Raw genomic sequence first — 72,089 nt, 5'->3', positions numbered from 1 at the left:
TTGTACAGCTTCCCGATGAACCCCCGCCGCGCCGCAATCGCGTTTTTAAACCCATGATGTACCGGTACGTCATGTGTCCATAAGGGGTTAAGAACCAGTCTGATGTGAGACACATGAGAATCCCAGTCAGGTGATGTCATGGCGGACAGGATATCAGATACACAGAAAAATAAACAAACAAGTATATAGGCAAGAAGCTGGGAATCAGGGTCACCTCCTGACACTTCCCTACCAGCTCTCCCTATACTGCTATGCCCACATTCAGACCCTTAAGGTGGGAATAATGTGTCCTCGTGCCTGGGCTGCAAATACCCTAAAATCCCTAAGATGGTGAAGGGGAATAGAGACAGCCTGCCCCATCAGAACCTGGAGGGGACAGGCATCTCTCTAACAGCCTAGACAGCAAACAACAAGAAAACAATAACCAACTTATCTTTTCTGAGCAGGAAAAGCCAATCCTTCCTTACTTCCACAGAGCCAGACAGAAGCTATAACCCGCACGGAACACTGTGAGTGGGTGTAATTTAAACCAACAACCCCACCCAGTGCACCTGAAGGGAGGGGGATCTAGCTCGACTCCAAAACAAAAAAAAAGACCAGACACGTGCTGCTAATTAGCAGACCTCCGCACGTAGCCCGAGCAGGGCATGACAGTACCCCCCCTCTACAGGTGACCGTCCGGACACCCCGGACCAACCTTATCCGGGTGGGATCTGTGAAAAGCCCTCAGTCGGCTGGCACTGACATCCAGCGCCGGAACCCACATCCTTTCCTCAGGGCCGTATCCCCTCCAGTGTACCAGGTACTGAAGGGAACCCCGAAGAACTCTAGAGTCGAGAACCGTGGAGATCTCGAACTCTAAATTTCCATCGACCGGAACAGGAGGAGGGGGCAATGGCGATGGTTCCACCGGTTTCACATATTTTTTCAGTAAAGACCTGTGGAATACATCATGGATCCTCCAAGTCTGCGGAAGATCCAGCCGAAACGCTACTGGATTGATGACCGCAGATATTTTGTACGGTCCAATAAATCTTGGACCCAGTTTCCAAGATGGCACTCTCTGTTTAATATTTTTAGTGGACAACCACACCAGATCACCCACACACAGGTCCGGACCAGTCACACATCTCTTGTCAGCCATTCGCTTATACCTCTCACCCATCTTCTCCAAATTCACTTGGATCCTCCTCCAGATAGAAGACAAGGCAGAAGAAAATCTCTCCTTCTCTGGCATCCCAGAGGAACTAGTACCAGAAAAGGTACCAAACTGAGGATAAAAACCGTACGCCCCAAAAAATGGCGACTTACCCGTGGACTCCTGCCTACGGTTATTCAAAGCAAACTCTGCTAGGGACAAGAATGAGGACCAGTCCTCCTGATTCCCGCCACAAAGCACCTAAAGTAGGTCTCCAGGTTTTGATTAGTACGCTCTGTCTGCCCATTCGACTGCGGATGAAAAGCCGAAGAGAATGAAAGTTGAATACCAAGCCGAGAACAGAACGCCCTCCAAAACCTGGAGACAAACTGCGTGCCCCTAACAGAAACCACATCCGAAGGAATGCCATGCAATTTCACGATATTATCAACAAAAATCTGCGCAAGAGTCTTGGCATTAGACAGACTAGCTAACGATATAAAGTGAGCCATTTTACTAAAACGGTCAACAACCACCAAAATTACTGTTTTCCCGGAGGAACTCGGCAGATCCGTAATAAAGTCCATAGACAAGTGCGTCCAAGGACGAGATGGAATAGACAAAGGAAGAAGTAAACCAGAAGGTTGAGTGTGAGCAACCTTTGACCGTGCACAGGTTTCACAAGCTGCCACGTAATCCTCAACGCTCTTACGTAACTCAGGCCACCAGAACCTCCGGGACACAAGGTCAAAGGTGGACTTACCACCAGGATGTCCAGCAAGGACAGTATCGTGATGTACCTTGAATACCTTGTATCGCAGTCCTTCAGGAACAAACAACCTCCCTGGGGGACAAGAACCAGGAGCCCCCTCCTGGGCTCCCAACACCTCCATCTCCAATTCGGGGTACAGAGCGGAGACCACCACCCCATCAGCCAAAATCTGAGCAGGATCCTCTGAATCACATCCCCCAGAAAAACTGCGAGACAACGCATCTGCCTTGATGTTTTTAACCCCCGGGCGAAAAGTAACCACAAAATTGAACCTGGTAAAAAGCAGTGACCATCTGGCCTGTCTAGGGTTTAGATGCTTGGCAGATTACAGGTAAGCCAAATTCTTATGATCCGTATATACTGTAACGGGGTGAGACACCCCCTCCAACCAGTGGCGCCATTTCTCAAGGCCAATTTAATGGCCAGAAATTCTCCTACATCATAGTTCCTCTCGGCGACCGAGAGCTTCTTGGGGAAAAAAAAAACACACGGAACCCATTTGTCAGGAGATGAACCCTGTGACAGCACTGCTCTAACCCCCACTTCTGATGCATCAACCTCCACCACGAATGGCTGAGACACGTCAGGCTGCACCAGAATGGGAGCAGACGCAAAACATTCCTTAATAGTCAAAAAGGCCTGCAATGCCTCATCCGACCAGACAGATGTCGGCGCCCTTCTTAGTCATATCGGTCAGAGGTCTTACAATGGTAGAATAGTTCAAAATACATTTTCTATAATAATTAGTAAACCCCAAAAACCGCATCAAAGCTTTCTGATTCTCTGGTCGGTCCCATTCCAGAACCGGCCGGACTTTTTCGGGGTCCATACGAAAACCAGAGTCAGAAAGCAGATATCCCAGAAACGGAAGCTCCTGCACAGAAAACACACATTTCTCTAATGTGGCATACAATTTATTCTCCCGAAGGATCGTCAAAACCTGTCTCACGTGATCCTGACGGGTCTTCAGATCAGGAGAGTAAATTAAAATGTCATCCAAGTAAACTACCACGAACCTCCCCACAAAATGATGGAAAATGTAATTGATGAATCGCTGAAATACCACTGGCGCGTTCGTCAACCCAAAAGGCATAACCAGATTCTCGAAATGACCCTCGTGCGTATTGAAGGCTGTTTTCCACTCATCCCCTTCCTTGATTCTGATCAGATTGTAGGCCCCTCTCAAATCCAACTTGGAGAACACCTTGGCTCCAACAATCTGATCAAAAAGGTCGGAGATCAAAGGAAGGGGATATGGATCCCGGACCGGAATACGGTTCAATTACCGGAAATCCAAACAAGGTCTCAGTGATCCATCCTTTTTCTTTACAAAGAATAAACCTACTGCCACCGGAGACTTAGATGGCCTAATATGACCTTTTGCCAAACTCTCGGCAATATACTTCTGCATGACCTCTCTTTCGGGTTGAGAAAGATTGTAAAGCCGAGACTGGCAACTTAGCCCCCGGAATGAGATTCACTGGACAATCATAGTCACAATGAGGGGGCAATTCCCGAGCCCCACCCTCCGAAAAGACATCCGCAAAATCTGAGAGATACTGAGGTAGAGCAGTAGTGGACACACCAGAGATAGATGTGCCAAGACAATTGTCCGAACAAAATTCACTCCAACCAATGATCTGTCTTGCTTGCCAATCTATAATTGGGTTATGTTTTGTCAACCATGGTAACCCTAAGACTATAGGAGCGGGCAAGTCCTTCATGACAAAACAAGACATAACCTCAACATGTGAATCACCCACCCTTAACTGAATACTATGAGCAATATGAGTGAGACTCCTTTGAGAAAGAGGGGAAGAATCAATTGCAAAAACTGGAATCTCTCTTTCTAACGTGCAAGTACTTAGCCCCAGACTTTGAAGAAAAAGAGAATCAATAAGGTTTACCCCAGCACCACAGTCAATGAATACTTCAACCAACAATTTCTTGAGTTTAGCGCCACCATAGCTGGAAGGAGAAAACGAGTATTACAGGGAGCTTGCATACCTGATTGCTCCACCACCCCATTCACGCTACCAAGAGTCAGGAAAGTTTCTTTTTTTCTCTTTCTCATCAACATGCGGTTTAACAAAAGGATAAGCAAAAATAAAATGACCACTTTTCCCAATAGTAGTAACATAGTTTATGCAATCTCCTAAAGTCTCTACTACCAGAACGGAAAGATACCTGACCCAGCTGCATGGGTTTCTCCCCTACCCCAGAGTTACATCTCATATCACCCTGGGGAGCAGGTGAGACGAAACCACTCACAGAAGGGATCCCTTGTGCGGAGGGAGCCTTACACCTCTCTCTAATACGTCTATCTAACTGTACTGCCAAAGACATTGCATTCTCCAAAGTATCTGGGTACTCATGAAAGGCAAGGGCATCTTTCAATCTCTCAGATAACAGCTGACAAAACTGACTACGTAACGCGGGGTCATTCCACCCTGACTCGGTAGCCCATCTCCTAAATTCAACGCAGTAAGTCTCTGCAGTATGTTCACCCTGCGATAAATTACGCAATTTAGATTCCACCATCGAGACCAGATCTGGGTCATCTGTCACAACCAGACAGCTGAGAAGCTCTGACAGAGGCCTTTCAGAACCTCCTCCTTGAGTTTTCTTTGTTGTGGTATTCAGTTCCTCATCTCGTTAGCCTCTCTCAGCTGTCATGTAGTTGGACTGATTGCTTCCCTTTAAATTCCTCCCCATAATGCTTTACTGGGCGGCTTATACTTCTTCCTGGAGTGTGTGTGCATGCTGATCCTGTTTCCCAGTCTGCTACAAAGTTAAGTGCTGAACATTTATCTGTTATTTTCTGTTTGCTGGATCCCAGGTGACCCTGACTCCCTCCGTGTCTGGTGTAGGGAGCCGGTGGTCGTGTCCCCTCACTATTGTAGGGTGTTCAGGGGTTATATAGTCGAGGTACGTGGATATGATACCATCCACCTCTGGGATCTTTGCATAGGCTGAGCAGCCAGGGAAAGTCTCAGGTCTTGTGCAGGGGTCTCCCTTTGGTTCCTTAGCTTTGGATCCAGTGAGTCATTATATGCATGTTGCTTTGTCTTGTTTCCTGTACACCGTCCGTGACATTATAAGCCGCCATAACCGTCTCAAGCATGGATCCGGCTTTCACTTTTGGCTGAACGCTTCCAGGGCCTTTCATTGGAGGTAGCTGATCTCCGTAAGACTTTTTCTCAGCTTCAAGTGACCGGTTCAGCTTGCGTTCATGGAGTTTGTTCTGAGCCTAAGATCTCGCTCCCGGATACGTTCTCCGGGGGTAGTGAGAATTTTGTGCGTTTTAGAGAGGCTTGCAAACTCCATTTTCGCCTTCTTCCCCATTCCTCTGGTGATGAGGAACGGAGGGTGGGGATCATTATATCGCTGCTCAGGGGTAACGCTCAGTCTTGGGCCTTTTCGCTGCCGGAGGGGGCACGGCCTCTCCGTTCAGTGGATGAATTCTTTTTAGCCCTGGGTCAGATATATGATGATCCGGATCGTATTGCTCTGGCTGAGTCTAGACTACGTCTATTATGCCAGGGTAAACAATCCGCAGAGATATACTGCTCAGAATTTCGGAGATGGGCAGCTGATACTGGTTGGAATGATGCTGCACTCCGAAGTCAATTTTGCCATGGTCTTTCAGAGGGATTGAAAGATGCATTTGCCTTTCATGAGAGGCCTATTTCCTTGGACTCTGCTATGTCTCAGGCCGTTCGTATTGACAGGCGTCTTAGAGAGAGAGGAGAGATCTCTCCTTCCTGTCATACTCAGTCCCAGGACAGTGCAGCGGTCCCATTCTGTGCGCAGGGGTCTCGGTCGCTGTCAGCCCCTTCTGAGCAGGAGCCCATGCAGCTGGGGTTGATTGCTTCTGACAATAGAAGATTCAGCCCGCATGGGAGGGTTTGTTTTTGTTGTGGAGGTATAAATCATTTGGCAAATGTTTGTCCCTCTAGGAGATTCAGGCAGTTTTCTGGGAGTAATAAAGAAACAAAGAGGAAAAAATCTTTGAAAAATGTTCCGTCTGTTACTATTGGCAGGGTTGAGGCGGAAATTGAAGGTATTCCGTTTGCTTGTAGTTCCCGTTTTGTCCTGCCTGCTAGGGTGGCGCTAGAGAGCAAGAGCATTTTTTGTGAGATTTTTGTGGATAGTGGAGCAGCTGTCAATCTCATTGATAATCATTTTGCGATAACTCATGGTTTCCAGGTGTGCACTTTGGGAAAGGATGTTCCTGTTTTTGCGATTGATTCCGCTCCACTTTCTCAGAAATCATTAAAGGGCATAGTTCACAATATCCGTTTAATTGTGAGTGATGCTCATGTTGAGGATGTGTCATGTTTCGTCCTTAGCGGTTTGCCTACTCCTCTAGTGTTGGGGCTACCCTGGCTCACTAAACATAACCCCACCATTGATTGGCAAGCGAGGCAAATAAATGGTTGGAGTGACTTTTGCAGAGAGAATTGCCTCAGGACATCTGTTTCTGAGGTTGCTACTAAGACTGTACCATCTTTTCTCTCTGAATTTTCGGATGTCTTCTCTGAGAGTGGAGTTCAGGATTTGCCCCCGCACAGGGAGTACGATTGCCCTATTAATCTCATCCCAGGCGCCAAGCTGCCTAAATCTCGTTTATACAATCTCTCCCAACCTGAGAGGATCGCTATGCGTGCTTATATCTCTGAGAGTCTGAGAAAGGGACACATACGACCCTCGAAGTCACCTGTTGCTGCTGGTTTTTTCTTTGTTAAGAAAAAAGATGGTTCTTTAAGGGAGCTGAACAGTATCACAATTCGTGACCCTTATCCGCTTCCTCTGATCCCGGACCTGTTTAACCAGATTGTTGGGGCTAAAGTCTTTTCCAAATTAGATCTAAGAGGGGCATACAACCTGGTCAGGGTCAGAGAAGGAGACGAATGGAAGACGGCCTTCAATACCCCTGAGGGCCATTTTGAGAATTTGGTTATGCCTTTTGGTTTGATGAATGCCCCAGCCGTTTTTCAGCATTTCGTGAACAGCATTTTTTATCATTTGATGGGAAAATTTGTATTAGTGTATTTGGATGACATTTTGATTTTTTCTCCTGATTTCAAGTGGGAGTGGGAGCTTCCTGAGAATCAGAAGGCGCTGATGCTTTTTTTGGGCTTTGCCAATTATTACAGGAAGTTTATTTGGAATTATTCCTCTATTGTTAGACCACTTACTGATATGACCAGAAAGGGGGTAGATTTTTCTTCTTGGTCAGTAGAGGCGCGTAAGGCTTTTTCTAATATCAAGGAGAGTTTTGCTTCCGCTCCCATCTTGGTGCAACCTGATATTTCTCTACCCTTCATAGTTGAGGTTGATGCTTCTGAGGTGGGTGTGGGTGCGGTCTTGTCTCAGGGTTCCTCTCCTGCCAAATGGCGACCGTGTGCCTTTTTCTCGAAAAAACTCTCCTCCGCAGAGAGAAATTACGATGTGGGAGATAGGGAATTGTTGGCCATCAAGTTGGCTTTTGAGGAATGGCGCCATTGGCTAGAGGGTGATGACACCCTATTACCGTGTTTACTGACCATAAAAATCTGGCCTACTTGGAGTCAGCCAAGCGTCTGAACCCGAGACAGGCCAGATGGTCTTTGTTCTTTTCTAGGTTTAATTTTGTTGTCACGTTCCGCCCTGGAGTTAAGAATGTGAAGGCAGATGCCCTGTCACGTTGTTTTCCGGGAGGCGGGAATTTTGAAGACCCGGGTCCCATTTTGGCTGAAGGTGTGGTGGTCTCTGCTCTTTTTTCTGAATTGGAGGCAGAGGTGCAGGCAGCCCAGTCAGAGGCTCCTGATCTTTGTCCTCCTGGGAGGTTGTTTGTGCCTCTCGCTTTAAGACAAGATTTTTAAGGAACACCACGATACGGTCCTTGCTGGGCACCCGGGGGCAAGAGCCACACTGGATCTCATCGCTCATTCACGGCCATCAGGTCCTCTCCTTCCCTTACCCATTCCTTCCCGTCCTTGGACACATCTGTCCATGGACTTCATAACGGACCTGCCTCGTTCCTCGGGGAAGACTGTGATTCTGGTGGTGGTGGACCGTTTTAGCAAAATGGTGCATTTCATCCCTTTTCCTGGTTTGCCCAATGCTAAGACGCTGGCGCAGGCATTTATTGATCACATTGTCAAATTGCATGGTATTCCTTCAGACATAGTCTCTGATAGGGGCACGCAGTTTGTTTCCAGATTCTGGAAGGCTTTCTGTTCTCGCTTGGGGGTTCGGTTGTCATTCTCTTCTGCTTTCCACCCGCAGTCGAATGGCCAGACAGAGAGCGTCAATCAGAATCTGGAGACATATCTGCGCTGTTTTGTGGCGGAGAATCAAGAGGATTGGTGTTCTTTTTTGTCCCTTGCTGAGTTTGCTTTAAATAACCGTCGTCAGGAGTCCTCTGATAAGTCACAATTTTTTGGTGCATATGGATTTCATCCGCAGTTTGGGACTTTCTCGGGAGAGGGGTCTTCTGGTTTACCTGATGAGGACAGATTCTCCTCGTCTTTGTCATCTATTTGGCAAAAGATTCAGGATAATCTAAAGAACATGAGTGAGAGATATAAGCGTGTGGCAGATAAGAGACGTGTGCTTGGTCCGGACCTGAATGTTGGTGATCTGGTGTGGTTGTCTACCAAGAATATCAAATTGAAGGTTCCCTCCTGGAAGTTGGGTCCTAGGTTTATTGGGCCTTACAAAATCCTGTCTGTCATCAATCCTGTTGCATACCGTCTTGATCTTCCTCAGACTTGGAAGATCCATAATGTTTTTCATAAGTCCTTATTGAAACCTTATGTTCAACCCATTGTACCCTCGCCTTTGCCTCCTCCTCCGATTATGGTTGATGGGAATCTTGAATTTCAGGTCTCTAGGATTGTGGATTCTCGTCTTGTCCGCGGGTCCCAGTGACGGACATTAAGGCCTCTCGTCTCATCAGGGCTTTCCATAGGTCCCATCCTGAGAAGGTGGGTTCTGAGTGTCCGGAGTCCACTCGTAGAGGGAGGGGTACTGTCACAACCAGACAGCTGAGAAGCTCTGACAGAGGCCTTTCAGAACCTCCTCCTTGAGTTTTCTTTGTTGTGGTATTCAGTTCCTCATTTCGTTAGCCTCTCTCAGCTGTCATGTAGTTGGACTGATTGCTTCCCTTTAAATTCCTCCCCATAATGCTTTACTGGGCGGCTTATACTTCTTCCTGGAGTGTGTGTGCATGCTGATCCTGTTTCCCAGTCTGCTACAAAGTTAAGTGCTGTACATTTATCTGTTATTTTCTGTTTTCTGGATCCCAGGTGACCCTGACTCCCTCCGTGTCTGGTGTAGGGAGCCGTTGGTCGTGTACCCTCACTATTGTAGGGTGTTCAGGGGTTATATAGTCGAGGTACGTGGATATGCAACCATCCACCTTTGGGATCTTTGCATAGGCTGAGCAGCCAGGGAAAGTGCTAGGTCTTGTGCAGGGGTCTCCCTTTTGGTTCCTTAGCTTTGGATCCAGTGAGTCATATATGCATGTTGCTTTGTCTTGTTTCCTGTACACCGTCCGTGACATCATCATAAATGAATCCCAAGGCTTTAAAAAATTCCTCTACCGAGCGGAGGGCCAGAGAACCGGGCGGCAGAGAAAAGGCCCAGGATTGTGCGTCCCCTTTAAGCAGAGAAATGATTATACCAACCCTCTGACTTTCATCACCTGACAAAGATGGACGCAGCCGAAAATATAACTTGCATGACTCTTTAAAGCAGATAAAGTCATCCACACCCCCTGAAAACCGATCAGGAAGAGCAACCTTAGGTTCAAGTTTGGACTGACTCCCACCAGCGGAGCCATGAAGCAGACAATTCTGACAAAGTGCAACAGCATTGCGGAGGTCAGTGACCTCCCAGGTTAACTCCTGCATACGATCAACCAATGAATTAATTGACTCCATCTCAAGGCTGCTGCAAAATGGCAGTCTAGGTTATGGCGGGTTATAATGTCACGGCGGACAGGACATCAGATACACAGAAAAATAAACAAACAAGTATCTAGGCAAGAAGCTGGGGATAGAGGTCACCTCCTAACACTTCCCTACCAGCTCTCCCTATACTGCTATGCCCACATTCAGACCCTTAAGGTGGGAATAATGTGTCCTCGTGCCTGGGCTGCAAATACCCTAAAATCCCTAAGATGGTGAAGGGGAATAGAGCCAGCCTGCTCCCTCAGAACCTGGAGGGGACAGGCGCCTCTCTAACAGCCTAGACAGCAAACAAGAAAACAATAACCAACTTATCTTTTCTGAGCAGGAAAAGCCAATCCTTCCTTCCTTACTTCCACAGAGCCAGACAGAAGCTATAACCCGCACGAAACACTGGGAGTGGGTGTAATTTAAACCAACAACCCCACCCAGTGCACCTGAAGGGAGGCGGATCTAGCTCGACTCCAAAACAAAACAAAAGACTAGACACGTGCTGCTAATCTGGCACACCTCCACACGTAGCCCGAGCAGGGCATGACAGGTGAAAAGACAAGAATATCATCGAGATAAACAATAATAACTTTGCTGATGAGTTCTCTAAAAATGTCGTTCATGAAATTCTGAAACACAGCTGGGGCATTGCAAAGACCGAATGGCATAACAAAATACTCAAAGTGTCCCTCTGGAGTATTAAAAGCAGTTTTCCACTCATCTCCCTCCTTAATACGAACTAGGTTATATGCTCTTCTCAAATCAAATTTAGAAAACCACGAAGCACCCAAAATCTGGTTAAACAAATCAGGAATCAACGGGATGGAATACTGATTCCTAATAGATTTTAGTCAATGCAGGGCCTGAGACCACCGTCCTTCTTTTTAACGAAAAAGAATCCTGCTCCCAGGGGAGAGGGGGAGGGCCTAATATGTCCCTTCTTGAGACTCTCCTGGATATAGTCTTTCATGGCCCTGTGCTCAGGACCGAAAAGATTATAAATCCATCTTTTAGGAAATTTGGACTCGGGTACCAAGTCGATAACACAGTCATAAGACCTATTGGGAGGGAGAGTATCTGTCTCAGTGGTGGAAAAAACATCTGAATAATCAGAAATAAAATAAGAAATAATATCTGATGAAACCCCAGCTTGAACTACGGTTAAGCAAGAATTACAGTTAGGCCCCCATCTCTCTAACTCGCCCGAACTCCAGTTAATGACCGGATTGTGTTGCTGAAGCCAGGGCATACCAAGGACTACCTGAACAGGAAGATTCTCTAAAACAAAGAAAGAGCATTTCTCTGAGTGGCAGACCCCGACAGACAGGGTAACCTCTGGAGTATGGAGTTTTACCGTGCCCCCTAGCAGGGGGGTAGAATCGATGGCGACAACCTGGATCGGGGTGGGTAATTCTAGTATAGGAATTCCCATTTGTTCAACAAATTTGTAATCAATAAAACTAAAAGCTGACCTTGAATCCACAAAGGCATTTCCTGACCCCTTTAAGACTCCAAAGGCAATAGAAACCGGCAACAAGAATTTACTTCTTACCACCTCCGGGAGTACCTTGTCCTTGGATACCTCAGACTTGGATGACTTTCCAGAAGGCGGAGATTTAGGACACTGACGGATCCAGTGGTCGGGATCCCCACAATAAAAACAAGAGCCCCGACGACGGCGTAGCTCTCTTCGCGTCATCCCGAGTTGCATGGGCTCGTCCGAGTGGGCCTCCATCTTGGGTTCAATGGGGGAAACCTCAGGTTGAAGAAGGGTATGAGGAGAAAACAAATGCTCTCGCTGTCTCTCTCTGATCCATCTATCTAGTCTGATGGCTAGCGTCATGGTCTCCTCTAAAGAGTCAGGACAGGGATAACAAACCAATATGTCTTTTAACTTCTCAATCAAGTCTGCCCTAAATTGATATTTGAGCGCTGGTTCGTTCCAACCCAAGGGCACCACTTGCGGAACTGCGTACAATAATCCTCCATGGGACGATTCCCTTGAGTGAGGGTCTTAAGATTGGATTCTGCCACAGAGTGTCAGTCTGGTTCATCATAAAGAACCCCTAACGCCTGGAAAAAGAGGTCCACAGAATGAAGACAAGGGGAATCCGGAGGCAAAGAAAAGGCCCATTCCTGGGGCTCCCCTTGAAGCAGGGAGATGATAATACCAACCCTCTGTGGATCAGGACCAGAGGAGTAAGGATATAGTCGAAAATAAAGTTTACAGCTTTCCTTGAAAGCTGTATGATTACAGTGATACCACATTTATATAGTTTTATGGGTTTTGTTTTTACAGCGTTCCCTATGAGTAGGGTTGAGCGAACGGCAAAGTTCGGGTACCCGGACCCGAACCCAGACTTTTTCACTGAAGTTCGGGTTCGGTGTTCGGGTGATTTTATTATTTTCCCTTATAACATGGTTATAACAGAAAATAATAGCATTCTTAAGACAGAATTCTAAATAAAATAGCCATTGAGGGGTAAAAATAATAATAAAAATAGAAACCGGCAACAAGAATTTACTTCTTACCACCTCCGGGAGTACCTTGTTCTTGGATACCTCAGACTTGGATGACTTTCCAGAAGGCGGAGATTTAGGACACTGACGGATCCAGTGGTCGGGATCCCCACAATAAAAACAAGAGCCCCGACGACGGCGTAGCTCTCTTCGCGTCATCCCGAGTTGCATGGGCTCGTCCGAGTGGGCCTCCATCTTGGGTTCAATGGGGGAAACCTCAGGTTGAAGAAGGGTATGAGGAGAAAACAAATGCTCACGCTGTCTCTCTCTGATCCGTCTATCTAGTCTGATGGCTAGCGTCATGGTCTCCTCTAAAGAGTCAGGACAGGGATAACAAACCAATATGTCTTTTAACTTCTCAGTCAAGTCTGCCCATAATTGATATTTGAGCGCTGGTTCGTTCCAACCCAAGGGCACCACTTGCGGAACTGCGTACAATAATCCTCCATGGGACGATTCCCTTGAGTGAGGGTCTTAAGATTGGATTCTGCCACAGAGTGTCAGTCTGGTTCATCATAAAGAACCCCTAACGCTTGGAAAAAGAGGTCCACAGAATTAAGACAAGGGGAATCCGGAGGCAAAGAAAAGGCCCATTCCTGGGGCTCCCCTTGAAGCAGGGAGATGATAATACCAACCCTCTGTGGATCAGGACCAGAGGAGTAAGGATATAGTCAAAAATAAAGTTTACAGCTTTCCTTGAAAGCTAAAAAAACTTTGGCAGTCACCCGAAAACCGATCGGGTAATTTAATGTGTGGTTCTACCTGAACGGTGGCGGGAGCAAGAATGGAGGGAGTTCGGACGGTCTCCTGAACCTGCAGTCTCTCCCCGTTCCTGTACTATTTGAGCAAGACCCTGCACATGTTCGGTGAGGCTCTGTAGAGGGTCCATGCTAAATTAAGGCCTGTGATTCTGTCACAGGGTAGAGTCGCGGGTATAAAAATAGAGCGGAGTTGCACCCCCTGAGCTGCCACCCGGTCCCCTGTCCCTGCCTACTTGCACCACCCGCCCTAGGTGATGGGGCCCAACTGGGCGACAGTCCCTGACCTGAGTAAGTGCAAGCAGAGAGATAGAGATGGCAGGGAAGCGGACAGCCAATGAGAGGTAGCTCTAGAGCGGACAGAGGTGGAACAAGCAAGGTACCACCAAAAACAGAAGGGCGAGGCGGGTCAACTAGCCGGGGTCAGTCCAGGAGGTCACATCAGTACAATAGAAGAGCCAAAGACAAAATCAAAAAGCAAGCCGAGGTCAAAATCCGAGAGGTAGTGTCAAAGTTCAGGGAGCAGGCAGAAGAGGTGTTAGGAAGCAGAACAAGGGTCAAATCCAAAAGTAAGCTAAATAACAATAATACACAGCCTAAGGGACCAAGATCACAGGCAACCTGTAGCCAGCAGGCTGCCTGTATTTATAGTGGGGAGTGAGGGTCATGTGACGTGGCCAGATTCACATGACCGACAGACAAACAAGTCAAGCACCGAGTGATCAGCTTGGCGCTCAAGGCAGACCTAGGAGCAGGGAGCCTCCCAGCTAGCAAAGCCGCCCTGGGAACGAGGCCAAACACAGATCCTCGCTCCCGAAGCTAAGCAGCAGATCTGCGGCTGATGGGAGACCGAGAGCACCTTCGGCGCCTGGTTACAGATACTTCATTTATATCGTTTATGGGTTTTATTTTTATGGTGTTCCACATGAGATAAAACTGACCTGTTCTCTTCATTCTCCGGGTCAGTACGATTACAGTGATACCACATTTATATATCTTTATAGGTTGTATTTTTAAAGCGATCCCTATGAGATAAAACTGACCTGTTATCTTCATTCTCCGGGTCAGTACGATTACAGTGATACCACATTTATATGGTTTATGGGTTTTATTTTTATGTCGTTCTCTATAAGATAAAACTGACCTTCTCTCTTCATTCTCTGGGTCAGTACAATTACAGCGATACCACATTTATATAGTTTTATGGGTTTTGTTTTTACAGCGTTCCCTATGAGATAAAACTGACCTGTTCCCTTCATTCTCCGGGTCAGTATGATTACAGTGATACCACATTTATATAGTTTTATGGGTTTTGTTTTTACAGCGTTCCCTATGAGATAAAACTGACCCGTTCTCTTCATTCTCTGGTCAGTACGATTACAGTGATACCACATTTATATATCTTTATAGGTTGTGTTTTTACAGCGATCCCTATGAGATAAAACTGACCTGTTCTCTTCATTCTCCGGGTCAGTACAATTACTGTTATACCACATTTATATGGTTTATGGGTTTATTTTTATGGTGTTCCACATGAGATAAAACTGACCTGTTCTCTTCATTTTCTGGCTCAGTACGATTACAGTGATACCACATTTATATAGTTTTATGGGTTTTGTATTTACAGCGTTCCCTATGAGATATAACTGACCTGTTCTCTTCATTCTCCGGTCAGTACGATTACAGTGATACCACATTTATATAGTTTTATGGGTTTTGTTTTTACAGCGTTCCCTATGAGTAGGGTTGAGCGAACGGCAAAGTTCGGGTACCCGGACCCGAACCCAGACTTTTTCACTGAAGTTCGGGTTCGGTGTTCGGGTGATTTTATTATTTTCCCTTATAACATGGTTATAACAGAAAATAATAGCATTCTTAAGACAGAATTCTAAATAAAGTGGCCATTGAGGGGTAAAAATAATAATAAAAAAAACAATTCAACTTATCGACTTGATCAAGCAGCCGATATCCTCTTCTTTCTGCAGAACCTGCAAAAGGACCTGCGATGAAATCACCGCACTCACCATGTGTGTGATAAAGTCGATGAGGTGATTTTTTTAAAACTATTTTTAATCCCTCAAAGGCCATTTTATTTAGCATTATAAGTTCTTCCATGGGGTCGCTCATCCCTACCTATGAGATAAAACTGACCTGTTCCCTTCAGTCTCCGGGTCAGTACGATTACAGTAATACCACATTTATATAGTTTTGTAGGTTTTGTTTTTACAGTATTCCCTAGAAGATAAAATTGACCTCTTTTCTTCATTCTCCGGGTCAGTACGGTTACAGTGATACCACATTTATATAGTTTGTGGGTTTTGTATTTACAGCGTTCCCTATGAGATAAAACTGACCTGTTCTCTTCATTCTCCGGTCAGTACGATTACAGTGATACCACATATATATTGTTTTATGGGTTTTGTTATTACAGTGTTCCCTATTAGATAAAACTGACCTGTTCTCTTCATTCTCCGGGTCAGTACGATTACAGAGATACCACATTTATATAGTTTTATGGGTTTTGTATTTACAGCGTTCCCTATGAGATAAAACTGACCTGTTCCCTTCATTCTCCAGGTCAGTACGGTTACAGTGATACCACATTTATATAGTTTTATGGGTTTTGTATTTACAGCGTTCCCTATGAGATAAAACTGACCTGTTCCCTTCATTCTCCAGGTCAGTACGGTTACAGTGATACCACATTTATATAGTTTTATGGGTTTTGTATTTACAGCGTTCCCTATGAGATAAAACGACCTGTTCTCTTCATTCTCCAGGTCAGTACGGTTACAATGATACCACATTTATATAGTTTTATGGGTTTTGTATTTACAGTGTTCCCTATGAGATAAAACCGACCTGTTCCCTTAATTCTCCGGGTCAGTACGATTACAGTGATACCACATTTATATAGTTTTATGGGGTTTGTATTTACAGCGTTCCCTATGAGATAAAACTGACCTGTTCTCTTCATTCTCCAGGTCAGTACGGTTACAGTGAGACCACATTTATATAGTTTTATGGGTTTTGTATTTACAGTGTTCCCTATGAGATAAAACCGACCTGTTCCCTTCATTCTCCGGGTCAGTACTATTACAGTGATACCACATTTATATAGTTTTATGGGTTTTGTATTTACAGCGTTCCCTATGAGATAAAACTGACCCGTTCTCTTCATTCTCTGGTCAGTACGATTACAGTGATACCACATTTATATATCTTTATAGGTTGTGTTTTTACAGCGATCCCTATGAGATAAAACTGACCTGTTCTCTTCATTCTCCGGGTCAGTACAATTACTGTTATACCACATTTATATGGTTTATGGGTTTATTTTTATGGTGTTCCACATGAGATAAAACTGACCTGTTCTCTTCATTTTCTGGCTCAGTACGATTACAGTGATACCACATTTATATAGTTTTATGGGTTTTGTATTTACAGCGTTCCCTATGAGATATAACTGACCTGTTCTCTTCATTCTCCGGTCAGTACGATTACAGTGATACCACATTTATATAGTTTTATGGGGTTTGTATTTACAGCGTTCCCTATGAGATAAAACTGACCTGTTCTCTTCATTCTCCAGGTCAGTACGGTTACAGTGAGACCACATTTATATAGTTTTATGGGTTTTGTATTTACAGCGTTCCCTATGAGATAAAACTGACCTGTTCCCTTCATTCTCCGGGTCAGTACGATTACAGTAATACCACATTAATATAGTTTTATGGGTTTTGTATTTACAGCGTTCCCTATGAGATAAAACTGTCCTGTTCTCTTAATTCTCCAGGTCAGTACGGTTACAGTGATACCACATTTATATAGTTTTATGGGTTTTGTATTTACAGTGTTCCCTATGAGATAAAACCGACCTGTTCCCTTCATTCTCCGGGTCAGTACGATTACAGTGATACCACATTTATATAGTTTTATGGTCTTGTTTTTTACAGCGTTCCCTATGAGATAAAACTGACCTGTTCTCTTCATTCTCCAGGTCAGTACGGTTACAGTGAGACCACATTTATATAGTTTTATGGGTTTTGTATTTACAGTGTTCCCTATGAGATAAAACCGACCTGTTCCCTTCATTCTCCGGGTCAGTACTATTACAGTGATACCACATTTATATAGTTTTATGGGGTTTGTATTTACAGCGTTCCCTATGAGATAAAACTGACCTGTTCCCTTCATTCTCCGGTCAGTACGATTACAGTGATACCACATTTATATAGTTTTATGGGTTTTGTATTTACAGTGTTCCCTATGAGATAAAACCGACCTGTTCCCTTCATTCTCCGGGTCAGTACTATTACAGTGATACCACATTTATATAGTTTTATGGGGTTTGTATTTACAGCGTTCCCTATGAGATAAAACTGACCTGTTCCCTTCATTCTCCGGGTCAGTACGATTACAGTGATACCACATTTATATAGTTTTATGGGTTTTGTATTTACAGCGTTCCCTATGAGATAAAACTGACCTGTTCTCTTCATTCTCTGGGTCAGTACGATTACAGTGATACCACATTTATATAGTTTTATGGGTTTTGTATTTACAGTGTTCCCTATGAGATAAAACCGACCTGTTCCCTTCATTCTCCGGGTCAGTACGATTACAGTGATACCACATTTATATAGTTTTATGGTCTTGTTTTTACAGCGTTCCCTATGAGATAAAACTGACCTGTTCTCTTCATTCTCCAGGTCAGTACGGTTACAGTGATACCACATTTATATAGTTTTATGGGTTTTGTATTTACAGTGTTCCCTATGAGATAAAACCGACCTGTTCCCTTCATTCTCCGGTCAGTACGATTACAGTGATACCACATTTATATAGTTTTATGGGTTTTGTATTTACAGCGTTCCCTATGAGATAAAACTGACCTGTTCTCTTAATTCTCCAGGTCAGTACGGTTACAGTGATACCACATTTATATAGTTTTATGGGTTTTGTATTTACAGCGTTCCCTATGAGATAAAACTGACCTGTTCCCTTCATTCTCCGGGTCAGTACGATTACAGTAATACCACATTAATATAGTTTTATGGGTTTTGTATTTACAGCGTTCCCTATGAGATAAAACTGACCTGTTCTCTTAATTCTCCAGGTCAGTACGGTTACAGTGATACCACATTTATATAGTTTTATGGGTTTTGTATTTACAGTGTTCCCTATGAGATAAAACCAACCTGTTCCCTTCATTCTCCGGGTCAGTACGATTACAGTGATACCACATTTATATAGTTTTATGGTCTTGTTTTTTACAGCGTTCCCTATGAGATAAAACTGACCTGTTCTCTTCATTCTCCAGGTCAGTACGGTTACAGTGATACCACATTTATATAGTTTTATGGGTTTTGTATTTACAGCGTTCCCTATGAGATAAAACGACATGTTCTCTTCATTCTCCAGGTCAGTACGGTTACAGTGATACCACATTTATATAGTTTTATGGGTTTTGTATTTACAGCGTTCCCTATGAGATAAAACTGACCTGTTCTCTTCATTCTCCAGGTCAGTACGGTTACAGTGATACCACATTTATATAGTTTTATGGGTTTTGTATTTACAGTGTTCCCTATGAGATAAAACCGACCTGTTCCCTTCATTCTCCGGGTCAGTACTATTACAGTGATACCACATTTATATAGTTTTATGGGGTTTGTATTTACAGCGTTCCCTATGAGATAAAACTGACCTGTTCCCTTCATTCTCCGGTCAGTACGATTACAGTGATACCACATTTATATAGTTTTATGGGTTTTGTATTTACAGTGTTCCCTATGAGATAAAACCGACCTGTTCCCTTCATTCTCCGGGTCAGTACTATTACAGTGATACCACATTTATATAGTTTTATGGGGTTTGTATTTACAGCGTTCCCTATGAGATAAAACTGACCTGTTCCCTTCATTCTCCGGGTCAGTACGATTACAGTGATACCACATTTATATAGTTTTATGGGTTTTGTATTTACAGCGTTCCCTATGAGATAAAACTGACCTGTTCCCTTCATTCTCCGGGTCAGTACGATTACAGTAATACCACATTAATATAGTTTTATGGGTTTTGTATTTACAGCGTTCCCTATGAGATAAAACTGACCTGTTCTCTTAATTCTCCAGGTCAGTACGGTTACAGTGATACCACATTTATATAGTTTTATGGGTTTTGTATTTACAGTGTTCCCTATGAGATAAAACCAACCTGTTCCCTTCATTCTCCGGGTCAGTACGATTACAGTGATACCACATTTATATAGTTTTATGGTCTTGTTTTTTACAGCGTTCCCTATGAGATAAAACTGACCTGTTCTCTTCATTCTCCAGGTCAGTACGGTTACAGTGATACCACATTTATATAGTTTTATGGGTTTTGTATTTACAGCGTTCCCTATGAGATAAAACGACCTGTTCTCTTCATTCTCCAGGTCAGTACGGTTACAGTGATACCACATTTATATAGTTTTATGGGTTTTGTATTTACAGCGTTCCCTATGAGATAAAACTGACCTGTTCTCTTCATTCTCCAGGTCAGTACGGTTACAGTGATACCACATTTATATAGTTTTATGGGTTTTGTATTTACAGTGTTCCCTATGAGATAAAACCGACCTGTTCCCTTCATTCTCTGGGTCAGTACTATTACAGTGATACCACATTTATATAGTTTTATGGGTTTTGTATTTACAGTGTTCCCTATGAGATAAAACCGACCTGTTCCCTTCATTCTCCGGGTCAGTACTATTACAGTGATACCACATTTATATAGTTTTATGGGGTTTGTATTTACAGCGTTCCCTATGAGATAAAACTGACCTGTTCCCTTCATTCTCCGGGTCAGTACGATTACAGTGATACCACATTTATATAGTTTTATGGGTTTTGTATTTACAGCGTTCCCTATGAGATAAAACTGACCTGTTCTCTTCATTCTCTGGGTCAGTACGATTACAGTAATACCACATTTATATAGTTTTATGGGTTTTGTATTTACAGCGTTCCCTATGAGATAAAACTGACCTGTTCTCTTAATTCTCCAGGTCAGTACGGTTACAGTGATACCACATTTATATAGTTTTATGGGTTTTGTATTTACAGTGTTCCCTATGAGATAAAACCGACCTGTTCCCTTCATTCTCCGGGTCAGTACGATTACAGTGATACCACATTTATATAGTTTTATGGTCTTGTTTTTACAGCGTTCCCTATGAGATAAAACTGACCTGTTCTCTTCATTCTCCAGGTCAGTACGGTTACAGTGATACCACATTTATATAGTTTTATGGGTTTTGTATTTACAGTGTTCCCTATGAGATAAAACCGACCTGTTCCCTTCATTTTCCGGTCAGTACGATTACAGTGATACCACATTTATATAGTTTTATGGGTTTTGTATTTACAGCGTTCCCTATGAGATAAAACTGACCTGTTCTCTTAATTCTCCAGGTCAGTACGGTTACAGTGATACCACATTTATATAGTTTTATGGGTTTTGTATTTACAGCGTTCCCTATGAGATAAAACTGACCTGTTCCCTTCATTCTCCGGGTCAGTACGATTACAGTAATACCACATTAATATAGTTTTATGGGTTTTGTATTTACAGCGTTCCCTATGAGATAAAACTGACCTGTTCTCTTAATTCTCCAGGTCAGTACGGTTACAGTGATACCACATTTATATAGTTTTATGGGTTTTGTATTTACAGTGTTCCCTATGAGATAAAACCGACCTGTTCCCTTCATTCTCCGGGTCAGTACGATTACAGTGATACCACATTTATATAGTTTTATGGTCTTGTTTTTACAGCGTTCCCTATGAGATAAAACTGACCTGTTCTCTTCATTCTCCAGGTCAGTACGGTTACAGTGATACCACATTTATATAGTTTTATGGGTTTTGTATTTACAGCGTTCCCTATGAGATAAAACTGACCTGTTCTCTTCATTCTCCAGGTCAGTACGGTTACAGTGATACCACATTTATATAGTTTTATGGGTTTTGTATTTACAGCGTTCCCTATGAGATAAAACGACCTGTTCTCTTCATTCTCCAGGTCAGTACGGTTACAGTGATACCACATTTATATAGTTTTATGGGTTTTGTATTTACAGCGTTCCCTATGAGATAAAACTGACCTGTTCTCTTCATTCTCCAGGTCAGTACGGTTACAGTGATACCACATTTATATAGTTTTATGGGTTTTGTATTTACAGTGTTCCCTATGAGATAAAACGACCTGTTCTCTTCATTCTCCAGGTCAGTACGGTTACAGTGATACCACATTTATATAGTTTTATGGGTTTTGTATTTACAGCGTTCCCTATGAGATAAAACCGACCTGTTCCCTTCATTCTCCGGGTCAGTACGATTACAGTGATACCACATTTATATAGTTTTATGGGTTTTGTGTTTACAGCGTTCCCTATGAGATAAAACTGACCTGTTCCCTTCATTCTCCGGTCAGTACGATTACAGTGATACCACATTTATATAGTTTTATGGTCTTGTTTTTACAGCGTTCCCTATGAGATAAAACTGACCTGTTCTCTTCATTCTCTGGGTCAGTACGATTACAGTGATACCACATTTATATAGTTTATGTTTTGTTTTTTTACAGCGTTCCCTATGAGATAAAACTGACCTGTTCTTTTGGGAAGGTGAGATGCCCAAAAGTGTTTTTTTCCCCCCATTATGCCATATGCCAAATTAGATAAATATTTTCACGTTGTAATAGTTTGGGTGTTTTTGCATGCAGTGATAGTTATGATGTTTATTTTTTATTATGTATTTTAATTTTTTGAAAATAGTGTGATTTGAATTTGTATATATAATTTTTTTGGTACACTTTTTTATAGCTCCCCCAATAGTCTTCAATGCACAGGTGGGATCTTCACAGGAAGACAGCTGTTGCAGCCTTGGAACATTCAGGAGCACCAAGGGTCAATAGGGGGGGGGGCGATTCATGGTCACATTTCACCAAGGCACCTGAGGGGTTAAATGTGTGCAGTTATCGTCAATCACACACATGAGCCCCAGGTGTCCGCTGTTTACACAGCACCCAGCAGTTCTGGTGCTCGCGAGCAGCAGCCATATTTAAATACCCACCCACCAAGGTATATTTATGTTGGGTGATCAGGAAGGGGTTAAAGCATTGTACAGTAAATGCTGCTCCTCACGGATCCGCAGGGCGGTGTAATGTGCGCGTCTGTTAGGCCATTGTCAGTGTCGAGGGCAGTGAGCGTTAGAGGCTTCATCCGAAGTCGCTTCGTTCAAAACTTCGGAGTAATACTGTACAGTTGTGGCCAAAAGTTTTGAGAATGACACAAATATTAGTTTTCACAGAGTTTGCTGCTAAACTGCTTTTAGATCTTTGTCTCAGTTGTTTCTGTGATGTAGTGAAATATAATTACTCGCACTTCATACGTTTCAGAGGCTTTTATCGACAATTACAGGACATTTATGCAGAGTCAGTATTTGCAGTGTTGGCCCTTCTTTTTCAGGACCTCTGCAATCCGACTGCGCATGCTCTCAATCACCTTCTGGGCCAATTCCTGACTGATAGCAACCCATTCTTTCATAATCACTTCTTGGAGTTTGTCAGAATTAGTGGGTTTTTGTTTGTCCACCCGCCTCTTGAGGATTGACCACAAGTTCTCAATGGGATTAAGATCTGGGGAGTTTCCAGGCCATGGACCCAAAATGCCAACGTTTTGGTCCCCGAGCCACTTGGTTATCACTTTTGCCTTATGGCACGGTGCTCCATCGTGCTGGAAAATGCATTGTTCTTCACCAAACTGTTGTTGGATTGTTGGAAGAGGTTGCTGTTGGAGGGTGTTTTGGTTCCATTCTTTATTCATGGCTGTGTTTTGGGGCAAAATTGTGAGTGAGCCCAGTCCCTTGGATGAGAAGCAACCCCCCACATGAATGGTCTCAGGATGCTTTACTGTTGGCATGACACAGGACTGATGGTAGCGCTCTCCTTTCCTTCTCCGGACAAGCCTTTTTCCTGATGCCCCAAACAATCGGAAAGAGGCTTCATCGGAGAATATGACTTTGCCCCAGTCCTCAGCCGTCCATTCACCATATTTTCTGCAGAAGATCAATCTGTCCCTGGTGTTTTTTTGGAGAGAAGTGGCTTCTTTGCTGCCCTTCTTGACACCAGGCCATCTTCCAAAAGTCTTCGCCTCACTGTGCGTGCAGATGCGCTCACACCTGCCTGCTGCCATTCCTGAGCAAGCGCTGCACTGGTGGCACTCCGATCCCGCAGCTGAATCCTCTTTAGGAGACCATCCTGGCGCTTGCTGGACTTTCTTGGACGCCCTGAAGCCTTCTTAACAAGAATTGAACCTCTTTCCTTGAAGTTCTTGATGATCCTATAAATTGTTGATTGAGGTGCAATCTTAGTAGCCACAATATCCTTGCCTGTGAAGCCATTTTTATGCAACGCAATGATGGCTGCACGCGTTTCTTTGCAGGTCACCATGGTTAACAATGGAAGAACAATGATTTCAAGCATCACTCTCCTTTTAACAGGTCAAGTCTGCCATTTTACCCCAATCAGCCTGACATAATGATCTCCAGCCTTGTGCTCGTCAACATTCTCACCTGAGTAACAAGACGATTACTGAAATGATCTCAGCAGGTCCTTTAATGACAGCAATGAAATGCAGTGGAAAGGTTATTTTGGGATTAAGTTCATTTTCATGGCAAAGAAGGACTATGCAATTCATCTGATCACTCTTCATAACATTCTGGAGTAGATGCAAATTGCTATTATAAAAACTTAAGCAGCAACTTTTCCAATTTCCAATATTTATGTAATTCTCAAAACTTTTGGCCACGACTGTACAGTGATTAGTCTCCGAACGGTATTTATTTTATTTCTTTATTTCTCTTTATTGCAATTATATCCAAAACATGTAAAAAAATAAAATAAAAAAAATAAAAAAATTCCAAGGATTCATAATACACAAATCCATAATATAATAACATTTTTCCCCCAAATACCCCAACCTCCACCTTTTGGAGAGAGAGACAAAACAACAACAAAAAAAAAGCATCCGGCCCTAGTTCAACAATTTTTTCCATAATTTATCTATTTTTCCTGCCCTCTCTGTATATCTCTCAGATAGCCGTTCCAATCTAATCAAGTTAACTACTGCTTGTTCCCACTGTAGGAGGATCTTCATTGACCCATTTTCGAAGTATAAGAAGTCTAGCTTGAAATAATACTTTACCTAAAACCACTCGTATCTCCTTATTTAGTTTAAGGTGTTCTGTAGCCCCTAATATGCAAACTATCGGGTCTTCAATAACTTGAACACCCAGCAATACTAATACAGTCTCTGCAATTTCTTTCCAATATCTGAAAAGTTTTGGGCATCTCCAAAAACAGTGTATAATGAGATCGGTGTAACCTATGAACTATAAAGAACAGAGATCTTATGTGAGGCCCTTTCTGACACCACAGTATAACTTCTAAGAGCATCTTTCTACATTTCTTCCGTAAAAAACGGAAGCTCTTTTGCCCATTTTTCTCTGGCAAGCATTGTGATCCGTATTTTTTTCTTCCATCAAAATCCCATATCTTTTTGCCGTTATTCCTCTTATATCGCCTCCATTTATAAATGTATCTATTTTATCTGATTGTTCCTTTCTATATTTGTCTTAGGGCTCTTTCACACCTGCGTTCTTTTCTTCCGGCATAGAGTTCCGTCGTCGGGGCTCTATGCCGGAAGAATCCTGATCAGTTTTATCCCAATGCATTCTGAATGGAGAGAAATCCGTTCAGGATGCATCAGGATGTCTTCAGTTCCGGAACGGAACGTTTTTTGGCCGGAGAAAATACTGCAGCATGCTGCGCTTTTTGCTCCGGCCATTGAGCAGGCACCTTGGCTAGATGCCCCCCCCCCCATGTCGGCGATCGCAGCAAACCGCAGGTCAATTCAGACCTGCGGTTTGCTGTGCTTTCTGCAGTTTCTTTAAACTTTAAAATGCCGAAAATATAGATTTTTCACCCCCCCTGCACCACCCACCGGCATAATAATCATTCAGGGGTGCAGGGGGGGTGAAAAATCAATATTTTCGGCATTTTAAAGTTTAAAGAAACTGCAGAAAGCACAGCGGGGGTGTTGCAGGCGGTGCGGCAGGTGGGATTGCGATCCCCGCCCGCCTCCTCTTGAATATTCATTGCTGACACTCTGGTATAAACGGCTAACATCTGTGCTGCGATGTCAGCTGGTTAACCCTTTCCATACCGCGGTATGGAAAGGGTTAATAACAGTCAGGGAGCTCTCCCATCGGGGGGCTGCTGTGCCTTTGCAGGCCCCAGACAGGATGGGGTGTCAGAGGGAGGGAGCCCCCAGACAGCTCCCCTCCTTACCCTTCCCCTTCTGCTCAGTTGAGGCAGACGGGGAAGGTTCCCATGGCAACAGGACGCCTTCTCAGGCATCCTGCTGTCCATGGTGCTGAACAGATCTGTGCTGAAGGCAGAGATCTGTTCAGACAAAGTGTAAGTAAAATGCAGGACAATACACTATATAGTGTACTGTACTGTATTATACAGACATCAGACCCACTGGATCTTCAAGAACCAAGTGGGTCTGGGTACAAAAAAGTAAAAATCAAAAAACACATTTATCACTGATTAAAAATGAAAAAATTAAAATTTCCTACACGTTTGATATCACCGCGTCCGTAACGACCTGATCTATAAAACGGTCATGTTACTTTACCCGTACGGTGAACGCCATAAAAATAAAAAACTATGATGAAATTGAAATTTTGCCCACCTTACTTCCAAAAAAAGGTAATAAAAGTGATCAAAAAAGTCGTATGTATGCCAAAATAGTACCAATGAAACCGTCACCTCATCCTGCAAAAAATGAGACCCTACCTAAGATAATTGCCATAAAACTGAAAAAACAATCGCTCTCAGAATAGAGACACAAACTAGATTTTTTTGTTTTTGTTTAAAAAATGAAATAATTGTGTAAAACTTACATAAAAAAAAAAAAGGTATACATATTAGGTATCGCCACGTCCTTAATAACCTGCTCTATAAAAATATCACATGACCTAACCCCTCCGGTGAATACCTTAAAAAAAAGCTATATTTTTTGTCACCTTACATCACAAAAAGTATAATAGCAAGCGATCAAAAAGTCATACGCACCCCATAGTGCCAATCAAACCGTCATCTCATCCTGCAAAAATCATACCCTACCCAAGATATTTGCCCAAAAACTGAAAAAACTATGGCTTTCAGACTATGGAAACACTAAAACATGATTTTTTTTTTGTTTCAAAAATGAAATCATTGTGTAAAACTTACATAAATAAAAAAATAGTATACATATTAGGTATCGCCGCGTCCGTGACAACCTGCTCTATAAAATTATTACATGATCTAGCCTGTCAGATGAATGTTGAAAATAATAAAAAATAAAAACGGTGCCAAAACAGCTATTTGTTACCTTGCCTAACAAAAAGTGTAATATAGAGCAACCAAAAATTATATGTACCCTAAACTAGTACTAACAATACTGCCACACTATCCCGTAGTTTCTAAAATGGGGTTACTTTTTGGGAGTTTCTACTCTAGGGGTGCATCAGGGGGGCTTCAAATGGGACATGGTGTCAAAAAAAACAGTCCAGCAAAATCTGCCTTCCAAAAACCGTATGGCGTTCCTTTCCTTCTGCGCCCTGCCGTGTGCCCGTACAGCAGTTTAAGACCACATATGGGGTGTTTCTGTAAACTACAGAATCAGAGCGATAAATATTGAGTTTTGTTTGGCTGTTAACCCTTGCTTTGTAACTGGAAAAAAAATTATTAAAATGGAAAATCTGCCCAAAAAGTGAAATTTTGAAATTGTATCTCTATTTTCCATTAAATCTTGTGGAACACCTAAAGGGTTAACAAAGTTTGTAAAAATCAGTTTTGAATACCTTGAGGGGTGTAGTTTCTTAGATGGGGTCACTTTTATGGAGTTTCTACTCTAGGGGTGCATCAGGGGGCTTCAAATGGGACATGGTGTAAAAAAAAAAAAAAAAACGGCCCAGCAAAATCTGCCTTCCAAAACCATACGGCGCACCTTTTCTTCTGCGCCCTGCCGTGTGCCCGTACAGTAGTTTACGGCCACATATGGGGTCTTTCTGCAAACTACAGAATCGGGGCAATAAATATTGCATTTTGTTTGGCTGTTAACCCTTGCTTTGTTACTGGAAAAATGGATTAAAATGGAAAACTTGCCCAAAAATTTAAATTGAAATACAATGTGGCCCCCCCACATACAGCATCACTCTGCACCCCCCAGAGAGCAGCCCCCCACATACAAGGTGGCCGCCCCGAGAGCAGCCCCCCACATACAAGGTGGCCCTCCCAGAGAGAAGCCCCCCCATACAAGGTGGCCCCCCGAGAGCAGCCCCCACATACAGAATCACTCTGCACCCCCCCAGAGAGCAGCCCCCCCACATTCAAGGTGGCCCCCCTGAGAGCAGCCCCCACATACAGAATCACTCTGCACCCCCCCAGAGAGCAACCCCCACATACAAGGTGGCCCCCCAGAGAGTAGCCCCCACATACAGAATCACTCTGCACCCCCAGAGAGCAGCCCCCCACATACAAGGTGGCCCCCCAGAGAGCAGCCCCCCACATACAAGGTGCCCCCACAGAGAGCAGCCCCCCCACATACAGAATCACTCTGCACCCCCCAGAGAGCAGCCCCCCACATACAAGGTGGCCCCCCCGAGAGCAGCCCCCCACTTACAAGGTGGCCCCCCCTGAGAGCGGCCCCCCACTTACAAGGTGGCCCCGCCTGAGAGCGGCCCCCCACATACAAGGTGGCCCCCCCTGAGAGCAGGCCCCCACATACAGAATCACTCTGCACCACCCAGACAGCAGCCTCCAACATACAAGGTGGCCCCCATGAGAGCAGCCCCCCATACAAGGTGCCCCCCAGAGAGCAGCCCCCCACATACAGAATCACTCTGCACCCCACAGAGAGCAGCCCCCCCACATACAAGGTGCCCCCCCCAGAGAGCAGCCCCCCATACAAGGTGCCCCCCCAGAGAGCAGCCCCCCCCACATACAAGGTGGCCCGCCCAGAGAGCAGCCCCCCACATACAAGGTGGCCCCCCAAAGAGCAGCCCCCCACATACAAGGTGCCCCCCCAAAGAGCAGCCCCCCACATACAAGGTGCCCCCCAAAGAGCAGCCCCCCAACATACAAGGTGCCCCCCCCAGAGAGCAGCGCCCCCATACAAGGTAACATAGTAACATAGTACATAAGGCCGAAAAAAGACATTTGTCCATCCAGTTCGGCCTGTCATCCTGCAAGTTGATCCAGAGGAAGGCAAAAAAAAAAAAAAAAAAACCTGTGAGGTAGAAGCCAATTTTCTCCACTTTAGGGGACTATAAACTTCCTTCCCGACTCCAATCAGGCATCAGAATAACTCCCTGGATCAACGACCCCTCTCTAGTAGCTATAGCCTGTAATATTATTACACTCCAGAAATACATCCAGGAGATCGCTATAGCGGTACTTGGATATATCAGGAAAATAGGTCTCGACACAGAAATAGAAATGAAATGGGCCAAAGGATTAATGCTGGCGCGGGTTGTAGTGGCTAGAGAGTGGGGGGCGGACACACCACCAAACATCGAAGCATGGAAGAACTTATGTGGGAGGGTACGTAGATACGAATATGCCGGTACCCACAAATAAATGGAGGAAGTGGAAGAAGGTAGGAAAGAGAGAGTGGAGAGAGGGGAGGGAAGGAAAGAGGAAGGAAGGAGGGGAGGGAGGAAAGAGAAAAAGAAAAGGAAAGAACCCTGATATGAGATCACGAAATCAATCTCTTCTCTGCTATTTATTTATTTATTTTATTTTATTTTTTTTCCCTATTTGCGGTACACATCAAGACAACCATGGGGAGGGGGGGGGGGAAGGGGAGGGGTTATATTGGTTTTCTCTTTTGCATATGACACGAGGAAAGAAACAGGACAGGGATATACTCCTGATGTCTAAGGATAAGTGAGCAACAAATGTACGTGTATATACAGGAATTATCTTTGTTTATGTCCTGTTAAATTATTGTTTATTGTCATGTCTTGTTTCTGAACTTTTTATATATGATGAAGGAAAAAAATAAATAAAAGTATTAAAAAAAAAAAAAAAAAGAAATACATCCAGGCCCCTCCTGAACTCCTTTATTGTACTCACCATCACCACCTCCTCAGGCAGAGAGCTCCATAGTCTCACTGCTCCTACCGTATAGAGTCCATAGTCTCACTGCTCTTACAGTATAGAGTCCATAGTCTAACTGCTCTTACAGTATAGAGTCCATAGTCTCACTGCTCTTACAGTAAAGAGTCCATAGTCTCACTGCTCTTACAGTAAAGACTCCATAGTCTCACTGCTCTTACAGTAAAGAGTCCATAGTCTCACTGCTCTTACAGTAAAGACTCCATAGTCTCACTGCTCTTACAGTAAAGAGTCCATAGTCTCACTGCTCTTACAGTAAAGAGTCCATAGTCTCACTGCTCTTACAGTAAAGAGTCCATAGTCTCACTGCTCTACAGTAAAGAGTCCATAGTCTCACTGCTCTTACAGTATAGAATCCATAGTCTCACTGCTCTTACAGTATAGAGTCCATAGTCTCACTGCTCTTACAGTAAAGAGTCCATAGTCTCACTGCTCTTACAGTATAGAGTCCATAGTCTCACTGCTCTTACAGTAAAGAGTCCATAGTCTCACTGCTCTTACAGTACAGAGTCCATAGTCTCACTGCTCTTACAGTACTAGAGCCATAGTCTCACTGCTCTTACAGTATAGAGTCCATAGTCTCACTGCTCTTACAGTAAAGAGTCCATAGTCTCACTGCTCTTACAGTAAAGAGTCCATAGTCTCACTGCTCTTACAGTAATAGTCCATAGTCTCACTGCTCTTACAGTACAGAGTCCATAGTTTCACTGCTCTTACAGTATAGAGTCCATAGTCTCACTGCTCTTACAGTATAGAGTCCATAGTCTCACTGCTCTACCGTACAGAGTCCATAGTCTCACTGCTCTTACAGTATAGAGTCCAGAGTCTCACTGCTCTTACAGTATAGAGTCCACAGTCTCACTGCTCTTACAGTAAGGGTCCATAGTCTCACTGCTCTTACAGTATAGAGTCCATAGTCTCACTGCTCTTACAGTATAGAGTCCACAGTCTCACTGCTCTTACAGTACAGAGTCCATAGTCTCACTGCTCTTACCAGTACAGAGTCCATAGTCCTCCCCTGCTCTTACAGTATAGAGTCCCATAGTCTCACTGCTCTTACAGTAAAGAGTCCATAGTCTCACTGCTCTTACAGTACAGAGTCCATAGTCTCACCGCTCTTACAGTATAGAGTCCATAGTCTCACCGCTCTTACAGTAAAGAGTCCGTAGTCTCACTGCTCTTACAGTATAGAGTCCATAGTCTCACTGCTCTTACAGTAAAGAGTCCATAGTCTCACTGCTCTTACAGTATAGAGTCCATAGTCTCACTGCTCTTACAGTAAAGAGTCCATAGTCTCACTGCTCTTACAGTATAGAGTCCATAGTCTCACTGCTCTTACAGTATAGAGTCCATAGTCTCACCGCTCTTACAGTATAGAGTCCATAGTCTCACTGCTCTTACAGTAAAGAGTCCATAGTCTCACTGCTCTTACAGTAAAGAGTCCACAGTCTCACTGCTCTTACAGTAAAGAATCCTCTTCTATGTTTGTGTACAAACCTTCTTTCCTCCAGACGCAGAGGATGTCCCCTCGTCACAGTCACAGTCCTGGGGATAAATAGATGATGGGAGTGATCTCTGTACTGACCCTTGATATATTTATTCATAGTAATTAGATCTCCCCTCTGTCGTCTTTTTTCTAAAGTGAATAACCCTAATTTTGATAATCTTTCAGGGTCCTGTAGTTGCCCCATTCCAGTTATTACCTTAGTTGCCCTCCTCTGGACCCTCTCCAGCTCTGCTATGTCTGCCTTGTTTACAGGAGCCCAGAACTGTACACAGTCCTCCATCTGTGGTCTGACTAGCGATTTGTAAAGTGGCAGGACTATGTTCTCATCACGGGCATCTATGCCCCTTCTGATGCAACCCATTATCTTATTGGCCTTGGCAGCAGCTGCCTGACACTGGTTTTTGCAGCTTAGTTTGCTGTTTATTAAAATTCCTAGATCCTTTTCCATGTCAGTGTTACCGAGTGTTTTACCATTTAGTATGTACGGGTGACTTGCATTTTTCCTTCCCATGTGCATAACTTTACATTTATCAGTGTTAAACCCCATCTGCCACTTATCTGCCCAAGCCTCCAATCTATCCAGATCCCTCTGTAGTAGTATACTGTCCTCTGTAGTATAATATACAGTATACTGTCCTCTGTAGTGTATATACAGTATACTGTCCTCATCAGTGTAAATTACTTTACACAGTTTAGTGTCAAGGTGCCCCCCAGAGAGCAGCCCCCCCCCACATACAAGGTGGCCCGCCCAGAGAGCAGCCCCCCCCACATACAAGGTGGCCCGCCCAGAGAGCAGCCCCCCACATACAAGGTGGCCCCCCAAAGAGCAGCCCCCCACATACAAGGTGCCCCCCCGAGAGCAGCCCCCCCACATACAAGGTGGCCCCCCCAGAGAGCAGCCCCCCCACATACAAGGTGGCCCCCCGAAGAGCAGACCCCACATACAAGGTGCCCCCCCGAAGAGCAGACCCCACATACAAGGTGCCCCCCCAGAGAGCAGCCCCCCATAGAGAATCACTCTGCACCCCCCAGAGAGCAGCCCCCCCACATACAAGGTGGCCCCCCAGAGAGCAGCCCCCCCCACATACAAGGTGGCCCCCCACATACAGAATCACTCTGCACCCCCCACATACAAGGTGCTATATCATCTGGACTGTGGATCTGCGCTTGCGCAGCACCCCACCCCCCTCCTCCAGCTGATCGTCACTTCCACGTCTCCTCTCCTGCACTGGTCACATGATGGTGACATCATCGCAGGTCTTTCCCAACCACTGCCTGGTGTGCTGGTCACATGACCTGTGACGTCACAGAATCGGGGCAATAAATATTGCATTTTGTTTGGCTGTTAACCCTTGCTTTGTTACTGGAAAAATGGATTAAAATGGAAAACTTGCCAAAAAATTTAAATTTAAATACAATGTGCCCCCCCCCCACATACAGCATCACTCTGCACCCCCCAGAGAGCAGCCCCCCACATACAAGGTGGCCCTCCCAGAGAGAAGCCCCCCCCATACAAGGTGGCCCCCCTGAGAGCAGCCCCCACATACAGAATCACTCTGCACCCCCCCAGAGAGCAGCCCCCCACATACAAGGTGGCCCTCCCAGAGAGAAGCCCCCCCATACAAGGTGGCCCCCCTGAGAGCAGCCCCCACATACAGAATCACTCTGCACCCCCCCCCCCCAGAGAGCAGCCCCCCACATACAAGGTGGCCCTCCCAGAGAAGCCCCCCATACAAGGTGGCCCCCCAGAGAGCAGCCCCCCACATACATGGTGGCCCTCCCAGAGAGAAGCCCCCCCATACAAGGTGGCCCCCCTGAGAGCAGCCCCCACATACAGAATCACTCTGCAGCCCCCCCCAGAGAGCAGCCCCCCACATACAAGGTGGCCCTCCCAGAGAGAAGCCCCCCCCATACAAGGTGGCCTCCCAGAGAGCAGCCCCCCACATACAAGGTGGCCCTCCCAGAGAGAAGCCCCCCCATACAAGGTGGCCCCCCTGAGAGCAGCCCCCACATACAGAATCACTCTGCACCCCCCCCCCAGAGAGCAGCCCCCCCACATACAAGGTGGCCCCCCCTGAGAGCAGCCCCCACATACAGAATCACTCTGCACCCCCAGAGAGCAGCCCCCCCACATACAAGGTGGCCCCCCAGAGAGTAGCCCCCCACATACAGAATCACTCTGCACCCCCAGAGAGCAGCCCCCCCACATACAAGGTGGTCCCCCAGAGAGAAGCCCCCCCACATACAGAATCACTCTGCACCCCCCAGAGAGCAGCCCCCCACATACAAGGTGCCCCCCCCAGAGAGCAGCCCCCCCACATACAGAATCACTCTGCACCCCCCCCCAGAGAGCAGCCCCCCCACATACAAGGTGGCCCCCCCTGAGAGCAGCCCCCACATACAGAATCACTCTGCACCCCCCAGAGAGCAGCCCCCCCACATACAAGGTGGCCCCCCAGAGAGTAGCCCCCCACATACAGAATCACTCTGCACCCCCAGAGAGCAGCCCCCCCACATACAAGGTGGTCCCCCAGAGAGAAGCCCCCCCACATACAGAATCACTCTGCACCCCCCAGAGAGCAGCCCCCCACATACAAGGTGGCCCCCCCAGAGAGCAGCCCCCCCCAAAGAGCAGCCCCCCACATACAAGGTGCCCCCCAGCGAGCAGCCCCCCCCCACATACAAGGTGCCCCCCAGCGAGCAGCCCCCCCCCCCCACATACAAGGTGCTATATCATCTGGACTGTGGATTTGCGCTTGCGCAGCACCCCACCCCCTCCTCCAGCTGATTCTCGTCACTTCCACGTCTCCTCTCCTGCTCTGGTCACATGATGGTGACATCATCGCAGGTCTTTCCCAACCACTGCCTGGTGTGCTGGTCACATGACCTGTGACGTCACCACAGGTCCTTCAGCTCTATTCACTTGTGGTGCTGTCAATAGAGTTGTATCCTGCAGGCAGGACATCAGGGGCCCAGGCCACGAATGTTTGAAGGTGAGATGCTCTGCAGCGGGGGGAGCTATTATGTGGTGAGAAATGCTCTGCAATGTTGTGCCCTCACGTGCTCTCCTCTGATTGGTGGATGTGTTGTCCTCATCAGCCAATAGCAGAGCACTTCCTGATCGGACTCCCTGCAGTCTCCGCCCATTTATGGCCCCGCCCACCCAGTAAAGATGAGCAACCAGGAAGAGAGAAGAGGAAGAGCAAGTAAGGACTTATATATGTACTGCTATATACCCCTGTATACTGCTCCGTACTGCTATATACCCCTGTATACTGCTCCGTACTGCTATATACCCCTGTATACTGCTCCATACTGCTATATACCCATGTATACTGCTCCATACTGCTATATACCCCTGTATACTGCTCCGTACTGCTATTTACCCCTGTATACTGCACCGTACTGCTCTATACCCCTGTATACTGCTCCATACTGCTATATACCCCTGTATACTGCTCCGTACTGCTATATACCCCTGTATACTGCTCCATACTGCTATATACCCATGTATACTGCTCCATACTGCTATATACCCCTGTATACTGCTCCGTACTGCTATTTACCCCTGTATACTGCACCGTACTGCTCTATACCCCTGTATACTGCTCCATACTGCTATATACCCCTGTATACTGCTCCGTACTGCTATATACCCCTGTATACTGCTCCATACTGCTATATACCCCTGTATACTGCTCCGTACTGCTATATACCCCTGTATACTGCTCCGTACTGCTATATACCCCTGTATACTGCTCTGTACTGCTATATACCCCCTGTATACTGCTCCGTACCCCTGTATACTGCTCCGTACTGCTATATACCCCTGTATACTGCTCCGTACCCCTGTATACTGCTCCGTACTGCTATATACCCCTGTATACTGCTCCGTACTGCTATATACCCCTGTATACTGCTCCGTACCGCTATATACCCCTGTATACTGCTCCGTACCGCTATATACCCCTGTATACTGCTCCGTACCGCTATATACCCCTGTATACTGCTCCGTACCGCTATATACCCCTGTATACTGCTCCGTACCGCTATATACCCCTGTATACTGCTCCGTACCGCTATATACCCCTGTATACTGCTCCGTACCGCTATATACCCCTGTATACTGCTCCGTACCGCTATATACCCCTGTATACTGCTCCGTACCGCTATATACCCCTGTATACTGCTCCGTACCGCTATATACCCCTGTATACTGCTCCGTACCGCTATATACCCCTGTATACTGCTCCGTACCGCTATATACCCCTGTATACTGCTCCGTACCGCTATATACCCCTGTATACTGCTCCGTACCGCTATATACCCCTGTATACTGCTCCGTACCGCTATATACCCCTGTATACTGCTCCGTACCGCTCTATACCCCCTGTATACTGCACCGTACCGCTATATACCCCCTGTATACTGCACCGTACCGCTATATACCCCCTGTATACTGCACCGTAACCGCTATATACCCCCTGTATACTGCACCGTACCGCTATATACCCCCTGTATACTGCTCTGTACCGCTATATACCCCTGTATACTGCTCTGTACCGCTATATACCCCCTGTATACTGCTCCGTGCCGCTATATACCCCCTGTATACTGCTCCGTGCCGCTATATACCCCCTGTATACTGCACCGTTCCGCTATATACCCCCTGTATACTGCACCGTACCGCTATATACCCCCTGTATACTGCTCCGTACCGCTATATACCCCTGTATACTGCTCCGTACCGCTATATACCCCCTGTATACTGCACCTTACCGCTATATACCCCCTGTATACTGCTCTGTACTGCTATATACCCCTGTATACTGCTCTGTACCGCTATATACCCCTGTATACTGCTCTGTACCGCTATATACCCCTGTATACTGCTCCGTAACGCTATATCCCCCCTGTATACCGCTCCGTACCGCTATATCCCCCATGTATACCGCTCCGTACCGCTATATCCCCCCTGTATACCGCTCCGTACCGCTATATCCCCCCTGTATACCGCTCCGTACCGCTATATCCCCCCTGTATACCGCTCCGTACCGCTATATTCCCCCTGTATACCGCTCCGTACCGCTATATCCCCCTGTATACCGCTCCGTACCGCTATATCCCCCTGTATACCGCTCCGTACCCTCCTAAACTGACCTGTGATCTACTGCCTGTAGGTGAGCTGTAATACCTGTATACTGCTTCGTACCGCTATATACCCCTGTATACCGCTTCGTACCGCTATATCCCCCTGTATACTGCTCTGTACCGCTATATCCCCCTGTATACTGCTCCGTACCGCTATATCCCCCCTGTATACCGCTCCGTACCGCTATATCCCCCCTGTATACCGCTCCGTACCGCTATATCCCCCCTGTATACCGCTCCGTACCGCTATATCCCCCCTGTATACCGCTCCGTACCGCTATATACACCCTGTATACCGCGCCGTACCGCTATATCCCCCTGTATACTGCTCTGTACCGCTATATCCCCCCTGTATACCGCTCCGTACCGCTATATCCCCCTGTATACCGCTCCGTACCCTCCTAAACTGACCTGTGATCTACTGCCTGTAGGTGAGCTGTAATACCTGTATACTGCTTCGTACCGCTATATCCCCCCTGTATACTGCTCTGTACCGCTATATCCCCCCTGTATACTGCTCCGTACCGCTATATCCCCCCTGTATACTGCTCCGTACCGATATATCCCCCCTGTATACTGCTCCGTACCGCTATATCCCCCTGTATACCGCTTGTGATGGTAGTAGAAAATATCCCCGTCAAGCATTCCCTTCTTCCCATAAAAGAAAGTCACCCAATATTCCACGAGTAGGAATATCCCTGGAATCGCCGAGTAATCCACACATGAGTCAAAACTTATTGCTGGAAACACGAGACTCTCTTTACTGGCGCACAGAACTCACACTTTATGCAGCATAAAACCCCTCCTCTGGGCCAGACTAGATAATGGAGTGGTAACAATACACACAGCTCAATTGTCTGCTGGCCAGAACATTTACAACTTTTAACACTTTTCAGAAAAGTACTTTCCATCCCACATACAAACATAATTTCATCCTCCCTGTTCGGTACCTGAATACATTCATTCTTGACATTGGGAACCGAACAATATAGACCTTAAAATAGCAGGGAGAGAATTAAACTGAAGCATATAGGCAATTGCATCAAAATCCTTCACACCGCTCCGTACCGCTATATCCCCCTGTATACCGCGCCGTACCCTCCTATACTGACCTGTGATCTTCTGCCTGTAGGTGAGCTGTAATACCTGTATAATGCTCCCTACCGCTATATCCCCCTGTATACTGCTCCCTACCGCTATATACCCCCTGTATACTGCTCCCTACCGCTATATACCCCCTGTATACTGCTCCATACCGCTATATACCCCCTGTATACTGCTCCCTACCGCTATATACCCCCTGTATACTGCTCCATACCGCTATATACCCCCTGTATACTGCTCCGTACCGCTATATACCCCTGTATACTGCTCCGTACCGCTATATCCCCCTGTGTACTGCTCCGTACCGCTATATCCCCCTGTGTACTGCTCCGTACCGCTATATCCCCCTGTATACCGCGCCGTACCCTCCTATACTGACCTGTGATCTTCTGCCTGTAGGTGAGCTGTAATACCTGTATAATGCTCCGTACTGCTATATCCCCCTGTATACTGCTCCCTACCGCTATATACCCCCTGTATACTGCTCCCTACCTCTATATACCCCCTGTATACTGCTCCATACCGCTATATACCCCCTGTATACTGCTCCGTACCGCTATATACCCCCTGTATACTGCGCCGTACCGCTATATACCCCCTGTGTACCGCTCCGTACCGCTATATCCCCCTGTGTACTGCTCCGTACCGCTATATCCCCCCTGTATACCGCTCCGTACCCTCCTATACTGACCTGTGATCTTCTGCCTGTAGGTGAGCTGTAATACCTGTATACTGCTCCGTACCTCTATATACCCCTGTATACTGCTCCGTACCGCTATATCCCCCCTGTATACTGCTCCGTACCGCTATATACCTCTGTATACTGCTCTGTACCGCTATATCCCCCCTGTACACTGCTCCGTACCGCTATATCCCCCTGTATACCGCTCCGTACCCTCCTATACTGACCTGTGATCTTCTGCCTGTAGGTGAGCTGTAATACCTGTATAATGCTCCCGCTTCTTACTGACGTCTCTCTTGCAGCGGTGCGCGGTGCGGGCTGATATCGGGCACACATGGAGGTGGGGGACGCCCTGAAGCTGGTGGGGGAGATGGGCAGGTACCAGGTCTTCCTGTGCTTCCTGCTGGCCGTCATATTACAGGTGAGAGGAGCCCCCCGGCCGTTCTGTGGGGGGGCACCGGCCCCACTAACCCCTGTTTCTTCTCTCAGCTGTATGTGGCCATGGAGGTGGTCCTGATCGCCATCCTGGGGGTCACCCCCCCATATCACTGGGTGGAGGACGACCCGGGACACAACTCCAGCCGGACTCACGGACACCCGCAGTTTGAGGGGAACTTCACATCCATCAGCTCTGAGGTGAGTCGGGGGCTACCTGGGGGCGGGGCGGGGACTACCTGTGCGGCCTTCTCACATCCGTGTGTGACTGCAGGTGTCAGAGCTGTGTCCGTGTCTCCCCCTCAGTGGTCTCTAGTGGACGCTCAGGCCTACAAGGTCCACGCCGCCAGCTCCGTCTACTTCGGGGGGGTCCTCGTCGGAGTCGTCTTGTTCGGACAGTTATCGGACCGGTTTGGCAGGAAGCGGATGTACGTGACGGGTGAGTGGGGCCGATGGGGTGTGCAGAGCTATGCCACCACTCAGCCCTGTGACTCCAGTCACATCCAGAGCTGTTACATCACATCTTATACTCCAGTCACATCCAGAGCTGTGACATCACGTCTTATACTCCAGTCACATCCAGAGCTGTGACATCACGTCTTATACTCCAGTCACATCCAGAGCTGTGACATCATGTCTTATACTCCAGTCACATCCAGAGCTGTGACATTACGTCTTATACTCCAGTCACTTCCAGAGCTGTTACATCACGTCTTATACTCCAGTCACTTCCAGAGCTGCGTTGTGTTGTCATGTGACATCTCTTGCAGGTCTGGCGCTGGACCTGGTCTTCTCCCTGCTGAACGCCCTGTCGCCCTCTTTCTCCGTCTTCCTCGTCACCCGCTTCCTGGTGGGAGTGTTGAATGGCGGGATGTCGCTGGTCGCCTTCGTGCTGCTCAATGAATGCATCGGTGCCACCTACTGGGCGCTCGCGGGTAATGTCACATGACTGCTCATGTCCGCCCTGTCTGTGTGGGTGAGCTGACCTCTGCCCCTCTGCCCCCCAGGCTCTCTCGGCAGTCTGTGTTTTGCGCTGGGCATCGCGCAGTTCGCGCTCCTCGGGTACTTTGTGCGCCGGTGGCGGCTCCTGGCCCTGCTGGTGAATGTACAGGGACTGGCCATCCTCCTGCTATCACTGTGAGTACACGCCCCCTGTGGGTAGGCTTCGTGTGTGTGCGGAGCGCTCAGTGGTGTGTGTGTGTGTGTGCGGAGCGCTCAGTGGTGTGTGTGTGTGTGTGCGGAGCGCTCAGTGGTGTGTGTGTGTGTGTGCGGAGCGCTCAGTGGTGTGTGTGTGTGTGTGTGTGCGGAGCGCTCAGTGGTGTGTGTGTGTGTGTGCGGAGCGCTCAGTGGTGTGTGTGTGTGTGTGCGGAGCGCTCAGTGGTGTGTGTGTGTGTGTGCGGAGCGCTCAGTGGTGTGTGTGTGTGTGTGCGGAGCGCTCAGTGGTGTGTGTGTGTGTGTGTGTGTGCGGAGCGCTCAGTGGTGTGTGTGTGTGTGTGTGCGGAGCGCTCAGTGGTGTGTGTGTGTGTGTGCGGAGCGCTCAGTGGTGTGTGTGTGCGGAGCGCTCAGTGGTGTGTGTGTGCGGAGCGCTCAGTGGTGTGTGTGTGCTCGGAGCGCTCATTGGTGTGTGTGCTCGGAGCGCTCAGTGGTGTGTGTGTGTGTGTGTGTGCGGAGCGCTCAGTGGTGTGTGTGTGTGTGTGGAGCGCTCAGTGCTGGGTGTGTGTGCGGAGCGCTCAGTGGTGTGTGTGTGTGTGTGTGTGGAGCGCTCAGTGCTGGGTGTGTGTGCGGAGCGCTCAGTGCTGGGTGTGTGTGTGTGCTCTCGGAGCGCTCAGTGGTGTGTGTGTGTGCGGAGCGCTCAGTGCTGGGTGTGTGTGTGTGTGTGTATATATAGCTGTCATGCCCTGCTCAGGTTATGTGCGGAGGTCTTCCAGGTTAGCAGCACGTGTGTAGCCTTTTGTGTTGGAGCCGTGCTGTATCCGCCTCCCTTCAGGTGCACTGGGTGGGGTCGTTGGTTTGAGAAGGAAGAAAGGAAGGCTCAGTAAAAGATAAGTTGGTTTTGTTTTCTTGTGGTTGTCTGTCTAGGCTGTTAGAGAGACGCCTGCACCCTTCAGGTCCTGAGGGAGCAGGCTGCCTCTTTCACCATCTTAGGGAATCTTCAGCCTAGGCACGAGGACACGTTCATTCCCACCTTCAGGGTCTGACCGTGGGCATAGAAGTCTAGGGAGAGCTGGTAGGGATTTGTCAGGAGGTGACCTCTATCCCCAGCTTCTTGCCTAGATACTTGTTTGTTTATATCCTGTGTGTGTGTGCGCGGAGCGCTCAGTGCTGCCTCTGTGTGTGTGCGCGGAGCGCTCAGTGCTGCCTCTGTGTGTGTGCGCGGAGCGCTCAGTGCTGCCTCTGTGTGTGTGCGCGGAGCGCTCAGTGCTGCCTCTGTGTGTGTGTGTGCGCGGAGCGCTCAGTGCTGCCTCTGTGTGTGTGTGCGCGCGGAGCGCTCAGTGCTGCCTCTGTGTGTGTGTGCGCGGAGCGCTCAGTGCTGCCTCTGTGTGTGTGTGCGCGGAGCGCTCAGTGCTGCCTCTGTGTGTGTGTGCGCGGAGGGCTCAGTGCTGCCTCTGTGTGTGTGTGCGCGGAGCGCTCAGTGCTGCCTCTGTGTGTGTGTGTGCGCGTAGCGCTCAGTGCTGCCTCTGTGTGTGTGTGCACGGAGCGCTCAGTGCTGCTTCTGTGTGTGTGCGCGGAGCGCTCAGTGCTGCCTCTGTGTGTGTGTGTGCGCGCGGAGCGCTCAGTGCTGCCTCTGTGTGTGTGTGCACGGAGCGCTCAGTGCTGCCTCTGTGTGTGTGTGTGCACGGAGCGCTCAGTGCTGCCTCTGTGTGTGTGTGTGCACGGAGCGCTCAGTGCTGCCTCTGTGTGTGTGTGTGCACGGAGCGCTCAGTGCTGCCTCTGTGTGTGTGCGTGGAGCGCTCAGTGCTGCCTCTGTGTGTGTGCGTGGAGCGCTCAGTGCTGCCTCTCTGTGTGTGTGTGTGTGTGGAGCGCTCAGTGCTGCCTCTGTGTGTGTGTGTGTGTGTGCGCGGAGTGCTCAGTGCTGCCTCTGTGTGTGTGTGCACGGAGCGCTCAGTGCTGCCTCTGTGTGTGTGTGTGTGTGTGTGTGTGTGTGTGCGCGGAGCGCTCAGTGCTGCCTCTGTGTGTGTGTGTGCGCGGAGCGCTCAGTGCTGCCTCTGTGTGTGTGTGCGCGCGGAGCGCTCAGTGCTGCCTCTGTGTGTGTGTGTGTGTGCGCGGAGCGCTCAGTGCTGCCTGTGTGTGTGTGCGCGGAGCGCTCAGTGCTGCCTCTGTGTGTGTGCGCGCGGAGCGCTCAGTGCTGCCTCTGTGTGTGTGTGTGTGTGTGTGTGTGTGTGCGCGGAGCGCTCAGTGCTGCCTCTGTGTGTGTGCGTGGAGCGCTCAGGGCTGCCTCTGTGTGTGTGCGTGGAGCGCTCAGTGCTGCCTCTGTGTGTGTGCGTGGAGCGCTCAGTGCTGCCTCTGTGTGTGTGCGCACGGAGCGCTCAGTGCTGCCTCTGTGTGTGTGCGTGGAGCGCTCAGTGCTGCCTCTGTGTGTGTGCGCGGAGCGCTCAGTGCTGCCTCTGTGTGTGTGCGCGGAGCGCTCAGTGCTGCCTCTGTGTGTGTGCGCGGAGCGCTCAGTGCTGCCTCTGTGTGTGTGCGCGGAGCGCTCAGTGCTGCCTCTGTGTGTGTGTGTGCGTGGAGCGCTCAGTGCTGCCTCTGTGTGTGTGCGGAGCGCTCAGTGCTGCCTCTGTGTGTGTGCGCGGAGCGCTCAGTGCTGCCTCTGTGTGTGTGTGTGTGTGCGCGGAGCGCTCAGTGCTGCCTCTGTGTGTGTGTGCGCGGAGCGCTCAGTGCTGCCTCTGTGTGTGTGCGCGGAGCGCTCAGTGCTGCCTCTGTGTGTGTGTGTGTGTGTGCGCGGAGCGCTCAGTGCTGCCTCTGTGTGTGTGCACGGAGCGCTCAGTGCTGCCTCTGTGTGTGTGTGTGTGCGGAGCGCTCAGTGCTGCCTCTGTGTGTGTGCGCGGAGCGCTCAGTGCTGCCTCTGTGTGTGTGTGTGTGTGCGCGGAGCGCTCAGTGCTGCCTCTGTGTGTGTGTGCGCGGAGCGCTCAGTGCTGCCTCTGTGTGTGTGCGCGCGGAGCGCTCAGTGCTGCCTCTGTGTGTGTGTGTGTGTGTGTGTGCGCGGAGCGCTCAGTGCTGCCTCTGTGTGTGTGCGTGGAGCGCTCAGGGCTGCCTCTGTGTGTGTGCACGGAGCGCTCAGTGCTGCCTCTGTGTGTGTGCGTGGAGCGCTCAGTGCTGCCTCTGTGTGTGTGTGCACGGAGCGCTCAGTGCTGCCTCTGTGTGTGTGCGTGGAGCGCTCAGGGCTGCCTCTGTGTGTGTGCACGGAGCGCTCAGTGCTGCCTCTGTGTGTGTGTGCGTGGAGCGCTCAGTGCTGCCTCTGTGTGTGTGTGCGCGGAGCGCTCAGTGCTGCCTCTGTGTGTGTGCGTGGAGCGCTCAGTGCTGGCTCTGTGTGTGTGCGTGGAGCGCTCAGTGCTGCCTCTGTGTGTGTGCGCGGAGCGCTCAGTGCTGCCTCTGTGTGTGTGCGTGGAGCGCTCAGTGCTGCCTCTGTGTGTGTGCGCGGAGCGCTCAGTGCTGCCTCTGTGTGTGTGCGCGGAGCGCTCAGTGCTGCCTCTGTGTGTGTGCGCGGAGCGCTCAGTGCTGCCTCTGTGTGTGTGCGCGGAGCGCTCAGTGCTGCCTCTGTGTGTGCGGAGCGCTCAGTGCTGGCTCTGTGTGTGTGCGCGGAGCGCTCAGTGCTGGCTCTGTGTGTGTGCGCGGAGCGCTCAGTGCTGCCTCTGTGTGTGTGCGCGGAGCGCTCAGTGCTGCCTCTGTGTGTGTGCGCGGAGCGCTCAGTGCTGCCTCTGTGTGTGCGGAGCGCTCAGTGCTGGCTCTGTGTGTGTGCACGGAGCGCTCAGTGCTGCCTCTGTGTGTGTGCGTGGAGCGCTCAGTGCTGCCTCTGTGTGTGTGTGCGCGGAGCGCTCAGTGCTGCCTCTGTGTGTGTGCGTGGAGCGCTCAGTGCTGGCTCTGTGTGTGTGCGTGGAGCGCTCAGTGCTGCCTCTGTGTGTGTGCGCGGAGCGCTCACGGTTTGTGGTCTGCAGGTGGACCCCGGAGTCCCCGCGCTGGCTGTACTCTCAGGGCCGCCTCCGTGAAGCTCAGGACGTGCTGCTCTTCCTGGGACGCTGGAACCGTCGCCCGCTGAAGCCGTTCTCGCTGACCCCCCAGCAGAAGGACTCCGCCCCGCGGACCAACATCCTCAGCATCTGTGGCAGTGCCGTGCTGCGCCGCCGTACGCTGCTCATGATGTGGGCGTGGTAAGTGTGCGGCTCTATAGGGCGGGGGTGTACGCCAAGAGCCCCCCATAACTCTTCTGTCTCAGGTTTGTCTGCAGCCTGGTGTACTACGGACTGACGCTCAGCACCGGGGACCTGGGGGGCAACGTCTACCTCAACCTGGCGCTCTCCGGCCTCGCCGAGCTACCCGCGTATCCAATCTGCATCTATCTCATCAATCACCGGAAGTAAGTGGCAGGGGGGCTCCAGGGGGGGATGAGGAGTATCCACCTCATGTATCTAATCAATCACTGGAGGAGGGGGGGCTCCAGGGGGGGATGAGGAGTATCCACATTATGTATCTAATCAATCACTGGAGGAGGGGGGGCTCCAGGGGGGGATGAGGCGTATCCACCTCATGTATCTAATCAATCACTGGAGGAGGGGGGGCTCCAGGGGGGGATGAGGAGTATCCACCTCATGTATCTAATCAATAACTGGAGGAGGGGGGGCTCCAGGGGGATGAGGCGTATCCACCTCATGTATCTAATCAATCACTGGAGGAGGGGGGGCTCCAGGGGGGATGAGGCGTATCCACCTCATGTATCTAATCAATCACTGGAGGAGGGGGGGCTCCAGGGGGGGGTGAGGCGTATCCACCTCATGTATCTAATCAATCACTGGAGGAGGGGGGGCTCCAGGGGGGGATGAGGAGTATCCACCTCATGTATCTAATCAATCACTGGAGGAGGGGGGGCTCCAGGGGGGGATGAGGCGTATCCACCTCATGTATCTAATCCATCACTGGAGGAGGGGGGGCTCCAGGGGGGGATGAGGCGTATCCACCTCATGTATCTAATCAATCACTGGAGGAGGGGGGGCGAGGCGTATCCACCTCATGTATCTAATCAATCACTGGAGAAGGGGGGGCTCCAGGGGGGGATGAGGCGTATCCACCTCATGTATCTAATCAATCACTGCGGGTGGGTGCTGAATACTGGGAGGGGGGGGGGGGAATGAGACGTATCTAACCAATCACTGCGGGTGGATGCTGAATACTGGGGGGCTGGGGGGGAGGATGAGGCGTATCCACTGCATGTATCTGACAAATTATGGGGGAGAGGATGAGGTGTATCCACCTCATGTATTGAATCAATCACTGGAGGAGGGGGGGCTCCAGGGGGGGATGAGGCATATCCACTGCATGTATCTAATCAATCACTATGGGTGGGTGCTGAATACGGGGGGGGGGGTGCTCATTGATATATTGGCCTCTGTAATGTTGCGCTGAGGGTTCGTTGCTTTGTGTTTTCCAGCTTTGGTCGGAGAAGATCTCTTTGTGGTTTCCTGAGTTTTGCTGGAGCCGCTTGTCTCATCATTATGGCCGTACCGGAGCAGAAAGGTACCGGGGCCACACACCCTGTCCTCGGGGGGCCACACCCTGTTCTGCATGCCTCCCACCGTAACCCTGTATGTATGTGTGTGTATGTATATATATATAATCCCCCGCTCTCCTCTGTATACTGTGTGTATGTGTGTGTATGTGTATATATATATATATATATATATATATATATATATATATATATATACAGTACAGACCAAAAGTTTGGACGCACCTTCTCATTCAAAGAGTTTTCTTTATTTTCATGACTATGACAATTGTAGATTCGCACTGAAGGCATCAAAACTATGAATTATCACATGTGGAATTATATACATAACAAAAAAGTGTGAGACAACTGAACATATGTCATATTCTAGGTCCTTCACAGTAGCCACCTTTTGCTTTGATTACTGCTTTGCACACTCTTGGCATTCTCTTGATGAGCTTCCAGAGGTAGTCCCCTGAAATGGTCTTCCAACAGTCTTGAAGGAGTTCCCAGAGATGCTTAGCACTTGTTGGCCCTTTTGCCTTCACTCTGCGGTCCAGCTCACCCCAAACCATCTCGATTGGGTTCAGGTCCGGTGACTGTGGAGGCCAGGTCATCTGGCGCAGCACCCCATCACTCTCCTTCATGGTCATATAGCCCTTACACAGCCTGGAGGTGTGTTTGGGGTCATTGTCCTGTTGAAAAATAAGTGATGGTCCAACTAAACGCAAACCGGATGGAATAGCATGCCGCTGCAAGATGCTGTGGTAGCCATGCTGGTTCAGTATGCCTTCAATTTTGAATAAAGCCCCAACAATGTCACCAGCAAAGCCCCCCCACACCATCACACCTCCTCCTCCATGCTTCACGGTGGGAACCAGGCATGTAGAGTCCATCCGTTCACCTTTTCTGCCTCACACAAAGACACGGTGGTTGGAACCAAAGATCTCAGATTTGGACTCATCAGACCAAAGCACAGATTTCCACTGGTCTAATGTCCATTCCTTGTGTTCTTTAGCCCAAACAAGTCTCTTCTGCTTGTTGCCCGTCCTTAGCAGTGGTTTCCTAGCAGATCTTCTACCATGAAGGCCTGATTCACACAGTCTCCTCTTAGCAGTTGTTCTAGAGATGTGTCTGCTGCTAGAACTCTGGGTGGCATTGACCTGGTCTCTAATCTGAGCTGCTGTTAACCTGCGATTTCTGAGGCTGGTGACTCGGATGAACTTCTCCTCTGCAGCAGAGGTGACTCTTGGTCTTCCTTTCCTGGGGCGGTCCGCATGTGAGACAGTTTCTTTGTAGCGCTTGATGGCTTTTGTGACTGCACTTGGGGACACTTTCAAAGTTTTCCCAATTTTTCGGACTGACTGACCTTCATTTCTTAAAGTAATGATGGCCACTCGTTTTTCTTTACTTAGCTGCTTTTTTCTTGCCATAATACAAATTCTAACAGTCTATTCAGTAGGACTATCAGCTGTGCATCCACCTGACTTCTCCACAACGCAACTGATGGTCCCAACCCCATTTATAAGGCAAGAAATCCCACTTATTAAACCTGACAGGGCACACCTGTGAAGTGAAGACCATTTCAGGTGACTACCTCTGGAAGCTCATCAAGAGAATGCCAAGAGTGTGCAAAGCAGCAATCAAAGCAAAAGGTGGCTACTGTGAAGAACCTAGAATATGACATATTTTCAGTTGTTTCACACTTGTTTGTTATGTATATAATTCCACATGTGATAATTCATAGTTTTGATGCCTTCAGTGCGAATCTACAATTGTCATAGTCATGAAAATAAAGAAAACTCTTTGAATGAGAAGGTGTGTCCAAACTTTTGGACTGTACTGTATATCCCCCGCTCTCCTTTGTGTATTTAACCCCGCTGTCCTCTGTATCCTATATATATATATATATATATATATATATATATATATATACAGGGAGTGCAGAATTATTAGGCAAATGAGTATTTTGCCCACATCATCCTCTTTCTGCATGGTGTCTTACTCCAAGCTGTATAGGCTCGAAAGCCTACTACCAATTAAGCATATTAGGTGATGTGCATCTCTGTAATGAGAAGGGCTGTGGTCTAATGACATCAACACCCTATATCAGGTGTGCATAATTATTAGGCAACTTCCTTTCCTTTGGCAAAATGGGTCAAAAGAAGGACTTGACAGGCTCAGAAAAGTCAAAAATAGTGAGATATCTTGCAGAGGGATGCAGCACTCTTAAAATTGCAAAGCTTCTGAAGCGTGATCATCGAACAATCAAGCGTTTCATTCAAAATAGTCAACAGGGTCGCAAGAAGCGTGTGGAAAAACCAAGGCGCAAAATAACTGCCCATGAACTGAGAAAAGTCAAGCGTGCAGCTGCCAAGATGCCACTTGCCACCAGTTTGGCCATATTTCAGAGCTGCAACATCACTGGAGTGCCCAAAAGCACAAGGTGTGCAATACTCAGAGACATGGCCAAGGTAAGAAAGGCTGAAAGACGACCACCACTGAACAAGACACACAAGCTGAAACGTCAAGACTGGGCCAAGAAATATCTCAAGACTGATTTTTCTAAGGTTTTATGGACTGATGAAATGAGAGTGAGTCTTGATGGGCCAGATGGATGGGCCCGTGGCTGGATTGGTAAAGGGCAGAGAGCTCCAGTCCGACTCAGACGCCAGCAAGGTGGAGGTGGAGTACTGGTTTGGGCTGGTATCATCAAAGATGAGCTTGTGGGGCCTTTTCGGGTTGAGGATGGAGTCAAGCTCAACTCCCAGTCCTACTGCCAGTTTCTGGAAGACACCTTCTTCAAGCAGTGGTACAGGAAGAAGTCTGCATCCTTCAAGAAAAACATGATTTTCATGCAGGACAATGCTCCATCACACGCGTCCAAGTACTCCACAGCGTGGCTGGCAAGAAAGGGTATAAAAGAAGAAAATCTAATGACATGGCCTCCTTGTTCACCTGATCTGAACCCCATTGAGAACCTGTGGTCCATCATCAAATGTGAGATTTACAAGGAGGGAAAACAGTACACCTCTCTGAACAGTGTCTGGGAGGCTGTGGTTGCTGCTGCACGCAATGTTGATGGTGAACAGATCAAAACACTGACAGAATCCATGGATGGCAGGCTTTTGAGTGTCCTTGCAAAGAAAGGTGGCTATATTGGTCACTGATTTGTTTTTGTTTTGTTTTTGAATGTCAGAAATGTATATTTGTGAATGTTGAGATGTTATATTGGTTTCACTGGTAAAAATAAATAATTGAAATGGGTATATATTTGTTTTTTGTTAAGTTGCCTAATAATTATGCACAGTAGTAGTCACCTGCACACACAGATATCCCCCTAAAATAGCTAAAACTAAAAACAAACTAAAAACTACTTCCAAAAATATTCAGCTTTGATATTAATGAGTTTTTTGGGTTCATTGAGAACATGGTTGTTGTTCAATAATAAAATTAATCCTCAAAAATACAACTTGCCTAATAATTCTGCACTCCCTGTATATATATCCCTCGCTCTCCTCCGTATCCTGTATATATATCCCCCGCTCTCCTCTGTATCCTGTATATATATCCCCCGCTCTCCTCTGTATCCTGTATATATATCCCCCGCTCTCCTCTGTATCCTGTGTATATATATCCCCCGCTCTCCTCTGTATCCTGTATATATATCCCCCGCTCTCCTCTGTATCCTGTATATATATCCCCCGCTCTCCTCTGTATCCTGTATATATATCCCCCGCTCTCCTCTGTATCCTGTATATATATCCCCCGCTCTCCTCTGTATCCTGTGTGTATATATATATATATATATATCCCCCGCTCTCCTCTGTATCCTGTGTATATATATCCCCCGCTCTCCTCTGTATCCTGTATATATATCCCCCGCTCTCCTCTGTATCCTGTATATATATCCCCCGCTCTCCTCTGTATCCTGTATATAGATCACCCGCTCTCCTCTGTATCCTGTATACATATCCCCCGCCCTCCTCTGTATCCTGTATATATATCTCCCGCTCTCCTCTGTATCCTGTATATATATCCCCCGCTCTCCTCTGTATCCTGTATATAGATCACCCGCTCTCCTCTGTATCCTGTATACATATCCCCCGCCCTCCTCTGTATCCTGTATATAGATCACCCGCTCTCCTCTGTATCCTGTATACATATCCCCCGCCCTCCTCTGTATCCTGTATATATATCCCCCGCTCTCCTCTGTATCCTGTATATATATCCCCCACTCTCCTCTGTATCCTGTATATATATCCCCCGCTCTCCTCTGTATCCTGTATATATCCCCCGCTCTCCTCTGTATCCTGTATATAGATCACCCGCTCTCCTCTGTATCCTGTATATATATCCCCCGCTCTCCTCTGTATCCTGTATATATATCCCCCGCTCTCCTCTGTATCCTGTATATAGATCACCCGCTCTCCTCTGTATCCTGTATACATATCCCCCGCCCTCCTCTGTATCCTGTATATATATATATCCCCTCGCTCTCCTCTGTATCCTGTATACATATCCCCCGCCCTCCTCTGTATCCTGTATATATATATATCCCCCGCTCTCCTCTGTATCCTGTATACATATCCCCCGCCCTCCTCTGTATACGCTCTCCTTCGTGTATTAACCCCCGCTCTCCTTCGTGTATTTACCCCCGCTCTCCTCTGTATACGCTCTCCTTCGTGTATTAACCCCCGCTCTCCTTCGTGTATTAACCCCCGCTCTCCTTCGTGTATTTACCCCCGCTCTCCTTCGTGTATTTACCCCCGCTCTCCTTCGTGTATTAACCCCCGCTCTCCTTCGTGTATTAACCCCCGCTCTCCTCTGTATACGCTCTCCTTCGTGTATTAACCCCCGCTCTCCTTCGTGTATTAACCCCCGCTCTCCTTCGTGTATTAACCCCCGCTCTCCTTCGTGTATTTACCCCCGCTCTCCTTCGTGTATTTACCCCCGCTCTCCTTCGTGTATTAACCCCCGCTCTCCTTCGTGTATTTACCCCCGCTCTCCTCTGTATACGCTCTCCTTCGTGTATTAACCCCCGCTCTCCCCTCCAGGTCCGCTGCGCTGGTTGAACAGTCAGTCGCTCTCTCTGGTGGGGAAGCTTTGTATCAGTGCCGCCTTTAACATCGTCTACATATACACGTCGGAGCTGTATCCCACCACTGTCAGGTACGGTCCTGACTCCCGGGGCATCATGGGGGATGGTTATAATGGTGTCTGTAATAACATCCGCTATTTGCAGGAGTCTGGGGATGGGCGTCTGCTCCATGTTCTCTCGCTTTGGAGGGATCATCGCTCCATTCATCCCAGGCCTGGTACGTGAGAGACTTACACACATGTCGCTCCCCCCTCCCCCCCATACTCCTCTGTCCTGACGCCCATTGTAGGTTATAAGACTATAACAGTCACCGATAACCCCCGAGTGATGGGCATCATGTATAGCCCCTGAGATGATACTACTCATGCAGGCTGGCTTTCTCTCATGTCAGTTCTAGCCGTGTGTAGCTGTGTCTGATGTCTGTCTCTGTCCGCAGCGCTCTGTCCACGCGTCTCTCCCATACGTGGTGTTCGGTTGCTCAGGGGTGACCTCCGGCCTCCTCTGCCTCCTGTTACCGGAGACGCTGAACTGTCCGCTGCCGGAGACTCTGAGTGATCTGCAGGTGACCACGTACCGCCGCCTGGAGGAGGAGTCAAGTCTACTGGAGGAGGACACGCATCAGGTCAGAGATTACTATGTCATGTGACCTGGATGTTATACACTGTGGTAATGGTAGACTGCACGGCTAGAGGCTGGATGTTATACACTGTGGTAATGGGAGACTGCATGGCTAGAGGCTGGATGTTATACACTGTGGTAATGGTAGACTGCACGGCTAGAGGCTGGATGTTATACACTGTGGTAATGGTAGACTGCATGGCTAGAGGCTGGATGTTATACACTGTGGTAATGGTAGACTGCATGGCTAGAGGCTGGATGTTATACACTGTGGTAATGGTAGACTGCACGGCTAGAGGCTGGATGTTATACACTGTGGTAATGGTAGACTGCACGGCTAGAGGCTGGATGTTATACACTGTGGTAATGGTAGACTGCATGGCTAGAGGCTGGATGTTATACACTGTGGTAATGGTAGACTGCACGGCTAGAGGCTGGATGTTATACACTGTGGTAATGGTAGACTGCATGGCTAGAGGCTGGATGTTATACACTGTGGTAATGGTAGACTGCACGGCTAGAGGCTGGATGTTATACACTGTGGTAATGGTAGACTGCACGGCTAGAGGCTGGATGTTATACACTGTGGTAATGGTAGACTGCATGGCTAGAGGCTGGATGTTATACACTGTGGTAATGGTAGACTGCACGGCTAGAGGCTGGATGTTATACACTGTGGTAATGGCAGACTGCACGGCTAGAGGCTGGATGTTATACACTGTGGTAATGGTAGACTGCATGGCTAGAGGCTGGATGTTATACACTGTGGTAATGGTAGACTGCATGGCTAGAGGCGGGAGGTTATACACTGTGGTAATGGTAGACTGCACGGCTAGAGGCTGGATGTTATATACTGTGGTAATGGTAGACTGCATGGCCGGGAGATAGATGTTATACACTGTGGTAATGGTAGACTGCACAGCTAGAGGCTGGATGTTATACACTGTGGTAATGGTAGACTGCATGGCTAGAGGCTGGATGTTATACACTGTGGTAATGGTAGACTGCACGGCTAGAGGCTGGATGTTATACACTGTGGTCATGGTAGACTGCATGGCTAGAGGCTGGATGTTATACACTGTGGTCATGGTAGACTGCACGGCTAGAGGCTGGATGTTATACACTGTGGTAATGGCAGACTGCACGGCTAGAGGCTGGATGTTATACACTGTGGTAATGGTAGACTGCACGGCTAGAGGCTGGATGTTATACACTGTGGTAATGGCAGACTGCATGGCTAGAGGCTGGATGTTATACACCTGTGGTAATGGTAGACTGCACGGCTAGAGGCTGGATGTTATACACTGTGGTAATGGCAGACTGCAAGGCTAGAGGCTGGATGTTATACACTGTGGTAATGGCAGACTGCATGGCTAGAGGCTGGATGTTATACACCTGTGGTAATGGTAGACTGCACGGCTAGAGGCTGGATGTTATACACCTGTGGTAATGGTAGACTGCACGGCTAGAGGCTGGATGTTATACACTGGTAATGGCAGACTGCACGGCTAGAGGCTGGATGTTATACACTGTGGTAATGGCAGACTGCATGGCTAGAGGCTGGATGTTATACACTGTGGTAATGGCAGACTGCACGGCAAGAGGCTGGATGTTATACACTGTGGTAATGGTAGACTGCACGGCTAGAGGCTGGATGTTATACACTGTGGTAATGGTAGACTGCACGGCTAGAGGCTGGATGTTATACACTGTGGTAATGGTAGACTGCACGGCTAGAGGCTGGATGTTATACACTGTGGTAATGGGAGACTGCACGGCTAGAGGCTGGATGTTATACACTGTAGTAATGGTAGACTGCACGGCTAGAGGCTGGATGTTATACACTGTGGTAATGGTAGACTGCACGGCTAGAGGCTGGATGTTATACACTGTAGTAATGGTAGACTGCACGGCTAGAGGCTGGATGTTATACACTGTGGTAATGGTAGACTGCACGGCTAGAGGCTGGATGTTATACACTGTGGTAATGGCAGACTGCACGGCTAGAGGCTGGATGTTATACACTGTGGTAATGGTGTGGAATAATAGAGTCAGTGATGAGGATTTGCTGCCTGATACTGGACTCCATGTGGTGTACATTGTATTACATTAATATACTTCATGTGACCGTCTCCTATTTTCGGGGCATTGCTCCCTGGGATCTTCTCGTACTTAGGAGTATAATATTATGTAGTTGTCAGCCCCCGCCGCCCTCAGGCCCCGATCTTTAGATGACTGTTCTCAGTGATGGCTGTCCCTGGCAGTACTCAGGAGGTGTGTGCCCACTGCCGATATTGTGCAGGACGGAGATCAGATTCCCTCAGCCGCCAGTACTCTAGATGTTGCTGTGTCCTCGCTTTTTGAATCCTAAGGATTGATGTAAGTATTGGTGGAATTCCGAAAATGCTGATCACTGTGCTGTCTCTTCAGGGTGTGTCGGAGAGAGTCGCAGAGATCTCCAGTGAGGAGGAAGAACTCTGAGCGCACGTCTCTGGACCCCTCTGACGGGTCCGTCTGTGCATCCGCTAGGACGTACCAAAGACAACTGGAAACCCCTGGATCCACACACCGTGCAGACCCCTTGGGTTCCTGCTCCTCTGGATCCCCGCACCCTCCTCACCGGACCCAGCATGGGGGCCATCATTTCTCTTCTGTCCCCTCAGATTGGGGCAGAACCAGGACCTGATGAGCGGGGCAGGACCTGATGAGCGGGGCAGGACCTGATGAGCGGGGCAGGACCTGATGAGCGGGGCAGGACCTGATGAGCGGGGCAGGACCTGATGAGCGGGGCAGGACCTGATGAGCGGGGCAGGGCCTGATGAGCGGTGCAGGGCCTGATGAGCGGTGCAGGGCACTGCTGTTCCCACACAGGTCATGTGACTGGACAGTGGCGTTCTCGATATAAGGACTGTTACTTTTCTATTTATTTTGTGTAAAATGCTTCAAAGTTTATAAATATATAAAGCGATCTCCTAGATTGTAAGTTCTTGTGATGAGGTCCTCACTCCTCTTGTGTCTCTATCTCTTCATAGAATGTGAGCTCTTGTGATCAGGTCCTCACTCCTCTTGTGTCTCCTCCATCTCCTCATAGATGGTAAGCTCTTGTGATCAGGTCCCTCACTCCTCTTGTGTCTCCTCCATCTCCTCATAGATTGTAAGCTCTTGTGATCAGGTCCTCACTCCTCTTGTGTTTCCTCCATCTCCTCATAGATTGTAAGCTCTTGTGATCAGGTCCCTCACTCCTCTTGTGTCTCCTCCATCTCCTCATAGATTGTAAGCTCTTGTGATCAGGTCCCTCACTCCTCTTGTGTCTCCTCCATCTCCTCATAGATTGTAAGCTCTTGTGATCAGGTCCCTCACTCCTCTTGTGTCTCCTCCATCTCCTCATAGATTGTAAGCTCTTGTGATCAGGTCCTCACTCCTCTTGTGTCTCCTCCATCTCCTCATAGATTGTAAGCTCTTGTGATCAGGTCCTCACTCCTCTTGTGTCTCCTCCATCTCCTCATAGATTGTAAGCTCTTGGGCTGTGATCGGCAGATTATCGGTCACTGCCGCTGTGGTGTAGTCCGCCACGTGGCAGGCCGGCTCCGCCAGTGACCGATTACGCGCTTCTGTGTACGGCTGTGGCGCTTCTACACTTATTTTTTTTTTTTTGGTGTTTTTGAGTCACACGATGCATTACTTTTTTATTTTTTTATTTTTACTTTTTCCTATGGAGAAGTCTGCAGAAAAAACCTCTAAAAAAAACCTGTGCCATTTATAAAGAACCCCAGGAAAGTCTTCAACGCAGCGTCTTATAATTTCCGTTCTCCAACATGTGACGTCTTTTGTGGGGTTCTTGGAGCAGAATCTCCACCTGCATCCTCCCGTGCACAGCGTTCCTCAAGTATCTGTATAAAGAAAAACTCACGGCACTCAGGAGTCTGATCAGCGCAACGTAGGCTCTTTATTCCATCCCAATGGTATATATTAGTACGGCCAACGTTTCGGTCCGGCCCGGACCTTGATCACGTCCAGCTGAGCAAAGATATGTGGTATGGTGGATGGCGTGGCCGGAAGTCCAGCTTCTGCCATCTGCTCCCAGTCTCCACGTTCTGGAGTGAGGAGATGAAGAACTGCCACCACTAGAGGGGTCTGGAGAGGGGACGTACGAAGGAGATGGGGGAGGCTTGGAGGGGGACAGAGGAGTCTGGAGGGAGAGGTGTTTAGTGGGCAGTGGCGGACTTGCCATAGACCATAATACTCGGGTCCACCCAAGTCCTCCCTGATGGCCCAGTACATGACTGATACTCTCAGCACTCACAGGTCGCCTCCTGTACTCAACTACATCCCCATCCTTGGGGTTCTTCCACATGAGCGCGTGCGGTCCGGAAATCAGGCTCCGTGTGTGCGCGAAACCCTCCGTTTTGGACACCGCTCGTCTTGCAGGAGCGCACGGTATTATAATGCTGTGTGTCTCTGCCTGACTTCACTGCTAGAGAATGATGGTGACAGCTTTACGTCAGGCAGAGACATATATATATATATATATATATATATATATAGTATAATACCGTGCGCGGGTCTCCCTCACTCACGGAGCCTGATTTCCGGACTGCACCTGCTCCTGTAACAGAGCCCTTAGAATGGAGATGCAGTTGAATGCGGTGGCACAGATGGCAGTGTTTTGTGCTGCCCCGTGGTATTTGGCAGTGCTGGGGCGGTATTTTGCTCTGTACTGCGGTACTTCTCTTGTCCCCGCCTCACTTTCTGTTTGGACCGCCTACAACATGGGGCCACTTTCAGGTTTTTGTTTTGTCCAGGGCCACTTAGTTCCCAGTCCTCTTCTGGTAAGGGGGGGCAGAGGACTCTGTAGACAGACAGATGGTTCTTGAGGGGCCTGTTACCTCCTCGCCATGAGGAGCACATAGGAGCTTGGCTAAACAGCATGGGGTGGCAGCAATCTTCTCGGGGAGGTCGGATCCTGCTATTGGTTATGTGGGCAGACATGTCCGTGACATATGGTCACATAGGGGGGGTTGTACTGATCAGACAGCGGGGAGACTTTCTGGACTCTGATACAGAAGAATAAAATGGAGACATCACTAGACCAGAGGCCGATGACCGCCCAAGGCATCTCATGGGGCATTTCCCTGTATAGGAGGACAGTGCAGGTGGAGTGCTACTTATTGGTACTGTTTCCCATGTGCTCAGTCTCATGGATATAGACATCTCACAGGGCAGTGCAGGTGGAGTGGTACTCATTACCTCAGACACGATACTGAGGTAATGAGAATCCTTGCTATGAGTTTGAGGAAGGTCGTCTCATGCCTAATTCATCTCGCCAGAAGTATGCCAGGAAAGACGACCGCTACGTCTTGTGGGAAGCCGCATCCTAGCTGCCGTGTATGCGGAACCATTATAGTCCCATATCCCGTATATATCATAAATGTGGTGAAACTTCCAAATTTCATCTTTACCCATAAGTTACTTTTTATACGGTTACAGCATTTATTTACAATAGACCGTTACCACGATGAAGAGTAAATGGCGCCATAATATGCAAAGCTTCTAGGTGACTTCCTGTCCGTCCCACCGGCCCCTGGCAAGTGTCGTCACATGGATGGTATATTAACCATCTGGACCGAGTCTGAGCAACCACTAAAGACTCTCCATGAACATTTCAATCAGGTTCATCCACCATCAACTTAACACTCAACTGCTCCTTCACTGAAATAAACTTCAGACGCCATCATCAAGCTACAAAACATAGACATTCCTGTTCCAGAAGACATTGACCGCCCGGTGGGAATACTGCATAATCTATAGTCAAGTTGTCAGATACAACCATACCTGTATATGTTTTAACCCCACTGAAAGGGACACACTGCCTCAGAAAGACGTTTCTCAGGGCTTCCATCCATGAACACCTGATTAGAGCCACCATGATACCAAGAAATGAGAGTCTACAATGCAGGTCAAAAGAAGAAGCCATCAGGGGCCTCTTGTCACCTACAGTCCACATCTGGAGAAGCTCAGGAGAGCCTTCCAGACATTACTTCCACTATTACAAAAGGATGACCATTTAAAATCAGTATTTTCCAGACCCTCATCTTCTGTGCTATAGGCAGCCCTCTAATCTGAGAAACATCAGTGTCAGGAGCTCCCTGCCATCTCCAACAAGAACATTTCCCCACAGCCAAAGAAAGATGTGAAACCTCTAAATACAAGGTACCTGTCCCTTCACTGCATCAAACATGGTCTACTTGAAGCAGGGTGAAACGTACGTCGAGTTTGGTCATGTCCTGGGACATTGATTGGGTCTGTATCCACTTTGGATATGCCGCCATGATTCGTGCATAGATCTGCTTAATGGTAACTTGTATAAGTCAGCCTAAAAATACGTGGAGCAGAGAGTATGGTTCCTGCCTCAGAGAGGTGTGTGGTCATACCTGTTACCCTAGTCCTGTGAGAGCGGTGAGTGGTCACACCTGTTGCCCTAGTCCTGTGAGAGCGGTGAGTGGTCACACCTGTTGCCTTAGTCCTGTGAGAGCGGTGAGTGGTCACACCTGTTGCTTTAGTCCTGTGAGAGCGGTGAGTGGTCACCCCTGTTGCTTTAGTCCTGTGAGAGCGGTGAGTGGTCACACCTGTTGCCTTAGTCCTGTGAGAGCGGTGAGTGGTCACCCCTGTTGCTTTAGTCCTGTGAGAGCGGTGAGTGGTCACACCTGTTGCTTTAGTCCTGTGAGAGCGGTGAGTGGTCACACCTGTTGCCCTAGTCCTGTGAGAGCGGTGAGTGGTCACACCTGTTGCCTTAGTCCTGTGTGAGCGGTGAGTGGTCACCCCTGTTACCCTAGCCCTGTGAGAGCGGTGAGTGGTCACACCTGTTACTTTAGTCCTGTGATAGCGGTGAGTGGTCACACCTGTTGCTTTAGTCCTGTGAGAGCGGTGAGTGGTCACTCCTGTTGCTTTAGTTCTCTGAGAGCGGTGAGTGGTCACCCCTGTTACCCAACTCCTGTGAGAGCGGTGAGTGGTCACACCTGTTGCTTTAGTCCTGTGAGAGCGCGGAGTGGTCACCCCTGTTGCTTTAGTCCTGTGAGAGCGGTGAGTGGTCACACCTGTTACCCTAGTCCTGTGAGAGTGGTGAGTGGTCACCCCTGTTACCCTAGTCCTGTGAGAGCGCGGAGTGGTCACACCTGTTGCTTTAGTTCTCTGAGAGCGGCGAGTGGTCACCCCTGTTACCCTAGTCCTGTGAGAGCGGTGAGTGGTCACACCTGTTGCCTTAGTCCTGTGAGAGCGGTGAGTGGTCACACCTGTTGCCTTAGTCCTGTGAGAGCGGTGAGTGGTCACACCTGTTGCCTTAGTCCTGTGAGAGCGGTGAGTGGTCACACCTGTTGCCTTAGTCCTGTGAGAGCGGTGAGTGGTCACACCTGTTGCCTTAGTCCTGTGAGAGCGGTGAGTGGTCACCCCTGTTGCTTTAGTCCTGTGAGAGCGGTGAGTGGTCACCCCTGTTGCTTTAGTCCTGTGAGAGCGGTGAGTGGTCACACCTGTTGCTTTAGTCCTGTGAGAGCGGTGAGTGGTCACACCTGTTGCTTTAGTCCTGTGAGAGCGGTGAGTGGTCACACCTGTTGCCCTAGTCCTGTGAGAGCGGTGAGTGGTCACACCTGTTGCCTTAGTCCTGTGTGAGCGGTGAGTGGTCACCCCTGTTACCCTAGCCCTGTGAGAGCGGTGAGTGGTCACACCTGTTACTTTAGTCCTGTGATAGCGGTGAGTGGTCACACCTGTTGCTTTAGTCCTGTGAGAGCGGTGAGTGGTCACTCCTGTTACCCTAGTCCTGTGAGAGCGGTGAGTGGTCACACCTGTTGCCTTAGTCCTGTGAGAGCGGTGAGTGGTCACACCTGTTGCCTTAGTCCTGTGAGAGCGGTGAGTGGTCACACCTGTTGCCTTAGTCCTGTGAGAGCGGTGAGTGGTCACACCTGTTGCCTTAGTCCTGTGAGAGCGGTGAGTGGTCACACCTGTTGCCTTAGTCCTGTGAGAGCGGTGAGTGGTCACACCTTTTGCTTTAGTCCTGTGAGAGCGGTGAGTGGTCACACCTGTTGCTTTAGTCCTGTGAGAGCGGTGAGTGGTCACACCTGTTGCCTTAGTCCTGTGTGAGCGGTGAGTGGTCACCCCTGTTACCCTAGCCCTGTGAGAGCGGTGAGTGGTCACACCTGTTACTTTAGTCCTGTGATAGCGGTGAGTGGTCACACCTTTTGCTTTAGTCCTGTGAGAGCGGTGAGTGGTCACACCTGTTGCTTTAGTCCTGTGAGAGCGGTGAGTGGTCACACCTGTTGCCTTAGTCCTGTGTGAGCGGTGAGTGGTCACCCCTGTTACCCTAGCCCTGTGAGAGCGGTGAGTGGTCACACCTGTTACTTTAGTCCTGTGATAGCGGTGAGTGGTCACACCTGTTGCTTTAGTCCTGTGAGAGCGGTGAGTGGTCACCCCTGTTACCCTAGTCCTGTGAGAGCGGTGAGTGGTCACACCTGTTGCCTTAGTCCTGTGAGAGCGGTGAGTGGTCACACCTGTTGCCTTAGTCCTGTGAGAGCGGTGAGTGGTCACACCTGTTGCCTTAGTCCTGTGAGAGCGGTGAGTGGTCACACCTGTTGCCTTAGTCCTGTGAGAGCGGTGAGTGGTCACACCTGTTGCCTTAGTCCTGTGAGAGCGGTGAGTGGTCACACCTTTTGCTTTAGTCCTGTGAGAGCGGTGAGTGGTCACACCTGTTGCTTTAGTCCTGTGAGAGCGGTGAGTGGTCACCCCTGTTACCCAAGTCCTGTGAGAGTGGTGAGTGGTCACACCTGTTACCCTAGTCCTGTGAGAGCGGTGAGTGGTCACACCTGTTGCTTTAGTCCTGTGAGAGTGGTGAGTGGTCACACCTGTTGCCTTTGTCCTGTGAGAGCGGTGAGTGGTCACACCTGTTGCTTTAGTCCTGTGAGAGTGGTGAGTGGTCACCCCTGTTACCCAAGTCCTGTGAGAGCGGTGAGTGGTCACCCCTGTTACCCAAGTCCTGTGAGAGCGGTGAGTGGTCACCCCTGTTACCCAAGTCCTGTGAGAGTGGTGAGTGGTCACACCTGTTGCCTTAGTCCTGTGAGAGCGGTGAGTGGTCACCCCTGTTACCCAAGTCCTGTGAGAGTGGTGAGTGGTCACCCCTGTTACCCAAGTCCTGTGAGAGTGGTGAGTGGTCACCCGTTACCCAAGTCCTGTGAGAGTGGTGAGTGGTCACACCTGTTACCCAAGTCCTGTGAGAGTGGTGAGTGGTCACCCCTGTTACCCAAGTCCTGTGAGAGTGGTGAGTGGTCACCCGTTACCCAAGTCCTGTGAGAGTGGTGAGTGGTCACACCTGTTTCCCTAGTCCTGTGAGAGCGGTGAGTTAGGGAAACCCGAGAGACCCCATTATAGTCAATGGGATCCAGCGGGCGGTGTCCAGCATCTGCTGATCCAGCGATTCCGGTTCTCTGTTCCTATGCCAGGACAGAAAAGCAGAATTCCTCTGCCGGTGTGAGCCTTACCGCACAGTTCAGCTGTCTGAGGGCTCATGCACACCACCGTTGTTTTTGGCTGGGTCCACATTTTGTGCCGATGGATGCGGACCCTTTCACTTTAATTGGCCCCAAAAAGATGCGGAAAGCCCAACGTGTGCCGTCAACATCCATATGTCCATCCCGTTACACCCGCAAAAAATATAGAACGTGTCCAATTATTGTCCGCATTACAGACAGTAAAAATGTGAATGATAATTATCGCTCGCCTGCAGTCGCAGCATCATACAGGGATAAGTATCGAGACTCCATCTGGAAACTGTTCCCACCTCTCCGTCAGGGGTTGGAAGATGTCAGCGACTCAGGTTTTATGGTCTTTGTCTACTGACACGTCACTTACTTTAATAGTTCACCCACAACGTGTCCGCCCCTCCCTCGCTGTGTTCTCGTCTGCCAACTTATTTCAGGGACACCTTCTTTGTACCCCTCCCGGGGGGGAGCAGTTTAACAATCGGTTGGCTTTGTGTTTACAGTAAAGCACCGATGACAAGGGCGATGTAGTGTCAACAAGCTGGAACAGGGTGCTGGGCGCTGACATTGATTGTGTGCACTTATCCCATGTGCCCAGTGCTCGACTGCTCTCATGTGCACAGCACTGATAGTGGAGCTACAGCGCAGGTGGAGTAGACTGCAGTGCACACAGAGCGGAGGCTGGACATGGAGGGGATCACAGACGAGGAGCTGCACAATTTTCTCATCAATACGGTACAGTCCTTACATGTGTGTATGTGTGTAGCCTGGACCTGGTGGCATCACCATCAGTGGTCACACAGGAGGCAGGCGACGCCGGATCCTATGCCCCCTCCACTATATACAAACCGCTATCAAACTATGGCCCCTCATCTTACAGGAGAGGAAATGTCTCCAGACTTGGTCCCTCTTTGGGCGGCCATTTCTACCCTGTACAGTGTGGAGAACACTGAGGGGAGCACTAATTATTCACAGCGAAAACAGGAGACAATTACTTCCAAACCCATCAGTGATGGAGCCACACATACAGCGGACACCAGAAGATTACATTCACTATATAAAAAGACCCATCTGCATGTTCTTCTCAATATCTGACATGAAATCAGAATAAACATTTCCTGTTATGTACATCAGTTCTGTCAGGAGGAACGGGCCCAAATGAGACCAACTATTGTGAGAAGCTTGTGGAAGGACATCCAAAACGTTTGACCCAAGTCATACAGTCTAAGGGCAAGGGAACCAAATACTAATGAAATGTATGGAAACTTTTGACTTTGCAGAAAGTAATAAAAATGCCTTAAAACATTCTCTCTCTCATTATTCTGGCATTTGGCAAATAATAATCATTACGGTAATCCTAACCGACCAAAACCAGGAAAGGTTTATTCTGATTTCATGTCAGATATTGAGAAAAACATCCAGATGTGTCTTTTTATATAGTGTATATGAACTTCTGGTTTCAACTGTAATGCAATGAGTTCATATATGTATTTTCCATGGGTGCTGCCATCCCCGTCTCCTGGGTGTCCCTTTGACCCTATTTGTTACTGCCTGTTCCTCATCCTCTCTGTCCATCAGTAATCTATCTGCTGTCCATCATCCTCAACCCATCCTTGATCTATCTGCTTCTCCATCCTTCCCTGATGTATCTGCTTCTCCATCCTTCACCCTCTCCATCCATCCCTATATATCTCCATTCTTCACCCTCTCCATCCATCCCTGAACGATCTGCTTCTCTAGCCTTCACCCTCTCCATCCATCCCTGATCTATCTGTTTCTCCATCCTTCACCCTCTCCAACCATCCCTGATCTATCTGTTTCTCTATCCTTCACCCTCTCCATCCATCCCTATCTATCTGCTTCTCCATCCTTCACCCTCTCCATCCATCCCTGATCTATCTGCTTCTCCATCATTTACCCTCTCAATCCATCCCTGATCTATCTGCTTCTCCATCCTTTACCCTCTCAATCCATCCCTGATCTATCTGCTTCTCCATCCTTCACCCTCTCCACCCATCCCTGATCTATCTGCTTCTCCATCCTTCACCCTCTCCATCCATCCCTATCTATCTGCTTCTCCATCCTTCACCCTCTCCAACCATCCCTGATCTATCTGCTTCTCCATCCTTCACCCTCTCCATCCATCTCTATCTATCTGCTTCTCCATCCTTCACCCTCTCCAACCATCCCTGATCTATCTGCTTCTCCATCCTTCACCCTCTCCATCCATCCTTGATCTATCTGCTTCTCCACCCATCCCTGATCTATCTGCTTCTCCATCCTTCACCCTCTCCAACCATCCCTGATCTATCTGCTTCTCCATCCTTCACCCTCTCCATCCATCCCTGATCTATCTGCTTCTCCATCCTTTACCCTCTCCATCCATCCCTGATCTATCTGCTTCTCCATCCTTTACCCTCTCCATCATCCCTGATCTATCTGCTTCTCCATCCTTCACCCTCTCCATCCATCCCTATCTATCTGCTTCTCCATCCTTTACCCTCTCCATCCATCCCTGATCTATCTGCTTCTCCATCCTTTACCCTCTCCATCCATCCCTGATCTATCTGCTTCTCCATCCGTCACCCTCTCCACCCATCCCTGATCTATCTGCTTCTCCATTCTTCACCCTCTCCATCCATCCCTATCTATCTGCTTCTCCATCCTTCACCCTCTCCAACCATCCCTATCTATCTGCTTCTCCATCCTTCACACTCTCCATCCATCCCTATCTATCTGCTTCTCCATCCTTCACCCTTTCCATCCATCCCTGATCTATCTGCTTCTCCATCCTTCACCCTCTCCATCCATCCTTGATCTATCTGCTTCTCCATCCTTCACCCTCTCCATCTATCCCTGATCTATCTGCTTCTCCATCCTTCACCCTCTCCATTCATCCCTGATCTATCTGCTTCTCTATCCTTCACCCTCTCCATCCATCCCTGATCTATCTGCTTCTCTATCCTTCACCCTCTCCATCCATCCCTGATCTATCTGCTTCTCCATCCTTCACCCTCTCCATTCATCCCTGATCTATCTGCTTCTCCATCCTTCACCCTCTCCATCCATCCCTGATCTATCTGCTTCTCCATCCTTCACCCTCTCCATCCATCCCTGATCTATCTGCTTCTCCATCCTTCACCCTCTCCATTCATCCCTGATCTATCTGCTTCTCCATCCTTCACCCTCTCCATCCATTCCTGATCTATCTGCTTCTCCATCCTTCACCCTCTCCATCCATCCCTATCTATCTGCTTCTCCGTCCTTCACCCTCTCCATCCATCCCTGATCTATCTGCTTCTCCGTCCTTCACCCTCTTCATCCATCCCTGATCTATCTGCTTCTCCGTCCTTCACCCTCTCCATCCATCCCTGATCTATCTGCTTCTCCGTCCTTCACCCTCTCCATCCATCCCTGATCTATCTGCTTCTCCGTCCTTCACCCTCTCAATCCATCCCTGATCTATCTGCTTCTCCGTCCTTCACCCTCTCCATCCATCCCTGATCTATCTGCTTCTCCGTCCTTCACCCTCTCCATCCATCCCTGATCTATCTGCTTCTCCGTCCTTCACCCTCTCCATCCATCCCTGATCTATCTGCTTCTCCATCCTTCACCCTCTCCATTCATTTCTGATCTATCTGCTTCCCTATCCTTCATGCTTTTCACCCCCCATTGAGCAATATGTGCTCCTTTCATTATTACCAGGCTATTCCACCACTAACGATTTCTTCCCTCTCTAGTTGCCTCTGACCTTCACCACTTGTTGTCACCTTGTCCTCCACTGATCCATAACCAACACAAGCACCATCACTCATCTCCGCATCACTGAGTGAACTACAGCCACTGGGCTATTGTTTATCTTCTACCCCCACCGCTGATGTCCTCCCAGTGCAGAGCAATCTACTTCTCCCTAAACATCACACATCTACACTGAGATATCCATACATGATCTGTCCCTCACCATGATACAGTTAGGCCCTCACCAGCTCCAGCCATGATGACCATAGCTCAGATGCACCCATTGTAGAGACCACTCTGCCATTCCTGGGACATTAGATTGTATGCACAGAGCTATGTGGTCACTATATGTTGCTGTTGTTTCAGGATTGTACGTAGGGTTGTGCGGCACTGCCTGTCACTGTGCGGTAGAGCCGCAGTGTGTGCTGATGACTATAGATACAGTGAGACAAAGCATCTGGCGGTGTTATTTATGTACCATGCATGGCGCTTATACTTAGGCACTGTATGGTGTGGTTATTCCTACGCTACATGACAGGTCATTATATGCTAGGGGGCAGGTGAAGTTACTGCACCGAGCCTCAACTACTGCATGTCTGGAGTGTAATGATATTACAGGTTATAACTACTAGAGAGGTGTCGTTGATCCATGGAGTTATTCTGATTGGAGTCGGGAAGGAGTACTGTATTTCTCCTAAAGTCAGGAAAATTGTCTTCCACCTCACAGGGTTTCCTCTGGATCCACTTGCAGGAGAACAGGCTGAACCGGATGGACGGAGCTTTCATCAGCCTTATAAACTGTTCATGTAAGGCTGCTCCTGCGCCTGTCCGTGAGCACCCTCTCTGATCAGATGTGTGATCCAGTAATGCACAGAACTGCTCAAGGGTCTGAACACTTTTACAAGGCTCTGGGAATGTTCGTATAGGTTGTCTCACCCTGAGCACAGGTTCTCCCTGTGAGTGTTGGACACTGGTTTACATTAAACCCTCACCTGAGACCGGGAGGATTGTAGGAATGAGGGAATCTTCTGGGCAAGTGGTGAGAGACTGATGCTGATAGATGTAATCTACACTCTCGTTTGTTTCCTGCTGCGTCTGGGAGAAGGTCGTTAACGGACACATTGTCGGAAGTGACAACAAGTAATGGTAATGCTGTAGTTATGGAGGAATCGTGAGGAGGACATTAGTGGCCAGGATCTACAGCCAGCTGGAACGTGCTGCCCTGGCCACTGATAGGAAGGTCCCAGTCTGTCTGGGGTGAGGTGATTAACATTACCATGGTGCCTCGCCACCCATGCACTTATCATCATGTCGGTGGCATGTCCCTTTTTCACACAGAAAGAGGTCTGCTGCCAAGGAGAATATTGGATTATTATGTCCACAAAAGAAACCTGGCTAGCGCTCATTTTTCAGCTGATTGGTGGGGAGTGTAGACGAGCTGAGGATCCACCCAAAAATGTTCCGATCAATGGAGTAAGGTGAGTGTGTGGTATAGAAAGGGCTGATTCTAGAAGACAACTAGGAAGGTGAGGTAGGAGAGCAGGAGATGTGTGTGGCAGGCGCAGCACTATGAAGTGCCTTTTGCGCTGTGGCATTAGAAGAATTCTTATCTCTCTGACTTTTAGTCTGACCAGACTGTCTGTTACTCTGTAATTCCTCTAGCGCCGTTCTATGGAAACAGTAGGTATAAAGAGCACACCAAATGCTTGAAATAACTTCTTTATTAAATTCAACTTTTCTTCATATAACACAGACGCCTCCGCAGCAGATAGTCCATGTACATAACACGTGTTGAAAAGATATCACAAAATGGCGGTATGCATAAGATGGGGGTTCAACTGTTCAATCTTGTCATTCAACATAAAATGGTGGATATATTTCTCTCTTCAGTATCTGTACTGTCACTTTAAGTTATTTAAGCACTTTATGATCTCTCTGAGAGGTATATCTGAGGTCTAACTAATAGTTCTACTTTCTGAATTTGCTTGCAATTTGCAGTATGCAGTTAGCAGTAACTATTTGCAGATTGGTTGAGTATGATCTGGTATGGTTGTATGCAATTTGGATTGCAATGTGGAATTGGAATTGTGAACTTTGTAGTTTGCAATTGGTGGAACTGTAAGTAAACACATATAACTGGTTCAGTATACAGTTCTAATCACTATATTATGTAAATGTTTTAAATACCTATTTCGGCCTCTCTGCTTCCATAAAACACAGCTCTTAGTGGAGTGAATGTCTGTTCAGCTTTTCTCTCTGGTGAATAATAATTTCTAGCAGCTCCTGCTAGGGGAATTTCCCACACTGGCTGTGATTGGCCAAGACTCCTGCCCAGCAACAACAGTTTAACACTATGCTTTCTGTTGTTTCTGCTGTGTCATTGAGCTTACCTCACATCCATATAATGAATCTTAAAGGCATATTATCTTTTCTGCTTCTGTGAACACAATATATATAACAGTTATATGACATCCAAACATGAAGTTACTGTAAATAACTCTGCTTTTGTCTTTAACACACAAACATAGGAACTGTATTAAGGTTATTGGCAGGTCTGGCTGTATAAACATATATAAGCTATGTTAGCAACCTAGAACAGGTCTTAGCTAGCCAGCTACAATGTGCACCCACTGACAAAAACATCCGAAGAACATCCCAAGAAGGAGTTGTCGAAGCTGGCCTCTAGCCTGGATACAAGATGAGATACAGCCTTTAGCCTGGATACAAGATGAGATACGGCCTCTAGCCCGGATAAAAGAGGAGATCTGGCCTCTAGCCCGGATAAAAGATGAGATCCGGCCTCTAGCCCGGATACAAGATGAGATACAGCCTCTAACCCAGATACAAGATGAGATACGGCCTGTAGCTTGGATACAAGATAAGATCAGGCCTCTAGCATGGATACAAGATGAGATACGGCCTCTAGTCTCGATACAAGATGAGATATGGCCTCTAGCCTGGATACAAGATGAGATACGGCCTTTAGCCTGGATACAAGATGAAATATGCCTGTAGCCTGGATACAAGATGAGATACAGCCTGTAGCCTAGATACAAGATTAGATACAGCCTCTAGCCTGGATACAAGATGAAATTATGGGTAATGGAGCAGACGGGTGATGACGGGTAATGAAGCAGATGGGTGATAATAATCAGTGATAATAAACCTTCCATGACCCCGTTGCCAGCTTTCCCTGAATCTATCTAGATCAGTGAATACTGTACCTCACTGTCACTGACAATGTCGCTATAAAAAATTGTTATCTAAAAAACTCACCCTAAGGCCTCTTGCACACGAACGTTCGTGTGCTGCCCGTGCCAGTGCTGGGGCACTGACCGTGGGCCAGCCGCATGCGGATCGCAAAAAGATAGGACAAGTTCTATCTTTTTGCGGAACGGAACACCACAGAAGCACTCCGTAGTGCATCCGTTCCATGGTTCCGTTCCGCACTGAATCTCCGGATTTGTGGACCCATTCAAGTCAATACGGCCATGGGAGACACATGGGTCGTGTGCAAGAGGCCTAACACAAACAGCAGGATTCTAGGACCCAGAGAAGAAAACCAGACTGAGCAGAGCTGAACTGGAATCAAAGCAAAGGAGATTGGAATAGGAAGCTTTATGACCCAGAAGGTCAGGATTGAGCAGAGTCTGACCGCTGTCTGTAGTGACCACTTTTCTGTGAGCTTCGGCAGATCTCTGGTCTGTACATCAAATCACTGCAGACCTCACAGGTATGAAGGACATCTGAATGAATCCCACTTACCTACTGACCACCAGGACATGAGGATAAGGAAGGGACAGCTGGAGACCAGAAGAAACTGACGGATCTCTTCCCTTCCTCACAGCCAATATGTTGGCAAACTTCTCACCTTCTCTCCACAGTGCTGCAGCTCCCTACATCTCCTCCTCATCTCTCTCTACCATTCTACCCCTGCTCTCCACAGTGCTGCACCTCCTACATCTCCTCATCTCTGTCCACCATCCTACCTGTACTCTCCACAGTGCTGCACCCCCTACATCTCCTCCTCATCTCTGTCTACCATCCTACCTGTACTCTCCACAGTGCTGCACCTCCCTACATCTCCTCCTCATCTCTGTCTACCATCCTACCTGTGCTCTCCACAGTGCTGCACCCCCTACATCTCCTCCTCATCTCTGTCTACCATCCTACCTGTGCTCTCCACAGTGCTGCACCCCCTACATCTCCTCCTCATCTCTGTCTACCATCCTACCTGTACTCTCCACAGTGCTGCAGCTCCCTACATCTCCTCCTCATCTCTGTCTACCATCCTACCTGTGCTCTCCACAGTGCTGCACCTCCTACATCTCCTCCTCATCTCTGTCTACCATCCTACCTGTGCTCTCCACAGTGCTGAACCCCCCTACATCTCCTCCTCATCTCTGTCTACCATCCTACCTGTACTCTCCACAGTGCTGCACCTCCTACATCTCCCCCTCATCTCTGTCTACCATCCTACCTGTGCTCTCCACAGTGCTGCACCCCCTACATCTCCCCCTCATCTCTGTCTACCATCCTACCTGTACTCTCCACAGTGGTGCACCCCCTACATCTCCTCCTCATCTCTGTCTACCATCCTACCTGTACTCTCCACAGTGCTGCACCTCCCTACATCTCCTCCTCATCTCTGTCTACCATCCTACCTGTGCTCTCCACAGTGCTGCACCTCCTACATCTCCTCCTCATCTCTCTCTACCATTCTACCCCTGCTCTCCACAGTGCTGCACCTCCTACATCTCCTCCTCATCTCTGTCCACCACCCTACCTGTACTCTCCACAGTGCTGCACCGCCTACATCTCCTCCTCATCTCTGTCTACCATCCTACCTGTGCTCTCCACAGTGCTGCACCTCCTACATCTCCTCCTCATCTCTGTCCACCACCCTACCTGTACTCTCCACAGTGCTGCACCCCCTACATCTCCTCCTCATCTCTGTCTACCATCCTACCTGTGCTCTCCACAGTGCTGCACCCCCTACATCTCCATCTCATCTCTGTCTACCATCCTACCTGTACTCTCCACAGTGCTGCACCTCCTACATCTCCTCCTCATCTCTGTCTACCATCCTACCTGTGCTCTTCACAGTGCTGCACCTCCTACATCTCCTCCTCATCTCTGTCCACCACCCTACCTGTACTCTCCACAGTGCTGCACCCCCTACATCTCCTCCTCATCTCTGTCTACCATCCTACCTGTGCTCTCCACAGTGCTGCACCCCCTACATCTCCTCCTCATCTCTGTCTACCATCCTACCTGTACTCTCCACAGTGCTGCAGCTCCCTACATCTCCTCCTCATCTCTGTCTACCATCCTACCTGTGCTCTCCACAGTGCTGCACCTCCTACATCTCCTCCTCATCTCTGTCTACCATCCTACCTGTGCTCTCCACAGTGCTGCACCCCCCTACATCTCCTCCTCATCTCTGTCTACCATCCTACCTGTACTCTCCACAGTGCTGCACCTCCTACATCTCCCCCTCATCTCTGTCTACCATCCTACCTGTGCTCTCCACAGTGCTGCACCCCCTACATCTCCCCCTCATCTCTGTCTACCATCCTACCTGTACTCTCCACAGTGGTGCACCCCCTACATCTCCTCCTCATCTCTGTCTACCATCCTACCTGTACTCTCCACAGTGCTGCACCTCCCTACATCTCCTCCTCATCTCTGTCTACCATCCTACCTGTGCTCTCCACAGTGCTGCACCTCCTACATCTCCTCCTCATCTCTCTCTACCATTCTACCCCTGCTCTCCACAGTGCTGCACCTCCTACATCTCTTCCTTATCTCTGTCTACCATCCTACCTGTACTCTCCACAGTGCTGCACCTCCTACATCTCCTCCTCATCTCTGTCCACCACGCTACCTGTACTCTCCACAGTGCTGCACCTCCTACATCTACTCCTCATCTCTGTCTACCATCCTACCTGTGCTCTCCACAGTGCTGCACCTCCTACATCTCCTCCTCATCTCTGTCCACCACCCTACCTGTACTCTCCACAGTGCTGCACCCCCTACATCTCCTCCTCATCTCTGTCTACCATCCTACCTGTGCTCTCCACAGTGCTGCACCCCCTACATCTCCATCTCATCTCTGTCTACCATCCTACCTGTACTCTCCACAGTGCTGCACCTCCTACATCTCCTCCTCATCTCTGTCTACCATCCTACATGTGCTCTCCACAGTGCTGCACCCCCTACATCTCCTCCTCATCTCTGTCTACCATCCTACCTGTGCTCTCCACAGTGCTGCACCTCCTACATCTCCTCCTCATCTCTCTCTACCATTCTACCCCTGCTCTCCACAGTGCTGCACCTCCTACATCTCTTCCTTATCTCTGTCTACCATCCTACCTGTACTCTCCACAGTGCTGCACCTCCTACATCTCCTCCTCATCTCTGTCCACCACCCTACCTGTACTCTCCACAGTGCTGCACCTCCTACATCTACTCCTCATCTCTGTCTACCATCCTACCTGTGCTCTCCACAGTGCTGCACCTCCTACATCTCCTCCTCATCTCTGTCCACCACCCTACCTGTACTCTCCACAGTGCTGCACCCCCTACATCTCCTCCTCATCTCTGTCTACCATCCTACCTGTGCTCTCCACAGTGCTGCACCCCCTACATCTCCATCTCATCTCTGTCTACCATCCTACCTGTACTCTCCACAGTGCTGCACCTCCTACATCTCCTCCTCATCTCTGTCTACCATCCTACCTGTGCTCTTCACAGTGCTGCACCTCCTACATCTCCTCCTCATCTCTGTCTACCATCCTACCTGTGCTCTCCACAGTGCTGCACCCTTACATCTCCTCCTCATCTCTGTCTACCATCCTACCTGTGCTCTTCACAGTGCTGTACCTCCTACATCTCCTCCTCATCTCTGTCTACCATCCTACCTGTACTCTCCACAGTGCTGCACCTCCTACATCTCCTCCTCATCTCTGTCTACCATCCTACCTGTGCTCTCCACAGTGCTGCACCTCCTACATCTCCTCCTCATCTCTGTCTACCATCCTACCTGTACTTTCCACAGTGCTGCACCTCCTACATCTCCTCCTCATCTCTGTCCACCATCCTACCTGTACTCTCCACAGTGCTGCACCCCCTACATCTCCTCCTCATCTCTGTCTACCATCCTACCTGTACTCTCCACAGTGCTGCACCTCCCTACATCTCCTCCTCATCTCTGTCTACCATCCTACCCATGCTCTCCATAGTGCTGCACCCCCTATATCTCCTTCCTATTTTCTGTCTACCATCCTACTCTTATTCTTCATTCTGTTAGTGACCTAAGATTAACATCCTCCATAATTCGTACCTCTCACTCCCATCTTCAAGACTTTTCTCGAGCTGCGCCTACTCTCTCGAATACTCTGCCCCGGAATATCAGGTTAATCCACAACTTCTCCACCTTCAAACGTGCGTTAAAAACACTTCTTTTTAGGCAGGCTTATCAAGTTGCCTAAACTGATTCTTCCTCGAGTAAACCTCTCCCCCACCAACTGCTCTGGTCTGAACTCGATCCTCTAACTGTCCCAAACCCGAAGCAGATCGTCCGGCACCACTCCTGTCGGTACAATATTGGCTTGAATCCTACTTGTCACCCCCATTTCCTCATAGATTGTAAGCTCTTGCGAGCAGGGCCCTGACTCCTAGTGTCTCAGTTGTATATTAGCCGGTTACTTTTGTTTTGTACATGAACCCTATGAAATTGTAAAGCGCTGCGGAATATGGTGGCGCTATATAAATAAATATTATTAATTATAAAATTCTGGTGATCCCTGCATCTGTCCTACCAGCTGACCTGACAGAGCGTCTCCAACAATTGTGTAAGCCCCTGAGCCCATCACTGTCACAAACCTGAGAAATGATCCAATTTCAGAAGGCTAAGATCTATCTTGAATAGTGTATCTCAGAATGTTCTTGCCGAATTCACTACTTAAGGAGTCCAATCAGTGGTGACGAGGACACTGCTGCTAGACCGCCAGGCTTACGGCACAGTTTACATTGATCTCTCTGCTACCTACCAGCTGTGGAGGAAATTCTCTGAAGTCATTAGATCTCTCTGTGACCAAAGAGTGACAAACACATGG

At 48.3% G+C, this 72,089-nt stretch overlaps 1 protein-coding gene across 1 annotated transcript; it reads left to right on the top strand.

The window, feature by feature from the left end:
• Positions 1-33,903: 33,903 nt before the first annotated feature.
• SLC22A15 (solute carrier family 22 member 15) lies at positions 33,904-53,687 on the top strand. The gene is made up of 14 exons (XM_044275164.1): positions 33,904-33,918; positions 34,025-34,131; positions 38,165-38,283; positions 38,352-38,498; positions 38,604-38,736; positions 39,068-39,232; positions 39,305-39,434; positions 43,448-43,660; positions 43,726-43,866; positions 44,935-45,020; positions 50,049-50,163; positions 50,237-50,309; positions 50,529-50,714; positions 53,141-53,687. The coding sequence occupies exons 3-14, from the start codon at positions 38,197-38,199 to the stop codon at positions 53,189-53,191; spliced, it is 1,527 nt and encodes a 508-aa protein (XP_044131099.1). The 5' UTR covers positions 33,904-33,918; positions 34,025-34,131; positions 38,165-38,196; the 3' UTR covers positions 53,192-53,687.
• Positions 53,688-72,089: the final 18,402 nt, after the last annotated feature.

The sequence above is a fragment of the Bufo gargarizans genome, unplaced genomic scaffold (assembly GCF_014858855.1).
Source record: "Bufo gargarizans isolate SCDJY-AF-19 unplaced genomic scaffold, ASM1485885v1 original_scaffold_924_pilon, whole genome shotgun sequence".
In the NCBI taxonomy this organism is placed as follows: domain Eukaryota; kingdom Metazoa; phylum Chordata; class Amphibia; order Anura; family Bufonidae; genus Bufo; species Bufo gargarizans.
The sequence above is the reverse complement of the archived record's forward strand: the minus strand, read 5'-3'. Positions and strand labels throughout refer to the sequence as shown.

Excerpts from the sequence above, each read along its gene's own strand:
- SLC22A15 (XM_044275164.1), top strand. The coding sequence starts at position 38,197 with ATGGAGGTGGGGGACGCCCTGAAGCTGGTGGGGGAGATGGGCAGGTAC. Across the intron at positions 38,737-39,067 it reads GAAGCGGATGTACGTGACGG|GTCTGGCGCTGGACCTGGTC; the intron begins GTGAGTGGGGCC and ends CATCTCTTGCAG. Across the intron at positions 50,715-53,140 it reads TGGAGGAGGACACGCATCAG|GGTGTGTCGGAGAGAGTCGC; the intron begins GTCAGAGATTAC and ends CTGTCTCTTCAG.